We start from the raw sequence: 72,089 nt of genomic DNA on the forward strand, positions 1-72,089 counted from the left end.
CACCTCCGATCGCACCAAAGCAACAGCATTATGATTATGAGACACCCTCTCCCCAAGCCCTTCCCTGTCATGAAACATGGCATAAAGTTTGGGAGGGGTTCACCTCAACAAAGGGAACATGCGGCATGCGATGGCAATATGGTGAACTGATTCTTTTTTAGTTTAACGCCGTAATCAGCAATATATGGTGTTGATATGACGGCGGTCTGTAATTAATCGAATATTGATCAGTCGATCCAGGGAGCAAGCCTAACCACCCAATCCCGTTTGTCGCCTCTCACAAGTATGGTTTGCTGAAGACCATTAACAGCAGCTCCAGCCTTTGGTGTCTACACTTCGCATCCTGTGAGCTACATTCGAGCATGCTCTTTCAAAACGTTTTATAGTAGACATGTTGAGGACACTTCCAAATTCGACGCATCAGTGACATTTTTAACTTCTACCACCATTTGTTTCTCTGTCTAATCCGATGAACAAGTGACTTTCTTATGCATGTGTTTGTGACGGGTGCCACCGGTGGGTCAGGATACGTTCATCTGTTTCGAGAACACTTGGCATCATCACCATTTCATCGTGATTCGTAAACACATCCTCATGATGTAGAGGAATCGGACAATGGAGATATTTCTAATGTTTATGGAAAGAGCTTTTCAAATCGGAATGAATATTGATTTATGCCACAATCAGCAATTAATAATGTAACGATAGTGTGTAAATTATAGGGTGTGGCCCAGACAACCCATTGCATGGTTGGTTGCATGGGTGAGTGAGTTGGGTTAAGTGCCACTTTGAACAGCATATTGAGATATATCACTGTGTGTTTGTATGATGTGGGGGCAAAGCCTTAGACGTTTACAACTTTGGTAAAACCCACGAGCATCGGTGTGGTACTGACAAACCTAGAAACGTTATCAGGGCTAATCGGGATAAGACAACGTAAGTCATTAACAAAGCTTGAGTCAGTTAAAAACTTGTTTTCTTTTTAATTGACTAAAGTTTTGTGCTGGTCACTTTTTTATATCTAGCAACTGGCAAATTTGAAATTAGTAATGTTGATGGCCATTTTCTATAGGGTAATCTCACAAACGCTTCATTCCTTCACAAGTCACGGTATCCTCCGTAGATTTGACACCTTTCCTGTGCAACCCCAAAATATAAGACGCCATCAACGTCGTTTTCATGAGACTGTCAACTTCCCCGGTATTGTTGGAGTAATTAATGTACCAGTGTGGACCAAGGAGTTCACTCAACCACAGAGCATATGAACACACGTTCACTAAACCGCCATTACAAGGGAAGGGAGGTAATTATCACGGTTTGAGGTAGAATTACATAACGTGCATACCACTAATCATTTAAACCTGTTTTTCCTTTGTATTTGAAGAAATACAATGAATAAAGTGTGGAATATCAACAACAAATTACATATTACACAAACTGGTGATCTGGGAAAAGAACAAATGAACATAAAGGTCAAATCATCTGGCATCTCATAATGAACACATGGTGCCTCAATAATATCAGCTATAATCAAATATGGAAATACTCTTGAAGGTGTGGACTTTTGTGACAAACTAAGTCAATAAAGCAATCTTTGGGGTGCTCTGGTAGGCGTCTCTCACATAAAGAACGTCTTAATGTTGCAGGAGGGCGAGCACTATAATCAGCACTGTAATTGCAATCTTCGTCTGAAGTATGCAAGGATTTCTTGAGACAGTCAGCATTGATATATTTGGGGGGTAGTGAGAACTCTTGCGGTATGCAAGGGAGATGATTTGCACGGTCAAGATCACTTTCATTGTCTGATGAATCATCGATGCCATTTCTCAGCATGTGAGGCAAGGCAGAACTCAATTGAGCACGTGGCACTTTGTAACACTCTAACTCTGTAGGAGCTCGGAAGCAGGGTAAATGCGAACTTTTGAACGCGAAACAACTGACCATCAGTTACAACCAGACAGCGATCACAAGCTAGTGATTTGTTTTGTCACTTTACAAATACACTTCTTCGCAAACATCAACACTCGAGTTTGGCAACACTTTATTGTATGGATGATTTGTGCACCGTTGTAGGTTGGTCAAGGAAGAGCTTTCGATCATTCATTGATATAATGTAAAACCGATCCATAGTTTCGACAAATGACTTGCCATTAACTTCCCATGAATGTTGAAGTACTTCAACGGCACACTAGTTTACCATTTTTCCCAGCATTAGTTCACTTTGTTTCCTTTTTGTCAGTTCTGGGGCGGTCGGGTAGCCTAGTGGTTAAAGCGTTCGCTCGTCACGCCGAAGACCCGGGTTCGATTCCCGACATGGGTACAATGTGTGAAACCCATTTCTGGTGTCCCCCGCCGTGATATTGCTGGAATATTGCTAAAAGCGGCGTAAAACCATATTCACTCACTCACTTTTGTCAGTTCTCGGAGCCTCTCGTGCAACTGCCTCGCCATCGTTTTGAAACCCCTTCAGTGGAGTTGCTCCTTCCTTCCCCATGCAACACCACTCTTTTAAAATGAGAGCAAAATTCTCATCTAGGGATAATGTGTACAATAGATTCTGGCACCTATTGTCAAAAGACGGAACAGTCTCATGTCTCGTGAGACACCACTGCTCTGGGGCATCTGTGAGTGGTAGCCAATGCGGTATTTTACGGAAGCTTCAAACACTAGTATTACCGACTATAACAGTCCAGTGTCCACCCTTCCCGAACAAGGCGGGAATTTCTTGTCTACTGCGAGTTATGCCCCTTCTGTGTCCCTCCTATTAACAGTCAGATTCCACCTCTCATATCACTTGCATTTGCTTTAAACAAAATGGCGGCACCCAGCCAATACGATCTGATCAAGTTGATCGACTACCCTACTTTACAGACATCCAGTGCATGTGAATTGTAGTGAGTGAGTGAGTGAGTATGGTTTTACGCCGCTTTTAGCAATGTTCCAGCAATATCACGGCGGGGGACACCAGAAATGGGCTTCACATATTGTACCCATGTCGGGAGTCGAACCCGGGTCTTCGGCGTGACGAGCGAACGCTTTAACCACTAGGTTACCCGACCGCCCCCATGTGAATTGTAACATAACATACAATCTGAGAAGATGTTGATTAAGGACAGGATGTCGATTTCTTCACGCGATTTGGATTAGACAATGCATAGACTTGTTAGTCCTGCCAAACTATAACTCAGAAATTCCAGCCTAGTTCAGCAATGGTGGAAACAGAACTTTTACAGTTATTTATTTCATTTGACTTGAAGATTGTTGTTACCGTGACTGAGAAATATGTTCTCAGGTGATTGATCACTTATGTGTGAAAGAGTTACCTGGCAACAATTTGATGTAGAACTACTGAGTATTTGGGTTCTTTGTGTCTGCCCCACCTCGTGACTTCACTCCTAGGCGTGAGAATTGACATCTCCGACCTTTCGTTGGCAACTCTTCTACTGTACACATAAAGTATCAGTCAAACATGATTCATCCGTGTACGACAGCTGCACTGGGCATGTACATGAAGGCAGCAAATACAAACACGTAAAACAATATATCAGTTTTATTTGAAACTTGCTAATGATATTGATCGACTTAATTTTGCACATGCAGAACAATTATATAACAATACATAGCAATTATTCCCCTTTACCAACATATACAAAGAAACACGGTGACCAACTTAAAATACTGCATTTTGTGCATACATAATAATTATATACGAATACATAGCAATTATCTCATTTTACCAATGTATACAAAGAAAAACATGTTTTGGATATACAGTAAAGTACGGTTATAACGAACTGACGGATATAACGAACTACTTTTTTGGTCCCGACTATTTGCTGTAGTTATGTTGTGTATATGCTTATAATGAACTACGGTTAAAACGAATTAAAATAAGGAGTCCCTTTGAGTTCGTTATAACCGTACTTTACTGTATCATATATACAAAATTGTATATTTTTGGATATGTCATATATACAATTTGTTTATTTTTGGATATATAATCTACCTAAAATGGTATTTCTTTTATATATCATCCATCCATAATTGTTTAGGCTTTGGATATATCATCTATCCAAAGTATATACAAGCTTGTATATCTGGATTTAGTTTTGCAGTGACAAATACTGCTGCAATACTATTTGTCGTACATGACAGGAACATCTAAATTCTAACAACGGTTCAACATTCAGCAACATTTATAATTAAATATGAAAGTTTCAATTTAGCTCATTTTATGCCTTGTTTGGAATTGGTTTTAATTTACTTATTCATTTCAAAATAACAGAGAAAAAAACATTATTATTTTCCACACGAAACTTCTTATAAGCACATTGATTTTCTCGGCGAAGTAGTTTTCAGTATATTTTAGTAAAGGTGCAGTGGTAAATTTGTTTTGTTTTCGTAAACAAATTACCAACGTATTAAAGCAGATTCATATGTAGGTACTTTCTTGGCTGGTTGCATGTCAACATGTGCCGCTGGCGTTTATCGTTGCTCTTTCTTTCAGTCACTGGTTTGTCTTGGAACGATATAACAACGGTCAATCTTATTGTCTACTTTAATCCGATCGAAAAAGAATAAGTAAAAATAGTTACATACTTTATACCAAATACACTACTGACGTCATAATATTCAGATGAGAAAAACGTGTATTTAGTATCTGTTTAATGCTTCTCAACAATCTACCTTTATATATCTAGTATGTAAATATTACTACGTAATCGAATTAAACACCTACAACTAGTGTGTATGTTTCGTTCTCTCCGTATTGACGGAAAGAACTTTTGTTCTTCACACAATGGTTCTTGCCAGTTTTACTTAATCACTCGGCATGATATGATTTGTTTGTTTGTTTGTTTATTGTTTAGCGCCGCACTCCAATATTCCAGCTATATGACGGCGGTCTGTAAATAGTTGAGTCTGGACCAGACAATTCAGTCATTGACATCATGAGCATCGATCCACGCAATTAGGCTACGATTACATGCATCCACCAAGTCAGCGAGCCTGACCTCCTGACCCCGTTAGTCGCCTCTTACGACAAGCATAGTCGCCTGTTAAGGCAAGCATGGGTTGCTGAAGACCTATTCTATGCCCGATCTTCACGGGTCCAGCATGCTATGAGAGGTCTCTGGTTTGATCTGGCATTGCACAATGAGCTCAAACATCGGGTAACAATCCCCATTCAAAACACAAAGCCCAGCTTAGCTCATAATTGGTTTATTTTTAAAAAAGATCAACAAATAGGAACATGTAACTAAAATAAATGGATTGTACAGAGGACATCAATGATGAGATGGATTGTAATAAAGATCGCCATTCATTAATTAAAAACAGAAGTTAAAAGGCTACTAGGATATATACTGTATATAGTGTTTAAGCAGTTGTCATTATACCACGACCATGAAAAATACTTGGTTCTAATCGGTTCCAAAACACAATAACGACTTTTGAGTGAACCAGTCAACTCCACTGAAGCTCCTATTTACAGTACTGTTTTCTCAGTCACTGCGGCTGGGCGTTCAAGAACAATGTTATACATAATATTAGAAAATGCATAGGTGCGGTTTCTACAGACGTGATTCAAGGTATGCATGACAAAACATTGTGAAAGTAAAAATTGACAAAAATCTTATAACATCGATAATTAACATTTTATTCAAGGAACTAGAAATTCCATGGTGGATATATATGATTTTTTATATGACATGTAGAATATTGCATTCGTCGAAAAGTGTATAAGCAACAAAGGACATTTCAATAATCATTTTAAATCTCTACTAAAAGTACAGTCCATGTTACGATTCCGAATATGTCATGTGCTTGTGATCAATATTGGATAGAGATTTATAAACACACTCCTTATGACTTACATGTTTTTGGAATCGTACAACAGGCTATGGATTTAGTGGAATGTCCAATGATTATTGAAATGAGTTTTGTAGAGAATTGTAAATGGAAGAGGCAAATCCTACCATTATCGTTAGAAATCTCTACACATGAATGGTCTCAACGCACACCTTCGACAGATAATAAAAGTCTATGAAAATACGATAAAACGAAACTCTCATTTTCCAAAATACTACATTTGAGCAAGGTACTGCTCATTTGCAGTGTGCAGGCAACACAGATGTAAGTTGTATTCATTCTTATGTCATTTCTCTACCCTCTGCATTGCCGCTCTTCCCTGTAACAGAAAGAAATGACGTTCGGTAGAGGTTGCAAATATGATTAACAGGTCAAATTCTAATTAACATAGCATGATACATGAACCGTTTTAAGGGTATGTTTATCAGTTGTTAACATCATCGATATACATTTTTGTTGAGTGTGATGTATATAAAGACAAAGGCAAGACTAACTAACGAAACTCATCTTTTGATGAATACTAACTGACAGAACCACATGACTTCACCGGTGGTGCACGATGACGTCACAGGAAACGACCGAATGAGATTGCCAGGTGTGGAGGGGAATCCCCGCGCTATAGACAGATCAACGGTTACACATTCAAACATGGACTAATAAGTATCAAAATCTGTAGAATAGTATGTATGAAATTCCTTTGAAATAGTGAGGAAGCAATGTTGTCAGTTCTTTTATGTTTACATTAGTTGCATAGGTAAAGGAGAATTGTTTTGTTACTGTAAACAGAGTGATGAACTAGGTCACATAACGGCCTTGTTCACTGAAGGCAATCAGCTGTGTAAACAAACCTTTGTGGAAGGCAGCCCTCTGTATCCACAGGTTAACATAAAAACACAAGCACGTTTGTCATTGAATGTAGCCCAGCCCCGTCTCTATAGTTCATTTCACGTGTAACCATGCCTGCTGACGGATGGAAAGCATATTTGTCTAGTATTTATTTGAATCCCAAACACCCAGCCTCCTTTTTCTGGTCCTGCTAAGTTGTATGACATTGTGAAAAAGGAGGAGAAATGTGATATTAGTTTACATCACATAAAGAAGAGGTTGACATCCCAAGATGCCTATTCGCTTCAGCGACCTTAAAGATACAAGTTCAAGCGGAACAGAGTGGTGGCTTCAGGCCTCAATGCCCGATGGGATATTGACTTGGCTCATGTATCTAATATAGCCTCGGACAATGACGGTGTGAAATACTTAGTCATAGCTATAAATGTATTTACACGTTTTCTGTGGGTCGAGCCCATTAAAAATAAAACACCGGATGCGGTCATTAAGGCCTTGAAGAAGATATTTTCCCGCGCTTCCCTGCCACAAACAGTTAAAGGGCGAGAATTTGATAATTTGATCAGAAAAAGGGCGAGAATTTGAATAAGAAAATGAGGTCTTAATTAAGAAACAAGGGCATCACTTACTATGTCACACAGAATGAAACAAAGGCTTCTTATGCCGAGAGAGTGATACGGACCCTCAAGACCACGATGTACAGATATTTTTTCCTACAAACAAACGTATCATTACCTGAACATTTTGCAAGATCTCGTCCGGGATTATAACCACAGATCTCACAGATCATTGAATGAAAGATCACCCTCAGATATTGATCTGACTAATGAAGCTTTAGTATGGAAGGAACAATACATTGACACTTTGATAAAGCCAGTCAAATCGAAAGCTGAAATCAAACAGAAGTCAATGAAGAAACCCTTTAAATTCAAAATGGGCGATCAAGTGAGACTGTCTCATTTGAGACATACATTTCAAAGAGACCATCAAGAAAAATGGACTGAGGAAATCTTTATTATTAGGGGACGATACTACAGAGATGGTATAGCCTTCTATCTGTTGAAAGATATGGCAGATGGTCCGGTTCAAGGCAGTTTCTATGCAAATGAAATACAGAGAGTAGACAAGCCTGCAGACACTGTGTGGAGAGTGGAGAAGGTTTTGAAGAAAAGGAAGCGAGCTGGCGTAAAAGAGGTTTTTGTGAAATGGATGGCATACACCAAGAAGTTTAACAGTTGGATCCCAGAAACTGATTTTCAGAGTATATAAGGGTCTTCCTCTTGTTCCAGTGTCAGTTGCATTTCTATCGTCATGGAGTCCACATCGTGTCCTGATTGTGGGAGACAGTTCTCTAGAAATGATAATATGCATAGACATAGGAGACAGATGCATTCATATCCTCCTCCTCCAGGAACCTTACCTCCTCCTCCTCCACCTCCCCCTCCTCCTCCTCCCACGTCTCCTCCTCCTCCACCTCCTCCAGCACTAAAAGAACAGTTCTACTTTACCATTCCATCCAATACTGTGGTGGTGGGTCCAAGTGGAAGTGGCAAGACTATGTTTGTGTACAACATTTTACTACAGAATCGCATCCAACCAGTACCCAATAACATTATCTGGTGTTATACGGAGTGGCAGCCTCTGTATCAGATAATCAGTGGACAGTTGTGACGTTTGTGAAGGGGATTTCTTACAACCTGCACAAGGATAACTATCTAAATGCACGGAATAACAACATGATTGTACTGGATGACCTCATGTCAGACGCTAAAGATGATAAACGCATCTCCCAACTGTTCACCCGAACCTTTTACCATAAGAATGTCATTATTTTCTTACTGTTGCAAAATCTGTTTCCCAGAGGTAAGGAGTCACGTGACATTGCTTTGAGTTCTCATTACGTGACACTGTTTAATTCCCCTGTGGACAGATATCAAGTCAACTTGTTTCCCAGGCGCATCTATCCCAACAATACCGGCTGGTTTATGTCTGTGTATAAAGAAGCTGTTGAAAAACCCTATGGCAATCTGACAATCGACTTGCGTCCTACTACCTTGGAATCAGGAAGACTACAACCTAAAGTACTTGAAACAGTCACCACCCCACAGCCTATAAAAGAGGAGCAGACTGTCAATCATTTTCATTTGAAGCCAGGCACCAGAAGAGATCACATCTCAGAAGTAGCCGCTCCAGTGGACAGTGAATCAGAGGACGACACTTCTGATACAACTATGCCTTCCTGTGATGAGTGTGGTATTGTGTTTGAAAATAATCGTGACCTTCAGCGTCATGTCAGATCGCGGTGCCCTGAGAATGGAGGGGGACCCCTAAGGAAACGACTTAAAATTCAGACAGCCGATGAGAGTGATGTCCTACAGCCTACAATGACCTCTAAATTCAGTGAAGCTGATAAAGAGTGGGAGGTGAAAGGCTTAGAATACATGTGGGCAGAAACACTAACAACGTGCAGGGAAGAAATCTGGAAGAAGAAAGAAGAGTATGAAGATGAAGGGAAGAGTAAAAGATGGATTGAAAAGAAATTGACGAAGTGCTGGAAAACTACTTTCCTTGAAAGACTCGTGAAAGCCATCAGATATATAGGCTACTTTGGAAACGGGCCTCTCTTCAAACCTATTCTAGAGAAAATGAAACAGTTAGACCCTGACATGGATTGCAATGAAATGGATCATAAAATCACTCAGTGGATGAAACCAGTGGTCAAAGATATCCTCTCTCATGTGGACATGTCAATGGCCGAAGAGTAAGAACTGGTCAACCAATCTGATCATGACCAAGATAATGATAATGAGGATGAGGATATTTAATAATAATTAAACTCTTGTACATTAAAACACTATTCTGTAATAATGTGACTTTACATATCATATTGTTATATGTATTGTATTTATGTAATAAAAATATGTATATAGAATATGCTAGTTCTTTGTTCTTTTTTTGTTTTTGCAACCTTTCAGCATTTTATTTGAATTTTACCTGCAGTTTAAACAAAAGTGTATGTATGTGAGTGAGTGAGTGAGTATGGTTTTACGTCGCTTTTAGCAATATTCCAGCAATATCACGGCGGAAGATACCAGAAATGGGCTTCACACATTACATTGTAGGTCGGAAATCGAACCCGGGTCTTCGGCGTGAGAAGCGAACGGTTTAACCACTAGGCTACCCGACCGCCCCTGTATGTATGTGAATCAGTCTGTATCATTACTCTGTCACCATGTGGGTCTATTCACATCAATCACACTATTATCAATTGTGTACTGTCTTGTAAATATAACTATTTGAGTTGAGGTTTCATAAAACAATCACAAACGCAATGGATATGTTTAACATATTTATTCAACAATAAGTAATTATACAATTAACACAATACGTATCATTTTCATTCAACACATCTGTACAATAGACATATATAAGTGTCTATAAGAATATACATAATCAATAAAGATTGACATTGAACCATTAGTAATGTAGCATGAATATTCAAACAATATAAAATCGGGATTTTCTAATATAACATTCCTGGGTAACTCTAACACTGTTGAGTCATAAAGGGTAGATATTAAATTTTTTTCTTAAGAATCAATTTTATAATGACCATGGGCCAGTGTGTGGATTCCATCATTGAGGACATATCTCTTATCATCAAAAGGGGAGAGGCTGATTTTATTGATAGAAGCTGTGTACATTTGATGATCTCGACTTTGAATTTGTTTCACCTGGTGCCGAAATTGCTTCTCTTTAAAGATACACTGTTTGTACAAAGCATGTCGAAGTTGTCTATCCCGTACAGTTTCAGACATACCCTTGGCTCTGGCGTGTTGAATTTCATTTGATTTTTCTACATTCTTTTCCATCCTTCACATCTACTTCGTTTTTACAAAGCAAACATTGAGTACATTTTAGGTCTTAGGCCTACAAACTCCAACATTTTCAGCCCAGCAAGTTCATTTTTAAATTTTCCAAGAACGTTTTCATTAGTTTTGGAATATAGGAGATGGTCAGATTTATAATTGCTGGTGTCAAACAGATCAATATTTTCTTGTATGTCAGCAGTCAGATCATGGGTTTCTATTTCATAACACAGCGAGTCAGTGTCAGTAAAACAGAGCTTGGCTTTCTCTCCATAGTTACGTTTGATAAAATTATAATGAAAGTCGTACATATGGATCTTTGAGAGATCCAAAATGGACCAGCCAGCTGTAGCATAGAGGGGTTGATTCAAAAACAGTGTTGTCTTTTTCAAGTGAACAGCAGCCAAATCTGGATTGAAAATTTTGAAAGCATCAAATGTTGGTTTAGCACAGAAATTCTTTAGACGTTTGGCTGAATTCACCAGTTCAACATTGACATGTTTTCTGACAAAACAAGAATTTTTCATCAATTTGAAAAACGCTTTGTCTGTTTTATTTGTAGATTGTTTACGTGTCTCTGTGTTGAAATAAATGAAAGGTTCTAGCCATGTTGACTGCTTAAACTGAATGACTCTATGAAATTTGCTTAGAACCATGCCTTGTTTCAGATAAAACTGTAAATTTCTGTAATGAATAACATATTTCTGTTTGTTTAACAAGTTTGGTACAAGCTTTATACATGGTGTTCCCTTAATGTTTAAGTCAAGTTTCAAATCCTGAGAATATTTAGAAAGCATGTCATGTGTCACTGTCATAGACTGAGGTGCTAAAGGGTAGTCACTGTGACCGTCATGTAAACTAGATGGGTAGTCAAGGTCATCCTCAAGAATGTAACCTATATCTGCGTCAGCGGGAATACTCCTTATATCTAAATTCTCAAAGTTATCTACCCACTGGAAATCTCGCTCAGGGAGGGCTGGGCACATAGCCCACCCATAAAGATTATTCGCGTCGAGGTAAATAAGGTGTCTATTCGGTTCATCAGTTTTGTAATGTTTCTGACCTGGTAGGTTTGATTCAGAATACTTTTTGGATATCATGCTGATACCACCCCTGAGTCCTGACTCTTTTATGAGCAGCATTTCCACATCTGTCAGCCGCTCTAGCTCTACATTTCCCATTTTCAACATTGCATCCCATCCAAACCAAGGTAGCGCGTAATAGTGTCCTGGATCTAACTGGAAGTTTTCTAAAGCTGTTCTTCTAAAGTTTTCAAACACTTTAGCCAAAAGTAAAATGTCAGTTAGCATGTACAAGTCATGATACTGCCCCATGTCCTGAATGTGGAATGTAGACCACACATTTTGTGGATGGTCATAATCTTCCTCAGAGATGGAACTATCTGATAAGCTATTGTAAAAATCCTCTTTTTCAGGAAGTTCTTACATTTCAAATTTTGATTCATCGTCCATGAAATCATAAGGATATACTCCCTTGCTCAATAATAGCTACTCCCTTGCTCAATAATAGCTCTACCTGAGTTGGATCTGCAAATTCATGCCTTAAATGGATAAATTTGGAAGGGTGTTTTTTCTTTAGATTTTCAACAAGTTTTCCCAGAGAGGATTGAAGAAACTGACATGAATCAATGAACCTCAAATGGCCGATGGAAAATGAAATGTACTTCTCCACGTTGTTTGCCAAACAACTCAGCTTCTGTTTTACAGACTTGTCTAACTGTTTCATGATCAGATGACTGTCATAACAAAGTAGGTTGTGAAATATCACAGGGATAAAGAATTCTTCCCTTGGAAAACTATGTTTACCTTTCACCTTTCTAAACTGTTATTGCAGATTACATTTTTGATGGGCAGCCCCTCGATAGTTATATTCTAAATGGTCGTGGTCACGAACCTTGATAGATTCTTCATCAAAGGGTTTCTGACAAATATGGCATGTATCTGCCATTTGAAATGCCAACTCATCAGTGTCAGTCATTTTTAAAGTTTCAGGAACTTTAAGCTTTTCATAGATGAGATGTGCTTCATCCAACAAGAATTCAATAGAATGTGAAATGACTACATGGCCTCTATAGGTCACTGCAGGTTTTGTACATGTACCAGTAGGTTTTGAACAGACCACTTTGTAACAGAAACCGGAAGGCTGATGTTTCTGATAAACAGTCGTGTTTGATGTGTTATTTTCAGTTTGTTCAACTTTCCTGGTGATTGCCTCAACATCTGCATGCATAACAAAGGGGACTTTTTGCTGTTTCTGAACAGATAAAAATCTAATCCATTTGTTGTGTTCACCAGGTAATCTGATTTTCTGGGCATAATGATCTGAACAATAGAAGGCATGATCATCTGACAAATCCTGCCGGATAAAACCATGCAGACAGCGTCTACAATAGATTTTTTCCATCATGTTTGGTTCTATCTGCCACAAGACGGCTGAAATTTCTAATGAGACAAAAATGTCTCTTTTCTCCTTCAGTTAGGAGCAATAGGTCTATCAAATGGTTGGCTACTGATATGAAGAGGAAACACACCGTCTTTCTCCTCGTAGCCAAACACATTGACAGAAATGTGGTTTTGTTGTTCAAATCTGGAAATTTGAGAGAGAGGTATTGGTATGTCAATACCATTCAGGTCTAGCTCGGATTCATACCCTACATACTTTGTCACTCGATTTGCATTATCTCTATAGGATACAGGATGTAGGGCAGCAAGAATAGATCAAACAAAGCATTTCTGATCATTATCTTTGACATTTAAGCATTTGTAAGCACTTAGGCAGTGGAATGTAAGAGCTGGCCTGACAGGGGTACATATTCTGCGGTATTTACTTCCAAATGCACTATATGATCTAAAATCCAAACACTTCCCTCGGCCTGAAATTCCTGTGTTGATCATATAATGTTTGAAACGCCTGAGCTATTTGATCATCAATTTCCGAAAAATTGTGAGTCCAAAGTTTGTAGATCCTACGACCGGATCAGCTAACTGACTCTCGTTATTTTCGTCATATTTGACATTCTTTAACTTAAGGGTAAGAAACCATTTCATATCTTTCTGATCATCTAAAAAGTCATGTAATATCTCAATGATATTGGTTCGTTCATCAGCAAAGAGTTGCAGAATATATACATGGTTGACATCACTCGGAATCAGTGTTGTTGTCCTCAGTGATCCCGCGAGAGCCGACCTTCCCCCAACCTGATTACCTCTCGACGGGTATCTCTCTCGTCTGTTAACACATCTATTGCATTCATCCACTCGTTGACTGTATAGCCGCTCAGGGACAAGGCGATGGCATGAGATGCACTCACGACCTTTCTTATCACAGCTCTCACAGAAGAGTTTTCCAGGTAAAAATACACTTGAAATGACCACACCAATTGCATGTATCTTATCTTGCAGGGGAGGGGAGGTTTTCACGGGGAGAGGAAAACCGAAGACGTTTCTTTGGAGACTGATTATCTTCTCGGGCTGGCCTTTTCCGGTTACATTGATGACTTTGTAAGCTATCACGTCTGCTAAACATGACCAAACAATTCTCACACTGAAAGTTTTCCTTGGAGTGCACTGTACGCTTATGTCTCATTAAAGTGAAATTATTTTTGAAGACTTGGTTACAAAAATCACATCAGTTGTTTGGACATCAGATCGATTCTCTTCAAGTTCACATCAGGATCATTGGTAAAGTTGTTAGCAGTGGCCCAAAACTCAAGGTCATAGAGGGACTTTACATTTTCAAGGAAGTCTGTTTAGGTGTCCATTCTGTTTGTAAAGATATAAAAGAAATGATTATTATTTCTATAAATATGTTTTTCTTGCTTGTATTTGGGTTTTTTCATATCTTACACTCAGGAATACACATGACCCTTCATAGAGTATTATGTATAGTGAATTACTGCAAATACATATGAATGCGTTTGTTATTCAGTTTTTAAATTCAGGATGAAACTCAAACCATAGCAATTGTGATTGATTTACGGCCTAACGGAGAGGAAAACTACCTGTGTAAACTACACGACACATTGTATTAACATACTAACGAATTCATATCACACTTCTGTATGGCAAAATAGCCAAGTCGAGTGTAGAAAGCTTGATATGCTTGAGAGTGTTCTAGACACGTCCTTCTCTGTCAACTGTTTGTTGCAAACTGATGCTTAAATAGAGCGCGCAGCCGTTATGAATAGGTAGACCCTCTCCCCACACACAGTGTTACTGAGGTGTGACCTATATCCTACCAACATAATGTCAACTGACTGCCGCCAAATGACGCTTATATTCAGCCCACAGCCGTTATCAATTAGGTAGACCCTCTCCCCGCTTGTATACACATAGTCCAAGAGATAGGGTATGTTTATTTACCCCGAAAGGTCCATATGGTTTGAATACTTGTAACATTTGCATTATGTCTGGGCTATTCAAAAACATATTTCTTACAAAATACATCTGGACCATTTTGCCAGTAGGGGGCGTTAAAGGCATGACTCAGCATTTTTTCCTGAAGGTGACAGTATGTTTTCAGAGATGATCAGGATATGTATGTGTTACCTATAGTGGTCAAATTCTATGTTAAATCAAATCTTGAAAGAGGATATTTTATTATGAAAACAAAAAACTGACAAATTGTATTTAATGTATATGTATTTTTTACAGTCAAAATGGCAATTTAAGTTAATTTTTTGTAAACTTCAACTTTTAATTGGATTCATAACCAAACTATTCCCCAAATTTATGAAACTTATGTTGATTTTGTTAGAATGGGGCATAGTTAGTATAAAACACTGCAAAGGTTATTCATTTTCTGACAAAAACGTAAACTAGTGCTACTTTTATAATACTCTATAATATTTTAAATACACCAAAGGGAGATAACTCCTCCTTCAAAATTTTCTATTGTAGCTATTATTCGTGAGTAGAATGTAAAATTTGATTCAAGATCTTAAAACTTCTTTCAAATTTCACCATTTAGTGGTATATCTCACAATTTTCTTCAATGATATCACTGTTCATCATGCACACAACAATTTTCAGTATGTCTTTGTTCATGTTCATCAATGAAAATCAGAGTCACTGCTCTCGTTATCTGTGTCATCATCAGATAGATTGGAAAACTCATCTTCATCAGAGTCATCTGAGGAGAAAGTATCAAGCTTCCTGTGTATTGAGGTTGGCATTTGGTCTCAGCTATACCAGATGACTGAATATGATCCATCCACCAATTTCCAATCATGTTCCTCATGAGACCTTAATGCAGGTGTTGCAACATGAGCATTCTTCCAGATAGATGATACATAGTGAACACAGTTCAGTTTTTGAAGCAGTACACTCTTTGAAGGGGGAAAGGCACATGGATCACAGCCTTTAATGTTATCAAGTGGTCCTGATTTAGATTGAGGTGCATATTTGTCCTTGAAGATACAATGACGGGCCTCGTTGACATCTGAAATGTCACCTTTATTGTACATCATGCAAACAAAGTGCTCGATAATGTTGACAACCTCCTCTGTGATTTCGTCTTGGCTTCCCAAATTAGAAAAAGCTTGTTGAAATGCATCTGATGTCTCCAACAAATGTAATGGTCGACATTTTCCTTTTCTGGCAAATGCTGCAGTGTAGTCACAACCTGTGAATGCATGGAAAGAAGGAAGAGCCTCACAGATATCCTCCCCAATAGCTACTGCATTGACATCAATGTAGTGTCTGGTGTTGTTACTACTATTTTCTATGTCCATCCATACCTGAGAACCATTCATTCGTTTCAGATGGTGTAGTAGAAGGACCATGACGTCTGTATCAGATGCTCTGACTGAAATCCTTGGCGATTCTAAGTCACTGCTGGTACTGCATGCATGAAATATCAATCTTGTATCTGCTTCTTCATGGCCAGACAGTAGATGGGAAACAAGTGATCTGACAACTTGCCCACTGTAGGCTGTGAAAACATAGCACACACTGTCGATGGCAACATACAGTTCATGTTATATTCATCTTTTGCCCATTCTTCTACAAGAAACCTCAGGAGCGATGATTTGAAAGTTGGAGACCTCAATGCTTGATGGAATTCTTTTGGTCTAATCTGGAGAGGACCTGTCACTAAGGCTTCAAATTCAGTCGGACCATGCATCTGCCGTTCAGTATCCTTAATGGATGGACTCTTGTATGTATCACACACAAACTCAACACGTTTGGCCTTTCGACATAGCGCAATAAGCATTGTTTGGGCAATATCCTTGTACCTTAGAGGTACATTCAGTGAGAGACTGTACAAAGAACATCCCGTCAACAATGCATACATCATGAGTGGCAGCTTGTGAGTGATCCTCGACCTTCTTTTCAAGACAGTACTGAAGCCTTGATTTGTCAGTCTTGTTAGAGAGAGCCGTCTATGTGGGGAAAGCAAAGAGGTACTGGAGTCAAGGGATATTGAAAGACTTCTTGCAGCTTGATGTTTGAGGTTGTGTCAAGGCCAGCCATCTCAAGAAGACCTGACACAACTGCGCTTCTTAAAGAGTGAGTTATCATCCATCTTGTGCGAGCAGACTCTGATTGTATGAACGAAGAAATTCCTGTCATCCTTGAAGCCGCATCAGCATTGACAGTTTGCTCAAGTGCCATATCAACTTGTACTCTGGAGAAAGAATTTGTGCTTCTCTTTATTGAAAGTCCTCCATTTTCTAGCATCTCTTTTGCTCCCGGGTGTGTAATATCTGTGTTCAGTAGATTCAAGTGATACAAGGTCATCCATCTGGAATAATTTGGACGATTCATAGCAAAGAAAGATGGACACATCCGTCCAAGGCAGTACACAAAAAGGTTGAAGTCACACGTCCTGCAGGCCCTGCTAAACATCAGATAGAGGTTTACAAGATCGATATAGATGATCCAGAACTGAGCAGTTTTCCCATGAGCCCCATTCCTTGTCTCCTCTGAATGGGCATCATATGTGTCAAGGATTCTTTGAATTGCATTCTTTTCCAAAGCCAGTTTGACAGACTGATGTTGGATTGACGCCGACTTCACTCACCAGTTGCTTCATGTCATCATCAACAATTCCAAGGAAGGACTGAAAATGTAGTTTCCAGAACGTGAGGGCTAGTATTGGATGAAGGCGTTTGCATCTATTGTAATGTCTACCACTGATAAATCCCTTGAGTGATCCACCAGCAAGAACACCAGTCTCGGTCAAGAGGTATGGTCCCCCAGATCCATCCAGAAGGTATCCCAAACAAGCGTAAAAAGTCATAGATATATGGAAAGCTCCAAAGCAAATGAACACGTTGTCATAGGTTGGTTTTTCTTGTGCCTGTATCTGCAATGCAAGTTTGGCTACAGCCAAATCATAAGTGGCAAGTGCCATGTTTTCCCCACAGGCTTTTGCAACTTCTTGAGATATCCTCAGTGTTTTAGCAACCACATTCAGTTGTGTTGGTGGCTCTGTTATGTTTTTCAAATACACAATTCTTTGTTGTGGTAGATAGTCCTCAGACCATTGTGCATTCCATCCTATCCACATTGGGGTTTGCTGATTCCATGAATATCCCATCATCCAGAGCATGTACATGTGCCTTAAGTGTACATAATTTGTAGGCTCCTCATCTTCGGATAATGGATACTCAAACCTTTGAAACCTAGGCTTCTTCATGTAGGGCTGGATGTAAGATTGTTCTCCTTGGAATGATCTCTTTCTTCTTCCTGCTTTAAAAGATGTATGTGTTGGAACATCTTCAGGTGTAACTGGGGCTGTTGGAATATCCTGGTAACATATACAGACTGTGTCATGAAGTGTCCCAGCAACTGACAGAGTTTCTGTGTTCTCATAATAATTGTCCCATGCTGTGCCAGTGTGAAGTCCAGGTGAGTGAAGGAGATCATCTGGAAGTGGTGATTCAGTTTGTGATACAGATGTTGTCATCTCCGTTTCCAACATTTCAGCCATGTGATACCCTACACAGTGTCCAAAATGATTCAAAATCTCAATTACTTTCCTGCTGCCATTGATACTTTTAAGCCCAAGTGCAAGATTTAGATGTTTACCTGGTTTGATAGTTCCATTTGAAGTATTGTACAGAACGTCATCTGCTGATGACCTGATTCATCTCTCAGCCTTGACACTAGGTGGATCTTTTGGCCTTGGAGAGCCTAGCTGTATACAATGTTCTAAAGAATCGCATTAAATCACAGGAGGGTTGGCCATTACCCTTTCCTATAACTTGTGCTGACAAGGGCAATGATAGATCCTTTGACCCATCTCTCATCCTTATAATTTCCTGCCTCAGAATAAAAGCTGCGTCCACTACACGTGCAGAATTGGACTTTGCTTGTGCCTCAGCATACAAGACCGCATCTTCATTTGATAGACCTGAAGAAAAAATTACTTTTCCTTTTCTGTTGGAGAATTTGGAACTCTTTATTCCATTCTTGTACTTGTTCAGTAATTTAGCTTCCACCTTCTGTGCACTGTATTTAGATTCACTCCCAAGTAATGTCACATATTGTTTATGCAGAGATGTGAGGTATTCAGCACCATTTTTAACAATAATTTCTTGTTCAACATAGAGTGACAATGTCTTGAAGGCTGTCTCATGTGCATTGTTGGTCAGGTTTTCTTTGCTGTTGTCAGAGTGCTCCATAGATGCTCCATGATTGATGGATATATTTTCTGCTCTTTTGAGGTAAAGCCTACGACAAGAATGGTGATATTTTACTTCCTTCGATATGAAATCTACGTCACAAATCTGAGCAAGTAGGGCTTGGTCACACAGGGTTTTAGCAGCAGATTTTATTTTGTCTTCAGCATAAAAACTCTCGCATCTTCCAAGTGTTTCTCTATGATTCCCAACACGCTTTGAAACAGCTTTGCGGAAAATGCACACATTTTCAAATACCCCAGAGAAAGTACAAGCAATACCAGGCAATTTTGAACGTAGTAAAACAGATGCATTTTTTTGGTGCTTAGTTATCTCTTTTGGAATAGCTGTGAAATTTTTGTAGCAGATATGATATCCACATAGGACAGTTCAATGGCATCTAGAGTTCTCACATATTCACATGCTTTATGGTATTTTGATGAAAAATACTTGTTCAGACGAAGTTTGGCAGCATTTTGTATTTGTTGCCAAGACTCACTGTCAAACTGTTCGACTGGTTCTTTTGAATGTTGACCAAGATGCAGAATACATTTGAGATTTTGATCATCCATTCTTCATATTTAAGTGCCTCTGCAGTCAATGAATGGTGTTGCTACGACAAAGCATCTAAAAAACAACCAAATTGCTTTATAAATGATTAATCAAACTAGAATAGCCCCAAACTAATACAACAACTGCTCCCTGGAAATACTTGTAATTAAGAGTAGTCTCCCTTGATAGCCTTAACTTTATACTTTATGACTGATCACAAGACTTTATACTGTTGAACTGGTGATGATATTTTCTGTGGATCATTACACAACTTATGACAAACAGTGTAAAAGATACTGATAAGGGTATTTACAACAACTCACCCTTTCCATCCTGCTGTCTACAATGCTTCCAGCATGGCGGCCATCTTGGCATCAGGGACCAGTCATTACACTTGATTGAAATTATTTACTAAAAACTTCATTAGAAAGGTTAATTGATTAACTCTATTCAAATCTGGTCCTTTTTATTACATTAATTGTACTTGAACTGTCTGAAATGTCCCAGTTTATGATTTTAGGATGGAGTTATCTCCCTTTAACAAAAATAAATCATTCTGACTCCTTTGGAAAAAACTCTGAAACTTTATGAATAATCATTTGAAAGTATTGAAAATGAATAATATTGTTTCAATAATGTTGGGCTTGTAAAGCAAAATTACTAAGAAAATTAAAACCTCATATTACAGGAGTAAGAAGAAACAAAAGATGGTACTTTGCAAACAAAATAATAAATATTATGATATTTCCTATCACAGATAAGACATTTTGACATAGTGGGTGCAATATTGTGTTCTTTTATAAAGTATATGCTCATACCTTCACTTCAATACCCAAATAACTTTAGTCATTCTCAATTTTTATTAAACTTATCGCATTTTCCTTAATCACATGTGCACTAAAAAAATTGCTGAGTCATGCCTTTAATGGCATACTGTGAGGAAATGGTCAAGATACAATTTGTAAGAAATTGATTTTTCGAAAATATACTCAATCTTCTTCATGATCCACATTTCAAACCTTTTGGACCTCTGAGGTAAATAAATTCCATGCTATCTCTTGGACTAACAGTGCCTCCCGCTAAACAGTGTCTCGCGTATGTGATAGCTGGTGATACTGATAGAATTCATGGTTTAAATATGTGATAATATCGTAATTCTACAGATTCACTCAAATTGTATTGAATAAAGCATGTCTATGTTAGTTTGTATTTCTACATAGCATTAAACTATTCGGTTATTTCTAACATGAATACTACAACCCCTATGGTATACTGCACTAACTGTATAGGGTTCATTGCTCACACACAACAAATCTGGTCAGGATTGTGTGACCTATTTTCGCGCGGGGATTCCCCTCCACACCTGGCAATCTCATTCGGTCGTTTCCTGTGACGTCATCGTGCACCACCGGTGAAGTGATGTGGTTCTGTCAGTTAGTATTCATCAAAACACTGATCCTTTTTAAGGGTACATTTATCAGTTGTTTACATCATCGATATACATTTTTGTTTAGTGTGATGTATATAAAGACAAAAGGCAAGACTGACTAACGAAACTCATCTTTCACATTTAAATCAAATTGCTCACATATTATCAATTCTGTGGCTGTTTCTATGTCTGCCTACTTGGATCCTAAGTCTAATTTGCGCTAAAGGTATTCTAAATAGTATTAAATTGATAATGGTCTTCATTGGAAATATTTCTCTTATACAAATATAAATATGTGTGATATTATTACTGCTGTCACTGTGAATACAATCTTATTCTTTAACAAGTGCGGCTTGGTAGTTTAGCGCACCTGATTTCTTTACGGAATTGTAATGAAGTTATAATTGAAAGGCCGGATTTTACGTCATAAACAGCATACTTTTATAACCTTCACATTTGGTAATTATAATGCTACATGCGAAGATCGGGGTACTTGCCAGAAGAGACACAATGACTGCCAATACTACGACTGCAATGGCGGCCTTGTCGGCTCGGATTTCTGGGGATACTTTTTAGAGATATGTTTGCTTGCATCATCAAGGCAATATTGTTTCACATTTGTAGGCCTAAGCGTTTCGAGACAATGTAGTAGTATGAGACGATGTGGTAGAATGTAAAACTTTTTGACGGAATTATTTTGGGAAACACAATATCTCACTTGAAGTTACAGTTGATGTGAGCTAACAAATTTAGGACCTAAGAGAGTGAGTTCAATTTCCATTTATAAACAGTTATAACAAGTATCTTGAATGTAAAACGTCAGTGTCAGAAAGATTGTTATGTCATGTGATTGTGATGTCATGGTATCTGATGAAGTCATAAAAGTCTCATCTTGGAAGCCAGTTTTGGAGTGATAAATGTCTCCCTATTTTATTGCAAGCAAGGACTACAACATTAAAATGTATTTACAATGGCAGAATTGAAAATGAAATTTGATTTTAACGCGGCTTAACAGTATTTACATCATGGCGTGTCAGCTTATTGTGAGAGTAAAGGGCAAAAGTGGAAGTCATCACACCTATTTGTTTTTCCTTCATCTAAAACAATTACAGCTCTTTCATTGTGTGGTATAGTTGTTTATTTACCCTTTCTATTCTTCCTTTTGCATACGCAGACCAACGCAACAACGATGATGATGACGAAAACGACTCCCCCGACAGCAGCAGCTACAGCTATGAGAAGAAGCTTCCCAGACTCACTCTGGCATCCCGACTCTGAAACATACATTATAATACATGTTTTCTGGATATAATGAGTGAGAGACTGTTGTTTTACGCGACAGCTAAATACATATCAGACATATCAAATCTTGACCAGGCAGACCAATGGTTGATGGTATGAGCACGTATTCGCCCGTTCGAGTACAATGACAGTCAAACAACAAATAAGGCCACGCATTGTAGAGCTCAAGCTTCATTTTCGTCGATGTTTATTACAACAAAGGCCAATGGCGATTCTTTTTACCACAGAAACCCCCAGGGTATATTTTTACGTACCTACCACAATCAATAACCTCGCCTTTTGATGTACAATCGAGCATACTGTCTCTACAAAGATAGCGTCATACGACTACTGTTCAAAATTTGTTTCATCAGGGTTACAACATTCAAGGCCTTTGTATCGCTTTCAAAAAGTATTTTGGTAGACATGAGGATTTCCAAATTTGACGCATCGGTGACAAACATTATGTCTGATACAGTCTACTAATGACTTTTCGTGTTTTTCAAATGAACAATTGACTCGCCTTTCCCAGTGTTTTTGACGAATGACACTGGTAAACGCACGATACGCCTCACTTTCTACGAACACCCGGTATCATTGCTATTTGATAGTGATTTATAAATAACTGCTTATGACATTGAGTTTTCTTATAAGTATTGAAAAGGTTTTGTCACAATTATTTTACGGGACTAGCTCGGTTTCAAAGGGTACGAATATCGACCTTATATAAAGTGCCCCAGTTTACATCTGATGTACTTATTGCAAATAGTACTTCACCTGTTCCTGTTTTCCAGGTTCTCTTGTTGTCGGACACGTCACACACCAGACACTTGTTTCCAGATTGTCTCGCCCCGTGGGGAACACACGTCCCTCGGTCCAGGCAGTATGGACCCTGGTGAGGAAAAATAAGCTTCCTGAGTCTCACATCCACCTCCAGATATAACTAATTGTAAACGTAGTTTAAGGTATTGATTGTCGTGCATCGGAATACAAGGTAAATTGAGATTTGGCGTTTGCTTTTTCCCCCTATAAACAATCCAAGTACTTCATACTAATTTACCTTCACTGTCCACTTGAACTTTGTTTCGCGGCCACCATCAGCTCGGATACATGTGCTGTCAAACACAATCAGGCCCACACTGTCACTACAGTTACCGGCACTGTTGGCAATCGATATCCGGTAGGCACTCACATACTCGACGTCCTCACTTCCTGTGTTGCCACTGGCCACGATTTTGCACAGCACATGGCCGATGTTGACCACGGTTGCCATGTATACAGTTGTTAGAACGATTTCTTGGTCTGATTTTCTAACCTGAAAGTCAATATTGTAATTATATTATGAATTATATAATATATGGATTTTATTTGCCAACAATTAACAGAGTCACTGAAATAAAAATATGTCCCCAGCACATTAACCACTTCTTGCTGCGAAATATGTTAGTTGCTTATCACCGCATTCGAAACATGTAAAGAAGTAAAGAAACATTTCTTCAAAGTGAGTTTGAATCTTTAAAACTTAGAGTATCTTCAAGAAAAAACAGCATTAAGAACAGATCAAATTAACGAATGTCGCGTTTAGAACATGTTTACCCTGATCTCTTCAACCAAACATGTTGATACACCATCGACAAACGTCTCGCCTTTCACGGAAACAACGTCACATGCCTCACGTGACACGTCACATGTATCAGCCGTTTCCGTTTCAGATAGTCGAGGGGGAGCTGTGAGGTCTACAGAACAGTCGGAGCCGCCATAGTTGGTTTGGCATACACACTCACCTGTTACAATTGAAGGGGAGGTTTCGAAATTAGAAATTTCCTATATACGCTGTCCCACAGTAACATTAAATGAAAAGAAAGAGAGAGAGAGAGAAAGAGAGAGAGAGAGAGAGAGAGAGAGAGAGAGAGATAACTTGTGTATTGTGAAAAAAACCAACACAATATTCTGAACATAAAGTACTAAAATACCAGCAAATCTAAAAACACGTCGTGTTTATCTGGGAATCTTACCATTTGTACATGTTCCTTTCCCGCTGCAGTCGTTCAGACAAGCCTCTGCCACAACCATGTCATAGACCGACATCTTACTCGTCTCATTCTTAACCCTAAGCTCCGGGTCAACCAACACCTCCTGTAGACACTTGTCTCTCACCGTGTCGACGGAGAAACGGGAAAAGTCTGTGGTGCCTGTCAACTTCGAAAGAAATCCCAGCAGTGACATCACTGTTAATGTGTAATCATATGTTACAAAATGAATCTATATTCCCTGACGGTATATATTTAAGGGAAATATCATATCCACACAAGCATGATGATATGTTGAGTGGATGAAGCTCACGTTCTTTGATGTCATAATATGATAGCTATAATTCAAATTGCATTCCCACGTGTAGTACCTGAATGTCCACTTCTTTGTGCAATAACTCCATGCCTGCTTCTATGTGCGATCCCCAATGTCTACTTCCCGGTTCAACACCTGAATAGCTACTTCTATGTGCACACCTCAATGTCTACTTCCGAGTTCCAAAGATGAATGTCTACTTCTATGTGCAATACCTCAATGTCTACTTTCGGGTTCAATACATGAATATCTACTTCAATATGCATGTGCAATACCTGAATGTCCAGGATACAGTTTTCTATGCTGCCGCTGATGCCAACACCCGATACGTTTTTGCACGCTTGTACTGATCGCGATTCCTGGAATAAGTTCTCACAGAATGTCCTTGCCTTGACCTCTGTCCATCCGTCTGACCACACCTTTGCAGCTTGCTGCGCAAAACATGTAGTCACAAGATTTGGTATAACAATCCAAAAATCGTTTAGCATATTTCTTTTATATGATTGGTTTTTATCCTTCGTTTTGTATATTTTTTCAATGCAAGTAACATCAAGGCCACTTTACAGCCAGGTTTCAGCGAAGATAAACAATATTTTTTGTAAATAAATATTTGATATAAAAATCAATGTGTCACAGATAACAGGGAGACTGATCCAGTATTATTTTATGTCTGACTCTATAACATACATATTTTTAAGTTATGGCCTGTTTTGCAATAATAATAGTAATAACAAGAATGTGACATTACTGTAACAGTGTTGAACGTAGTCAGACGTACTTTTAGACAAATGATATTCCAAGAGTAAAAGTATGAAGTTCAGTGCTTCAAACGTATACAAAGAAGAAAACCATAACAATAAATATTATGTCTACTAAAGATTCTTTTCAATAATGACGGCATCAAATATAATAAAAAGTAATTGTTTAAAAATGATTTTCTTACCCGACGTATTCTCCTTGGTGATTCCAACTGAACACCTGCAGATCTTCTCCGGCGTCTCTCAGGGATTGTGCACGACGTCGGGAACACTTCTGTGAAACCCGGAAGGGTGGCACACACCTTATGAATAGCTGCAGTGCAATTTACTGCCTCGGTGCGTGTAGTGGATAGAGGACCCGGGGAACAGGAACAATAAAGGTTTGTCTGTGGCCACGCTGGCAGTGATGCATGGACGTCCGGAACAAACAAGTTACTTCCATCATCAACCCTGTAACACACGACGTACATAATCGTTGTAATAATTCTCATCCCTAGTGTCAGAGTTCATTCGGAGAAAATGTAATTCTGGTCATGTTATCACAATATATAAATATTAAATGTGTATAAATTTATATAATTTCATACTTTAAAGGTTACACTATTTCTGTCATGCTGACTGGCTGAAGGGGTAGTCACGTGATCTGATATTTGGAGTTCACACAGTTTAACCAGCCCTTTTAAATCGTTCACACTTCAATGAACCCATCCAAACTGACGTTCAATTCTTAAGTGAACAACGTAAGATGGATCGGTATCGTGTGGATTACGGGGAAGAATCATTCCCCTGTTCAATGTGCTTGTAAGGAGAACCAATTAATGAATTGTTATAACGTGACTTGGCTGATTGTGCGTCGCAGTTTCGCGATGCTTAATCTGTTAACGTCAGGTTTTCTTGTTTCAGATTCAATTCTTTACATCAGCCGCTAGACACCTGGAATATTTCTAACTGCGGCTTAAAATATCAATTACAGGTAAGATCAAATAAAATTCTCACTTCCATGAGTTCGAGAATGTAGTGAGAAGATTCTGCCAGACGTTGGATGTAGTTTCACAGTCACCCGTAGCCGTGACGTCTGTAGAGTAGGTGCCGTCCCTCAGGAAAAAGTCGTCCCTGCAGTTTGCTGTTAGTGTCCCACAGAGACCACGGGTGTTATTTACGTCTTGGATTGACGGGTAGATGTAAACGTTCAGGTAGATGTCACAGACAGTAACTGTCACTCTTCCTCCAGTGGGCAGATACACCTATGGAAGAGTGTACACATGGCAGCATCACTATTATATAGTGATTCGTACACACGTGCTCATCACATGCTTAAAACTTTGCAATTAACCATTCACCTCTCCTCCACCATAAGTGCTTTATCTAACCTGGTGTGTAATATTGCTCTATGAATTGGACCGCATTCAACAAGTCATACATCACATTCATGCATGTATGGATATTGCATTCTACCTGAGCTAATACACAGCCAATCTATTTGGAATTATATTCCATTATGACAAAACTTTACCAGGGGAACTACTTTTGAAGGTTTATTGATTACATATTAAGGTATTGAATATTTCCAAGAGTTTCATCGAGATGTTTGAAAGAGGCTGTAAAATGCTTCAACAGAAACTAATTTAACATGATGAAAGATTTCATAACCCTGACATGACACACGTTGATCCATATTGCAATGATGAAATATATTTAATTTAGCAACATCAATGGTTATCGACTGAATATACGTGACATCAAGAGAATCAACAACAAACATAACAAAATATCATGAATTACCTCATAACTGGTGCCCTTCTTCTTTACCTGTAGTACATCCCCAGTGTCTTCACACAGGGTGTATTCTATTGTCCAAATACTGGACTGTCCCTCGCACCTGTTAAACTCAAACACCGTCCTGCCAGCTCGTATAGCAACTCCACAGTTACACCACGCGTTGTGCACACCCCCTCCGCAGTCCGCTGTCTGTATTTGAACCTGTAGTGATAATGTCAATAAATGCACTGTTTCTTATAAAAGATCGAACTCGGTTTCATGGATAGGTATTATTCACTATAAGGGACAAAAGCATATCCATAATCAATAGAGGTTATCACGCGAGTGTGTTTGGGGATGGTAAATATCCTGCATTAGGAATAAACATTGTATTTAGCGAGCCTTGGCGAGCTAAATACATAGTGTTTATTCCTAATACAGGATATTTACCATCCCCAAACACACAAGCGTGATAACCTCTTTATCATATAACATTGCGAGTGTTTCTGGAATGCACGCATTAATATTTATTACGTCACAAGGTAAGTGATGTGTCAGTCGGACAGTGACAGTACCCAATATAGTTCCAACTGAAATCTGTTTCTTATACAGTGGCGAAGCAACATATACGCAAAACAACAATTGTTTTTAATTGCCTTTCGCGGCAATCCATCTGTCTGTCCGCTAGAGTAACTGCCCTTTGTCAAAGGGAAGCTACTCTAACCCTAGTCTATGAGACGTCACGGCCACGGTCAGTCGTTGTTGACAGTCGGTCTGTCCTGTCATAACGTTAAGAAGTGTAGTCAGATGTACACACAGCGACAAAACGAAACAAGGTAACAATTCCAACATATTTCGGACAAATCCACCTATTTTAATTTGTGGAGAAGGTTTCAAGCCGCAGAGGTCTACAAGCACAGATATGGCTACTGATCCCGCTTGGCTAGGCCTCGTGCCCTCGAAAAATTGTTTCGAAATTTATATCTCTAAAGTTGCCCAAACTTATAAAATGCCTTAGCTACGTCACAGTAAGAGACTGAATTTCAGTATATTAGACTGTTCTTTTGATAAGGATAGCAATTATCCCTGTAGTTTATCCAGATTCCCGATGGTTAATTCTGACTCGATCCCCGAATGATGAGGGCGACGCCATGTTTGTTTATAAACAGTGAAAGTAGTCCCTACTTGACCTTTGATATTTGCATCTCTATCCGCATATGACCCCAACGGATATCGTTTTTATCCGTTGGCTTTATCCTGCCGAGAAACCTACCCATTATATGATAATAAAAAATATCTGCTAATAGCATTTCCAGTGTAAGAGAGCGGATTATTTATCATATGCCTTTCTTTTAATATTTTTATCTTAGACAAATTCTTATCAAATCTGGCATAGCAAAGTTTGAGACATGTCTTGCCTTTACGTTTGTAAGAGAAAATAGCAAATCAAACACAATATTTCCGAGATATCTGTCATGTTCATTAAGTACTGATACATACCTCAATGGGAAAGGTTGTGTGCTCATACATAGTGAAGACACCTTCATATTGATGTTCGTATCGCCTGAATGGTAGGAGTAAATAGGATGTCAGTCGGTGCTTGAAAACATTAAGCCCAATGTCAAAAAGCGAAATCTATATATCATCTTCCTTCACCGTTAGCTTGATATCCCCCTGACAGTACATGCATCTTTTTTTACAAAAGGGTCCTGTATATTTGTTGGCGACAGGTCGATAGTTCCATTGGTAATGGGTATGATCTTCGGTTTGTCTGCACATGCTTGGTCGGGCGTTTCACAACAGTAATAGATAATATGACTTAATACACTGGCTGCAATGCCTCAGTCACTTACATGCTTAACAAATTGAAACAGAGATGCAGTCCCTGCCAGAATCGTACAGCCAATTCATACTGATATCATTGTGTAAATATGGGATATCATACATTCACATGGCAAAATGACTTTTATTTATGAGTGACAAGTTCTTACATGCTGATACAAATGTTGATTTGAATATCGACTGAATAATGGTTCGTAACAATAAATATATGTTGTTTTTCCTTGTAGTTGATGAGAAGCAGTGAGACAGCATTCTGATACAAACTTTACACTCGATTGGTGTTTGTCATGACTAAAACCATTGGCATTATACAATGAAATATACTACTCAAAAGAAGTTAGGGAACACTGATATGTTTGCACTTAAAATAAAAAAGGAACAGAAGACGAAGACATGTGTATTTAATTCAATAATGACCGAGTATACAGTAAAAAAGAATCATGAACAATCCACTACATTTCATAACGTGAACAAGTGTTGATATCAATAATGTCACTGGGATCAAAATTGGAAATCAAGGCCATGAGAGAAAAGTCAGTGACGAATGTGTCCGCCCCTAGCAGCCACACATGCAACACAACGACGACTCATGGATGTCACTAATGTCTGTAGTGTGTTCTGTGAGATAGCCTGCCACTCCAAACTCAGCCATTGAGCAAGCTGGCGCGGATCTTGAGGTGGAGCGTGGTTCTCCATAACACGTCTCGTTAACTGATCCCATACGTGTTCAATGGGTGCCGTATCAGGAGAATATGCTGGCCACTCCATGCGCGTAACATTGTTTTGTCCCAGAAAGTCAGTGACTATTCGTGCACGATGAGGTCTAGCATTGTCATCCTGGAAAACCGCCTGTGGGCCTATTCGATGAAGACAAGGAATCACCATTGGTCTCAGAATCTCATCCCTGTAGCGAACAGCATTCAAATTCCCGTTGATGACGTACAGATTGGTTTTGTTAAGAATTGAGAAGGCGGCCCACACCATGACACTACCACCACCAAACAGATTGTGCTCACGGACGTTGACGTCAGCAAAACGTTCCCCACGCCGTCTGTAGACAAGAACACGAACGTCATTATGCTGCAGTGAGAACCGAGATTCGTCAGAAAAAATAACTGCTGACCACTGTTGTCTTGTCCACTGTCGGTGTTGTCGTGCCCATGCGTCTCTGGCTGCTCTGTGACGCTGAAGAAGAAGCGGTCTAACGGCTTGACGTCGGGGCCTGATGTTTCTTTCCCTCATACGGTTTCTTATGGTTTGGTCACTGACATTTGTTCCTGTAGCAGCCCTCAGTTGCCTTCGAAGATGGTTTGCTGTGATTGTTCTCCTCCTCAATGCTTCAACAACGACGTACAGGTCTTCCCTTCCTGTTGTCACACGAGGGCGTCCTGACCTTGGTCTATCACGTACTGTCTGTGTTTGTTTGAATCGCTGACGTAATCTGCAAATGACCGATGGACTAACATTTAACCTTCGAGCAGCTTCCAGCTGTGAAACATTCTCATTTAGCCACCCAATAGCTCTGGCTCATTCTTTAATCCTGAGGTGTCGAGGTTGTGGCATGTTGAACACACTGATGCAGTTTCATAGGGACCTGCCTTTATCAACCCAAATTTCGCACAAAAATTCCTTGTGGCTCGTGCTTCATGAGAATAAGTGAGCAAATGCACGTTCTCCATTTTTACGGCAGCTGTGAGGAGGAGATTACAACAAAAATTTCCATGAAAATCAGTGATGGTCAAAATGAACGTTGACGAGTCCAGTATGATTCAAATTCTTTGTTCTGGTCATGAAGTCACTTGAGTAAGGGTAGTCTTCAATATCAGTACGTTAGCCGCCGATCAGGAGGCCATTTACCCAATTTACAAGGAAACGAATGCTACAAATGCTACAAAATATCAAGTGTTCCCTAAATTGTTTTGACGAGCATACATATAGTTATTCATGGACTATAAGAAAGATTTACCTTCCATCAAATGTCAGCATGTGTGGGTCATTGCTAGCATGACACCACTTCCTCTCAATCGGCTTCGTGTTCTTTATCAGCTGAACCTGAACATACATGTAATATAATCAAACCAGATGTACAGAATGTATATATACTTAGAACATAGTTACTCATTCTTTAGACAGTGGACCTCCAATGTCCTTTGTAACACATTTGTCTTTTCTTTATGTTTGTATTTTGTTGCGTTCTAGTTCTTCATCTTTGCAAATGTTCATATGTGACAGAGCCATGTATATAATGTACAACACACGTATGTAGAGCCATAGCATTTTATCGCTGCTCTATGTCAAAATGAAAATCACAATTTTACCGTTATGATGCCGAAAGTGTAGTTGGCCCAAAACATGTTGTCAGGTAGTACGTCAGGGGTCGCCAGCTTCAGTTTCAAGGTGTTACTTGATGATCCAAGGCTCTGGGAAACTTGGCCAAATACCCTGATCGTGGTAGCTGTATCCCACTCCGAAGCTGAAATAACTTTTCCACAAGTTGAACTTGCCAATTTCGCTTCTGCACAATCTGGCGAGGTCTCTGAAATAAGGATATCACTTTGTGTTAACTAAACGCTGACATACACCTCACCACCACGACCAACCGGCGTTGCCAATGAGCGTGGCGCCGATCTTGATATTCACCAGCATGACAGTTGAGATGAGTGTACAGGGAAGATGAACTGGCCTCGTGTGACAGGATACCTCAAATGGATACTTTCACTTTCATGAACTGTTTTACCCTGTTTTCATATCTGTTTTCAGTTTTGTCCGACCTGATGTCATTTTTATATTACTCTATTACAATAGAAATAAGGCACACGTGCTTTCAGGTATAATGATGTTGAGTCTTTCTAAATAGATGATCATGTGTTTCACTATTTACCGTAAAATGTACAGTTGTCATGGATCTACAATGACCAGGAGTGTCATTAAACAACAATAAATTCAATAAGAAAATGTGGTGTAAGGTTCTCCGGTTTAATAATAACAGCTGACTGTACTAATAGATGACAATAAGAGATCACTTAAACTCAATTTGCGTTGACAAAGATCACTGATTAATTAAAAAACAGAGCAAATACACAAGCGGCTTAGCCAAGCAGCTGCATTACAGTAATAAAAAGAGAGTAGCTGAAACAACCCTTTGAAGATACCAACCAGATGCCAATTTAGTCAGCTGCGAACAATTAACGCCCGAGTCAATTAACTCAAATGAGTGAATAACCTCAGTTGGGTTAAATAACAGGGAAAAAACACAGGGGGCCTATCCCTAAAAAAAGTCACTTAGACTACAAAATAGACGAATACGTCTGAATATCAAACTAGTCTTATCGACTTTCACTTTGACTGAACAAGGAAATACTAAATTCCCAAAAAGTTAGAGAATAACGGGAAGGTTGGTTATCCACGGATTACTAGAAAAACGGAGTATTGGAAATACTAGTTACTAAGTAGCTACACAATCACTGGAAGGTTTGTTATCCACGGATTACTAGAAAAATGGAGTATTGGAAATACTAGTTACTAAGTAGCACGGAGTATTGGAAATACTAGTTACTAAGTAGCTACACAATCACTGGAAGGTTGGTTATCCACGGATTACTAGAAAAACGGAGTATTGGAAATGCTAGTTACTAAGTAGCTACACAATCACTGGAAGGTTGGTTATCCACGGATTATTAGATAAACTAAGTATTACAAACCCTAGTTAATGAGGTTAGCTCAATATGACCAGAGCAAGTCAGAAGAAGTTCCAAGGTGCTCCGTAACCACTTACTAACGGAATCTGAGTTTCGAAAGAGAGACTGAATGAGACTGGGGCCTTTAGCCACATTGTGTTTCTAAACATGGGGGAAAACACGAATAGCAAACTAACTACTATATATATACAGGCAATGTAAGTATCAAAATAAAGCGCTGAACATAAGCTATCCAACGGTATCATTCAGGACATACAACAAGCTATGTACAATCATTCAGGAGACAAACATTATCATAAATACATGAGAAATACCTGAGTGTACATATAAATTCCCCTAATGTTTGAAAATCATAGGTAAGAAAACATTTTCAATACAAGAATACGGTAGCGAACTTGTAAGAGATAGTATACATAAAGTCAATACATGGTTTGAGCGTATCATTAGATAACAAGAGAATGAAATAGTCAGGCCACTAATGTCCTAACACAGAATGTAACGCCACTGTACAATGACAACAGCCGGACTTTGCCGAGCTGTGTCAGAAATAAAGCTGGGGAGGGGTGAGGTCAAAAGAACGTGACACGACTGAATATGGAACCGTTCTACAGTTCTAACGTTAACAACAAGACAAATTAGAAAGTTTGTATCTTGCTTTATACATGTACGTACCTAGGTGAATAGATTCTATGTTTAGTTCACATGTACCATGTGCAGTCCCACATCCAAATGGTGCCGTCAGCTGGAGGGCTATGTCAGCGAACTCCCCTTCTGATAGCTCAAGTGTTTTATCAGATATCTGCAGGCGACAGTAACCAATAACGCACAGTGTCATTGAAACTTCCATTTTGGAAACAGTTGCAGCTTGGACGCACAATTTAGTGAATACAGCCAAAAACTTAAATATGTCCAAATCTCCTTATGACCTTTACAGAATTGAAGTAGACACTAGACTTTGACCAAGGAACTAAATTGTTATAGAATAAAAATATAAACAATATTATAATGATTATTTAATTAATTAATAAATTATTGGTATGCGTGAATGTCGGAAAGAACGAATGTCGTGCACATCAACCTATTTTCGTTCATATCGCACTGATTTACAGTCTCCCCTTAAATTTCCCCCTAAGGCTACTGTGACAAAGCAGGAAACTTTAAGAACAATAGGTCCAACGAAAATATTTACCTTAATCCCTATAAACTTGGAGTCTGACAAGACAGGAACACTGGCTGCCGTGTCTTCTCTGACGCTAGCTCTGACTGAACACCGCAGCTGTTGTAAAAAGATAAGTTCAAAATGTTAAAAAATTGTATATATTTCCCTTTCCAACAAAACTTTTACATGGGATTTACATTTGTAGTTTAACTTAAAGCAGAATATTGACAGTTGACTTTCTGGCACAACCATAAACTGCCCATATTGGCTGGACATGAAGTGGCATTATACCAATACCATTGTCGTTCAGGCTCTCCACCATCGGTTCCGTTACCAATTGAAGACTCTCGCGACTAAAGTTAGTTTGTAATCAGTGAATTTTGATACCAGATATGTACCTCGAATCCAACTTGTGTTATGTGAACGCTGATCAGTTTAGCCTCTGTCAGAGTATGTTTGTCTATAACATCTCCATTGTCCCACCTCATAGCATCTTCAGTGAGGACAAGGTCGCCGTTAACGACCCAGTTGGTAGCGTAGAAGACGTCATCATCGTGTTTGCTGAACTCACAACGGAACTGTAGCTTGCTTGTATACATATCATTGTGGAGTTGGGTAATAACAGTAGGTTTCACAGCAAATGTTGGAGCTGCAACGATCAGGGTATATAATATACTACTGTGCCTTTTCATTGTTTTATAATGTATTGTTTATATACGTATAATCTCCTATAAGCTTCTGGTGGTTGCTATTCGGTTTTGTTTTATTTACTATAAATTTACATTGAATATCTGCTTGAAATCTCGTTTGTAATTTTCTCGTTTTCTTCATTGCTCTTTGAGAAATGAGCTTAATATGTAACCTTTCTTTCAACCCAGTACATCGTCAAAAATGTATTTTGAAAACTATGAATTCCAAACGTAATTACTTACGTACGCCTGGTTTACCTGCAAGCAAGGTAAAAATATATAAATAAACAATATTTTACAGATTACCGATAAAGTCTAAACTTATAGCTTGAAGTTATTGGTTCTAATCTAAGCTAAACGTCTTCGTGTACATACCTGAAGTGGAAACGGAGCACAATTGCATGATAAACACGATAAGCTGAATTGCACAGTTTCTTACAGTTTGGAAAATGGTGGATATATATATACAAAGAATAAGTTTAAGTTAACGCACACCCTAATATATTTCATTATTGTTTGGTCCTGATATTTGTAACAGTCATGAAAGATATAATTACGGGAAGAATTATGTTTTCTCGAGATGATGTAATCAGTCATGCGTGACATGCATGGTATGCCCGTGCAGCATGCTACCCTCGAGTATCTTTTAAAAGCAGTATATTCAAACGTTAAAATTGCTTTCTTAAGCTTGGTTTTAAACAGTTTTTCCATGACCTTGAGTGACCATGGCATGAAGGCGATTATCAAACGCCACAAGATGGCAAATAATCGGATGGCATAACGCAGGAATGTTTTGTAATGCCATTGGTCGGAATTTGGGGTATCATCACACTATGGTAAGCCGTTGAGCCGAGAAACATGCTCAGACCGGTGATGTACAGCCCCTTCCCAGATCCGGAACACCACCTGTGACTACACATCACGAAGACAGGGACCTTCTTCATCTCATACGCCAAGAACCCTTTTTAACAAATACTCGTCTGAAACAGCTGGGGTTGCCCAATTGTCGTTTCAGCACCAGAACCATCAGGAACCGACAGCAGGACTGAGGGCTAGACGAGTCATAATTATAAAGTGTCCCTTGTCGAGAGATCACCACAAAGCTGCTCGTTTAGTATGATATATTGCGGGACAGAACTGGAATCTGAGAACTTGGAGATGGATCCATTGGTCGCCACAAGGGGCAACTTAACAGGGGGTCAGTACATTTTGAGGCCAGTCGTCGTTCCTCATTTTGACAACCACCCTCTTGCTACTCGACCTCACTACCTTGATGACAATGCCAAGCCTCATCGTTCGCATGCAGTCGTGGATTACATGAGGTCCAACGCAATAACGACTCTAACCTGGCCAGCAATGAGCCCAGATTTGAACCCCTTTGAACATGTTTGGGATATTCTGGAGTGGCGCATACAGGCACGAGATCCTCCCGTACAAGATTTGGGCCAATTGGAGCACTAATTTAGGTCATCCGAGCATGTGGCAGTTATACCCGCTACTGATCTGTTTCAAGTATCAAGTAGAGACTTTAAGGAAGATTTTCACATGAAACATCAAACGTAACTCATTTTCTTAATCCTGCAGCTCCATACACTTTTGAGGTATTGTCTAAGGTCAAAAACAGTACCTGTGTTACCATGATGTTTTTGTCAGTAAATCCCAATCACAACTCACAAATATCTTCTTTATTTGGTGTCAATTTTTTGTTCTATCCGATGACATTGGTATCGACAGCACCTGTGGTCAGTCATCCCATGCCATGATTTTTGCCATTATATATTCCTAAATATACTTTTTCTAACCTTTCAACAATGCAGGTTTGTGTCAGACAGTTTCGCTTTTTCTCAACAGTCTGAAGCATAATTATATTTTTCAAGCATTATTGGGACAATTTATGTTTTTCGAGAACATCCCAGAAACTGGGAAAATAGGTTAGTACATGTATCTGATCGCAGTTTGACATAATATAATAATAATGTGCAACGATCTGAATTATTTCCAATTTTGTCAAACCATCTGTCTATTCATAGAGAGAATAACCTTACCAAAACAATATGCACTCGAGGATATTGTTTTCTTCAAATTATATATCTCCTTCTTGCCGCACAATTTGGTTTCAATGTTCAACTCCCTGATACAGGTGCCGCTGTGGCTTTGAATGCACATTACAGAGTTGTCACCGTTCTTTTCTGAAATGTATAACTATGTGGGTTCACACATGCATACAAATCACTTAAAATGTGTTTTCCTCTCAAAAAGAAAAGTTAATTATATTTCACAAATTTAGTATGACAATTCCTAATCTAGAATATTCATAATGTAAGGAGAATAATGATATGCTGATTTCTGTCTTTGGTAAAATGTACGTCAGATATGAAAGTTGTCAAATGTAGACACCGAAGGCTGGAGCTGATGGAATATTATTCGAAAGTCGAAATCAACCTCTTGTCAATCACGTTTTGTGATTTTCTGAAAATGAATTGATTTATACCATACTTTTTTTTTAAATCAAAGACTGACAACATACTTACGTTTTCTCCATATAGGGTAACGAGTACCACAGTGCTGGAAACCTGGTGCAGAGTCCAGCAATACTTTCCCTCCGGCGTCATACCACCCCTCTGTGAGCAGTCTGTCGTTGAGGGCTCTCTCACCTGTTGCTAGGACGTACAGACGGTCTCTCTTCTCAAGACTTGGAACTTCCATAGGATTTAAGCAGGGATCTGGAACAAGGCTTCTGTACCGAATCATTGTTATCTTTATGTATGCACTATATCTCCGAAACCATTTCACTCACGAAAGGATCTGTGAATGAGTGTATGATGGACTATTTTGATATTCAAAATGGCCGCCTTGACAGCAATATTTGTATCTGTATTGCAATACTTGTATAATTCTCACCTATTATCTGATTATCAAGATGGTATGTACAGATTGAAATCAAACATGCATTTGTAAATGGAGGTTACCTGCCCAGCATCCCACGATCCCGCACAAGTAGAGTAACACACATACGTCTCGAGTCGCCATGTCTTTGCTTTGACTTCTTCAACAAAAACAAAAGATCTGTTCAAGAATTTAGATGGACTGTGATCTGGATATGACAATTCAAGGCCTAGTGTTAACTAATAAACCAAGGAGCTACCTAACTGTGATTTTTTGTATTTATTAGCATATGTCAGGTTTGCAAGTAAATTGATTTTCTCCTGAGTCCAATATGGGTAACTTTGAGAAATGAGAATGCACAAATCGACAAGGACATACTAAAAACCGCAACACATCCAATAGTATTGTTAAAAAAATAAGATAAGATACGATTGAGAGAGTGTGTGAGTTTGGTTCAATGTCTCTTTTAACATTATTTCAGTTATATCACGGCATGTCACTTTAATGTGGGAGGAAAGCCCAAAGTGATGCAGGTCTTAGATATTTACCACTTCGGTGAAATCCAGGGGCACGGGTATGGTGCTGACAAACCTAGAAACATAATCGGGTCGAACCGGGATTTAAACCAACAATCATAGTTTCTGGCGTGCCCATGGGACGTAACTCTGCACAGCGAATTGCGGCGCCTTAGACGACTAGGCCACCCATTCCCCCTGATACGATGGAATACACTATTGTTCGTTTGCAGGGTGATCAAATAACACATGCTGTCACATGCTGCCATTAGAAGGATGCCCTATATGGGAATCTATAAGGAAACAGTAAGGAACAGCCCGTAGTTCTGTGTAGCAAAATGCCATTATCAAAAGTCGCTGATAGGGAGCACGGAGATACACTTAAAGCAGCACTTGTGGTAGTATATTGACCTTTTTCACACTTCGGTACTTCCGGTTTGAAAGCGAGGCTTGGAGAGCATCGCTGCTTATGCAGGTAGTGTCAACACACAGGAAGTAATTGCTCACTGTTCGGTCCCATTCTGTACGAGCGATCGGAGAAAAGCAGTTTCTTCGGATTTGTCTTTTTTCAATTTTCCTAAAGACAAGAATCTCCGGAGGAAATGGATCGCAGCCATACGTCGAGATGTGAGCAACTCCTTCCAGGTAAGCAGACTGTCTGTCTAGTGGTACATGTGTAGAATCACGAAAAATGTTTATCGTCAGTTCATAAGACGTCCGACTAATTTGTTGTATACAATGATACCACAAAATTATATTTCACTAAACAATGACAAGAACATCGTGTTCTAGGTAAAATAATAATTGTTTACATGTAATTTCAAAATTTACTTCAATATTTCGAGCCATTCGCCACCGATGAGCTCTTGACAACTTCATCTCACGATCAGTAAATGGGTTGATATAAACAGACGGCAAACCTAATGTTATGTAAAAAATGTATTATTTATTTAAATGTTGATAATCTGGGGAAAGATTTATTTGAATGCAATGCCAGTAAGTAACACTGACACAATAGTCGACCTTATACTTGAGAAATAGTTATGTAATAAATATTTGTGGTTTGGGCCCTAGGCCTATAGATCTATATTGACTAAGCATGTCTGTCTCGATGGGTGCCTGAAAAAAATGTAAATATTATTTTGATTAAAGGATACTACAGGTTAATGAAATGTTATGGTTATGGTCCTTTTGCTATCCTGCAAGTCAGGGTTATTTTCACCAATCCTTGTACTGAAAATGTTCATACATTAAGGTAATATACAGGTAACTTCTACCTTATGTTTGCTACTTTTAACATTTTATGGCCATAGATTTTGTAATAATGGTTATCTACATATATGTTTTTTTACAGCTTCACTATTTTGAATAATAGAAACTTAATAACATTGTTAAATATGTTTATTGATGTTAATTGTTTTGTTTCAGATTGGTCGCAATATTACTTTTGTATGCTCTAACCACTTCAAGCAATGTGAAATTAAAAGAGGTCTGGGAGGGCACAAAAAGAGGCTTGTTCCAGGAGCTGTTCCATGTATTTTTACATGGAACAGTGCCACCAAGAGTAGACCAACCAACAAGGTCCAGGACAGAAGGTATTGATTTGACTATCTCTTATTATCATATCAATTATTACATGTAATATACAGTTCACTAAAATAGTTGTAATCATAATTTGTCATGACATTAATATTTTATTTAATCATTCATTTCTATTCCAGTGCATGTACTGTACAGTGTGTGACACTGTAAATGTATTATGATTATAATAATGTATAAATATGCTATTATTATTATAATGGCAGTATTGCTCCCAGACCTGGCGGGTAGCCAGGTGCGCGGAAGCTATGTCCGATTTTTTATAAGTATTGATTTAACTTCGAAATTTTACTGCATCCGCCATCTTTGTTTATTTGACTTGACTTGACTTTTGTCATTGACTTATTACATTTCTTTGTGTGAGTGGTGTCCAAAATGCACCCAATTGCTTAAAATGCAATCAAAAGTATAAAATATTTATGTGAACCCGCCAAAAGTTTTCTTTTTTTTTAGGGAAAACCTGCTCACATCCCTGATAATATATTTTATGGTAGCAAAATTACTATTCTAGGATATGCTTTATTTACGAGGGAATATGAAATGTTCCGTGACTTACACTTTTCAGGTTGGATAGCATGGACTGTGTACCAACAATGCCTACACCGGCTGACACTGCAGATCTGGCTTCGACTACGGCCAGTGACCCGACCCAAACGTCTACTCCCCACCCAACAGCAGATCATGATTACCATGAGAAACAACACGCCACAACTGAAGAAAAATTAGCTTCTGCACATGCAGAGATAAGACGCTTACAAAATTGTGTAAATGTTCAGTCTGCAAAATTATTTTCTATACGGCGTTTCGCTACCAGTCCTGTGGACATCAATTTTTATACAGGTTTTGCTGATTTCAATGAGCTAGATAATTTTTTTCAGTGGATCTATCCTACTGCTTCAAAGATGCAAACCTGGACGCAGTTTCAGAGAGGCACTGATGTAGACAAACTAAACTGTGGATTTCCATGTTCTTTGTCATTGTTTGACCAATTATTTGTGTTTCTCATTAGAGTAAGACAAGGTTACCCTGAAACACACTTGGCACATCTGTTTAATGTCAGTGTTTCAACTATTTGTAGAATAACTATTACATAGGCCAACTATCTGTATTTTTTGCTTGGATGTGTATGCATTTGGCCCTCTAGAGAAATGATAAATGAAAGAATGCCACCAGAATTTAAATGTTGTTATCCTGCAACATGGGTTATTGTTGACTGTACTGAATTGAAATGTCAAACGCCAACCTCTAGGGTTGTCAATTCAGAAATGTTTTTCGCATTATAAAACCCACACCACTATGAAAGCATTGATTTGTATTGCTCCCCATGGGCCAAATACTTTTATGAGTTCACTTTATGAAGGATGTATTTCTGATAAGGAAATAACCAAACAGAGTGGTCTCTTGTCATTGTTAGAGGAAGGCGTTATGGCTGACAAAGGGTTTTTGATTGATGATCTTCTTCAGTCTACTGGTGCTCACTTGATTACACACACCCCCCCCCCCCCCCCCCCCATCCCCTTTCTCTCAAATCAAATGATTATCAGTTTACTAGAAAGGATGTAGAAATCACACTGGAAATATCCAGACTACGTATACATGTGGAGAGAGCAATCAGAAGAGTGAAGGAATACCATATTTTTGATGGCATAATTCCATTAACCATTGTAGGATCTGTAAATCAAATTTGGACTGTTTGCTGTCTATTATAAAATTTCAGGGGTTCTCTTTTTTAAGTGATGCAAAGAGAAAACTTATGAAACATAACATGGCTAATGCCTCTGTACAGAGAGTCTGGTGACTTTGGACCATTACTTGAACCATGTCATCATGGTGTGTCATCTTGATAAATACTCATTAAACAGAAATGTGATAATTGTTTACTGGTATATTACTTCAATATGGTATAGTATGCAATCAGTTTTGCAAGTTCTTGTGTCATAGTTGAATGGCATGGTAATGGGAGAGTGGAAACATCTTTATTTCCTTGTATTACTAATACATTCATGCTGAAACAGTGCAACTAAAGTTTTCAAAACTGAAGTATGTCAATACCATAACAATTTGATCATTCATGAATATGTGTGTACATATCTTACCATGGTTACATGTCTAACACATTAATTGTCAATGTCTCATGTCAGAGAAGTAAAGAAATTCATCCTTCATGAAACATATTAATTACAATGTCACTTGGCTGATGTATGAATCACATCAGAACCCGATTACTAATGTAAAACTTCATTACCCATAAAAATAGACATTTACGGGTTGATATGTCAGTAGGGTCTGTCTGGTTTCCAACCGTACAAGCTACTTGTCAAATTACTTTCCATTCATTTCATCAGTCAACTTGCCCCTTACTGATAATATTGTTTAGATTTTACCAAGGATGTAATTTATGAAATAGTTGAAGTAAAACAGATCCAACCTAGTTTTCATTTCATTGCAAAATTCCTCATTGAAATATATTCTCTCCAAGTGGTAATCATCTTTGCACCAAACAAAGAAATCGACCCACCTGGCCCTTGTGAGTAACATTTCACCCATTACTTGATGATAATGCTGGAATGTTTCTTTGAGCTTGCATGTTGATATTTGATATGGATTGTGCAGTGGAACATTTGATTTCTAGCAAATCCCCAAGGGTCACTCTCAGACGGGTCATATACCCGCATGTCTGGTAAAGTGGCTAGATATGGACATGTATGGTTAATGACAATTCCACAAGCATGGACATTAAGCTTCTGCAGCCTTGAATATGCCTCAGCAGCAGTCCTCATTCTCCATGCCATACTTCCTAGCCTCAGTTTGTCTTTTGGATTTCAGTAGAGAGTCACACAAATGTTCAAAATTATCTTGTCTGGTATGCACAAATTTAAAGTTACTTGAAGATAGGCGATGTGCCTTAAGTTCAAACCACTTCTTTTGCTCACATTGATCTTGTGTTTCCTGCTCGTATAAAGCACTCTGTGTTGATGAAACTGACAGTCCATCGAGAAATGTTTGTTGGTTTGATGTAAGTGGGCCATTTAGTTTGCTTTTAATATCAGGCGTTACAAAAGGTGGGGGAAAGGGGTGAGAATGGTTTATGATATGACTTTTGTTTATGTTTGATATAGGAGGCTGTTGAAGTGAAATGGTTGAACCTTTGGGAACTTGACCAAACGCAGATGGTACAAGAACTATATCACTCATATTCGGAATGATTGATGAGAACTGATCAGCCTTAGGATTTTGACCACAAATGGTTTTTAGAGTGGACGAAAATTCATTATGGTTGATGTCTTTGGGCAAGGGATTGTATAGAGTAGACCTCAAACCATCAAGGCGTCTCTTTTTTAAAGGGACAGGTTTCGCATTGGAAGATGATGAGTGAATAAGTGTAGGAGAAGCAGAGGAAGTGTTAGTTGAGGCAGCAGATGTACTTGAGGCAGCAGATGTAGTAGAGGCAGCAGATGAAGTAGAGGCAGTAGAAGAGGTAGTATCTGTTGATGACTTAGATGTAACAGATCCACTGGCAGGTGTTTTTATTTTTTGAACAGTGATTTGGTCTACCTTTTTGGCAAAAAGGCCTTTACTTCTTTGTGGAACATGCCATGTTTGTGGCAGCGATGTTTTTGACAATGCAGGTGGCACTGTTTTTATGTCAAGGGATTGATAGTGTTGTAACAAGTACAGTAAACCAATCACGTGATTACATTTGCCCTGGCCAGATTCACAATTACATGAAGTCTGCTCAATGAGAGTTGAATCGGTTGTATTGATCCAGATCTGAAAAATATCATTGGTATTGGTATTATTGTTATTATTGTTTTATGTGGTAAAATCTGCTCAGTGTAATAGCACTTTTTTCTTTTGAGGATTAATTGGCCTTGTCCAATTATAACCATGGCTTGAAAATAATTATGCAGGGAACCCAGTTATCTTTCCTAAGCCTTGAGCATACTAAAGGTTTCTTCACTAAAGTGATTGTTCTTCAGACTATTGGTTCAAGGTGTGGGTTTACAATAAATGAGAATTTTAATTATCTTTCCATCAAAAAGTACTTTTTTTCACAGCCACAATTGTTTTAAATGTATCTTAACGAGAAACTATGAAACAATTTATTGAGTACAAAAACACAATTTCCTTTCGGTTTTATTCACCTTCATGTGATAAGGGGTTTCATTCTTTTTTATTGACTTGAAGCTTCGAGCTCTGCAAACTGCTCCATCAGGTTGAGAAGATACTATAATCATAAAAGTAATTGAATATCCTGCCTGTTATAATCATGATAATATCAATGTATATAATTGATTTACAACAGGTCTGTAAAATAAACCCTTGTATACAATTTATATCATTCTTTGTTGTATTTAATTTGCCTGTATGTGTTTACTTTTAATCTGACTCATGTTACCATAAAATGGTGAGTTGTTACACATATACTTCTTTGGATTTATGTGAATGTTTATGGGTCACACAGCAGATCAAATGGACACATATGACTCAAATGTGGAGGGCAATAAAACATTTTCTGAGCTCCCTGGTAATGTTTAACACTGAACATGAATGGTACACTATGTACAGTGAAAAACAAAATTGATGGAAAACTGTGAAACGAATCTTTACTTTAGGTGAGTTGCTGCTGGTTCTTAGGCTTATGATAATGAAGGGACTTTTCACAAGTTCATCACGTTTTCTTTGAGGTTACAACAAATGTGAGTAGAAATTTATGTTTTGATAGGTGAATGCACATAACAGAAGAAAGTATTATTTCAGCCAGAGACCATAAAATATGGTATCTGCTTCAGCCTAACAATAGTTATGTCACATATGAGAAAGTCAAACAAATCATACAGTGATCAACGTAGCAATATATATTTTTTATCTTTAAATTTCAGTTTTACACATACTGTTATTACTCATTTCATGTTCAAAAGAACACCCAATATTTTTTAGTGATTTTTCATTGCTACTACAGTAGGAAGCTATTCACCACGTTTTTTTGTTTTGGAAAATATTTATACTTCAGGTGGAATGTAAACAATGAAAAAAATCTGATTATTCATTTCAAAAGCTGTTTTTATTTGGACTCGTATCAATAAGAAAACAAATAGAAACAACTTCACAGCCAAATTAAAGTGTTGTTTATTGTTTACTAAACAATGTGATGTAATGATTATCCCATCAACAATACTAGGTGTCACATGTATTATAAAAACCGCAAGATGTGTGTTTTTGGAGGACTTTGATAAGATAATATTTAACGGAAAAATCACTTCCGGGTTGCGGACACAACCAAGCCCCTACCTTCAACATCGAATATGTATCCCTCGCAAAAATTGCCATAGGCTCTTTTTAATACTTTTCTGGGGACTTTTGCAATTTGGTTTACCCAAGTTTCAACAAAACCGTGTCTTATGACCTGGACACAGTTTAAATTTTTGGTCCACACAGTCTTCGCCTCAAATTGGTGGAAGCCATTTCGATAGTGATTCCTTGACACGGAAGCACCGGATGCTCTCCAAGCCTCGTTTTCGATCCAAGATGGCGAAAGTGTGAAAAAGGTCAATAGGAACAACAACACTCTCAGTGCTCCGCCCACTGTGATTGATGCAAACGCTCAATCACGACCGATTCGATTTTTTATAAAAAACCTACAGAAAATGTATTGATATTATCAGATTACTGAGCCATTTGTACTATCCAAGGTTTGTCATTCAAGTTGATAGGAAGTTTGACAGTCTTAATGGATCTTGTTTACGTACGGTTTTCAAAGAGCTTCTCTCGACTCTCGGTTGTGTTTCCGTTGCCTGACACAGTTCGAAACTGCAACAAAATCACCTTGAGATCTATTTACAGTCAGGATGGGGCTTTAGCTCATCTCAGACGTTTACCACTTTGGAGCAACCCACGAGCACGGAATTGGTGCTGAAAAACTAAGAATCATAATCACGCGAGTCTGGAAGAACGAATTGTAGTGCTGAACTCCGGCAATATTCATTTTGTATTTTAAGATTTGCTGGTGTTCTTGAGTAGTCGACGCAGTGATCTTTCATTTGGAACCGATATAAAATAAATCATAATTCTTTAAAGTAAAAACGATTCATACCAGGTGTAAAATTTAGAAAATTCTGGGTTACGAATTCAGTTTAATGACGTATCAAAACCCTGCCTTACACAATAGGGAATAAGATATGTGACGGGTGATGTTCAAATGTTTGTATGTTCGGAAATAGTTCTACTCTGCATTTACCTTACCTTGTAGCAGACTCCTCCACAACCCGCACCACATCTGAATCCTACATCGAAGTCCCATCTTATATACAAGATGGACAATGGAGCTACGTCATACACAAACACCTCATCCACTGAAATAGGCTTGCACAGAGTTGTATTATATTAAGATCTTACGCATGGGTTGGGGGGTTGGGGGATAGGGAGTGGAGGCTGACAGCCATTGGTGTAGAAGCCATATTAATTATTATAATGCTTCACACTTGAGGTGACTTGTGAACACATGGTGTGAAACATACATGTACAATGACTTGCCTTGGTCTATATATCTGCGAGTACTCGGTTATACATTTTGGAGGTCACCTGGTCACTGTATCAACATGTATATGTGATCTCTTTTGTTTGTTATTGAAAGAGATGGTGATGCAGTTGATATTATTTGCGTCAATTCTTAATTATATTCGTATCGGAGGCACAATGTAATGCCCTGTAAGGCCCTGCCAACTAGAGTAAGTGATACACATGAGGAAGAGAATATATGGATGTCAACTTCTTTACTATGAGGAACACAACGTTTCGGAGTGTATGCTTACTCCTTCATCAGGTGAATGAATGCCATGAGGCAGATAGCATATCTTATGAATTTTGTTGTCCTTAAATGTACATATGGGTCTGTGCCTCATGGCATTCATTCATAATCAGGGCGAACCGCGATTCGAACCCACGATCATAGGTTTCTGTCGTGTCCAAGTGACATGACGTTCTACATTGTTGGCTTTGGATAACATCATACATATATTCAGTGAGCTTCAGTAAACATTCAGGTTTATTAAGCAATACTTAATCTGAAAGACAGGGTTTGATACACAATGTTTACAGTCAAGATAAACGTTAACTGTTAGTACTGGGACCACCTGGACCAGCGCTAAGTCTCAACTACATTTAAAATGAAAAGGAGCCAAGTAAGAGGAGAGATTCAGAACCTGAACCAGGGAAAATCTAGACTTGCTTTATTTAGGGCTGGACGGAAGGGAAAATAATATGGTTCAGGGACTGTGAGTAGAAATCATCCTGTTGCATCCGTTTATATACATCTACCTACAATTTCTTCTATCAAAACTTGTTATTACGCTGTGATTGTTTCTAAGGAGGTTATATCAATGCCTTTGTTCTCATGGGAATATTTAAACTATGGGAATTCATTGAGCACGTGCAATGGGGCTGTTCAATGAGATAAAGCGTGTGCAATGGTTTCTTGAACTAAAAATTAAAGAAACAATGTGTAAAAAAGCTTCCATTAGTGATGTTTTAACTACGTAATATTCTATTTTATAACATTTGTTGGGAAGAGACAAAACGTCTTTTCAGGATTAGTGTGGAGGTGTTTTTTAGCAGGACGGTGTTTTCCTACAAAAATAAAAGCACTGAAGCAAAGAGATTCTTCAAATGAACTTGTCCCGTTAATTAACGTAAAAAACGCAAAGTAAAAGCGAAAAAGACTTTCCATAATCATAAGACATCTCTGCTGCAAGGAGAGTCCATTTTGCGATTCCGACTATGTCATAAGTGTGTACTTATTAATCACTATGAAATACGGATGATGCCATGTGTTTTCGAAAAGATGACTGTTAACTGTTTGACAGGTCACACCCGTCATAAAGACATGCAAAGCAGATTTGACCTAAAAAAAAACACGAAAACATTTGGTACAAGTCAAAACCGAATTACATAGAACTTCAGCTTTGTCACAGTTGTCTCAAATTTAGATTCTTTTCAAGCATTGCAAAGGTATTGAATGTTGTAATTCTGATCAAACAAGATAATCACCCACCCCTGTAACTTCACCTTAAGCTTATAATGAAACAAGCGAATCAGCCTACCATCAGTAAGTACGCAAATTCTGAGGAAACATAAATATTGTAAGATATGAGCTACATGTATTTTGAAACAGAAACTTTCTAAATGGCATGGCATTGTGTATTCATAGCTTTCGGTCATTTTACACTTGTCAGAGGGGTACACAAAGTACGTGACATAGACTACCAGTTGTCGGACTTTCATTTTGTGGAAGCCTCGGTGGCTGAGTGGGTTAGACGGGTGGTGGCGATTAGGTGCCCCACTCTGGTAGTGTGGGTTCGAATCCCCGACTGTACTCAACCCCCAAAAGTACGAATGTGATATCCCAAATCTAACATTTGTTACATTTGACCACTTTCTACATGACATTGTGTATTCACCATGAGCATAGATCTACTCAAATGAGATAAGGTGACATGCTTCAAAACAATTCACCGAGCCTGACCACACCATCTCGTTAGCCGCCTCCTACGACAAACATGGGTCCCTGAAGACCAATTCTAAACTGTATCTGCAAGGGAGTTTTAACTTATTCTACTCACCTCTTCTTCACTTAAAATGAATGGAGCTTAGGAGCTGGAACATGTATGTCAGACCAGAAACCAGTCTAGTATACACGTCGACCATACAATAGGTTAAAAGGTGGGGGAATAATCCCCGAAAAACAAGCTTCTGGCAGCTGACCAGAATTGTAGATTTGGAAGTTCTTTTACACACTGTCATACTTCACTTCATCACTTCAGTACCAGATCTATTGTTCCTGGGTAAACGTCACAGACCTGTATCACTTCGGGATTTCCCGAAAATATGATATAACAAATATAACTGAAATGCGTTAAGCCCGCGACACTCACCCTTCTGGTCTCCGACGCCTGCATTACCAACCTCATGTGACATGTAACCTTTGCTTTATCCACAGGATGACATTTCAGCACAACGTAAGAGCAATACATGGGCATTATAACCTAAAGGGGCGGTGGGGTATGGTGGTGGTTAAAGATTTTGCTCGTGCTGGTCACGAAGCGGTAGACCACGTGTGACCACCCCACAGGAAGACCGCCCTCTCCGTACTTTACATCTGCGTACATTACATCTGCGGACTCAGCAGACAGACGGTGTCAAGACAATTACGCTCTGTCGGAATTCTGGCCTACAGACCCCACCGCAGAATGGCCTTGAACCGTTAACATGAGCGAAATATACGTTAGTGGTCTATTCAGCGACAAGAGCAGGTTCTCAACGTGTACCAATCTTATGGTCGGAGGCAGGCGTATCGGGGACGTAGTGAAAGATGGATGCATCGATTACCGATGTGCTATAGACGAGTGTTCAGAAACTTGGTTTCAGAGTTTCCTCATCTGTATTTTTTTATGAAATGTTGTGACAGTTATGAACCCAGATATGTTTGCTGTTTTTTTATTTATTCATCCCCATTCAAAGAAATTGTCTTTTGGTTGCTTGTAACACAAATGATTTAACTTAAAATTTATTTTTTTCCAAATGAAATGTACATGTTTTCGTTGTTCTTTTTATAAGCAGTACGTGTCTAGGTATAATTTCTTTTGATCAGTCGTTTACGTAGCGAATAAGTATCGCCTAAGAATGGAGAAACTACGATCAGTGATGGTGTTGTGTGGCAGGAGAGATTATTTGTGGTGATAGTCGGTGATAACTTATAACTCTCCATACAAAGTGATCCCCATCCCTTTTTACCCTTCATGTAAATGGCCACACATGGCCCTGATAAGTAGTGACAAGAACGACAGGGAACTAGATGCTGCCAGTAAGTATGGCAGTTGACATATTTCAAAACGAATACACTTGACCCATACCACTTAGTGTGTTAATATTGTTAGTCGATTAGACAACGTCTGAAATCAGTTTGTCATTAAGCATAGACGCACTGAAAGGATACACGTAAACAAGCAGCTGGAACAATTTTACGTGGGGAAAGTGTGGGAAATGGAGGGACAAAAATCTACATGATACACACGTGTTACCTGTAGTCTTGCATCTGTTTCAACGCTTCAATGAAGATACAAATTAGTTAGTTTCAAGTTGTCCCCAATACTCAACAAGTGTGGTTGTACATTCGTACCTTTCTGTGTTAAAGTACCAAACGCTGCAGGTGATAATCCACAGCCTAGAGCATTAAGGTTGGTTGGTTGGTTGGATGGTTGGTTGGTTTGTTGTTTAACGACACACTCAGCAATATTCCAGCTATATGACGGTGATCTGGAAATAAACGAGTCTGGACCAGACAATCCAGTGATTGATACCATGAGCAAACGATGACATGCATCAACCAAGTCAGCGAGCCTGACCACCCGATCCCGTAAGTCGCCTCTTACGACAAGCATACTCGCCTTTTACGGCAAGCATGTGTTAATGAAGATCTATTCTACCCCGGATCAGGGTGAGAGGCGTGAAATTTAAAATGATGTTATCCACGCGGACGTACGTCATATCACTATACAACGCATCGTTGCGCGGGTATAGGTTGGATTATGTTCAGTATGGAGCATGATTACTTTTGCGTGCTTCCGATTGGTTAGTTGACGCAAATTGTTCACTTGTTATCATTGTTTTGGAAGAATCGCATCCACCCGTCACACTCCAGCCTCGAAATGTCACAAACGACACCGTGACACTGGTGTTTATTACAATAATTCCCTATCTTTATCACACGCTCACTCTCACTTTGTCCTTAAAGCCACTCACACTTGCATGAACTACTACTACTGCTACTACTACTTCTGCTACTACTACTCTTACTACTACTTCGACAACGAGACTGGTCTAATGGTAGCGCGTCAGCCCGGAGAGGGGACGAGTGTCATACCAAAAGACGTTAAAAGATGATACTTGTTGTTACCCTGTCTGTCGCTCGGCAATAAGGGACTAAAACAAGGACTGGTCGGCTCATGATCAGAGTTAGTATACTGTGTCTGAGTGGGGTACTGCGGCATGGTATCTTACTGGGCTGACTCAGTATAATCGGCGTTAGTCCGGACTAGCAGCCACACACACGTGCATACGTGTCGCTATATAAGTGCAATAATCTTTGACGAAACGTGAAAACCCATTTCACCTCACCTCACCTAGTACGACTATTACCACTACCAACTCACTTGTACAATATTTCTGTCGATACAGAACAATCTACATACTGTACACACATACTGTACTGTACAAGCTTTAGCTGTTGTATAATAAACATAGACGATTTTTTCACGCTCGCGGTTGTAGATACTTCAATAGACGGTCAACCATCATTTTGGCACCAAGTCTTTCACCAATATTTTCCATTCAATCACTCGACGAAAAGTGGTTATTATCGAATAATAATCTTTGACCTAACTAATATTATCAGTTTTGTGATATTTCATACTTTCTTCATTGTTATCATGGAATTTTGTGACCTTTGACAGGAACGTCTCACAACAATGACATAGTGTGTGTCAAACATGCTTGTTGCATGCAGGATCCAAGGCCACCTTAATATCTAGTGTGCCACATTGTTTTCAAAAAGAGTGGGAAAAACAACATTTTTTCCCAGCTAGTGTGGTAATTGTTCTATTATCCATAAGCTGTTGTCGAATGTAACACGATAAACCAAATTCACTCACCCAACGACATCCTGATCTGTATATATACTCACACGCAAAAGAAACGCAAGTGGTTTTAAGCAAATAGGTAACAAACACGCAACCATGAATTGATACGAGTTTTAGCATGTAGTGAAGCCTTTTATCAATATTTTTAGTTGCATTTTGGAAGCCCCGAGTAAAAACGCAACATAAAAAAACGAAACGCCAAAACGCACCATTTCAATGAATATGTGGGTATCATGCACCCATTTCTCGCGAAATCGAAAATGCACGAACTGTCACGAACTGTAGTGGTATAAAACTGTGGCCGATTCTTGGACCTACCACTCCTGGGTCAACAATGCCACGCCTAACTCAAATTCAGAGCGACCAGGCTATCGGACGTTTGGAAGATGGAGAGTCTGTCCAAGATGTTGCCCGTCATTTCAACGTTAACATAACCACAATTTACCGTTTTCTACATCGATACAATGCTACACAGACCACAGATGACCTTCCTTGGGGCGGTCTTTCTAGGGTCACCACACCTCGACAAGATCGGCAGATTACCCGTCAACACCAGCGACATCCGTTCCTAACTGCAAGTGAAAGTGCTCGATAGACCGTAGGAATATTAAATCGACACATTAGCCGGGACACTGTGATCCGACGTCGCCGTTCCAACAACTTCAGATGTCGCCGACCAGCACGTCGTCCTGTTCTCCAACCACGGCACCGACAAGCACGACTTCAGTGGGCACAGGGTCATGACAATTGGCGTCACCGTGAGTGGAGGCGTGTCATCTTCTCTTCGCTTTTGGGTCTCCCATGCAGTCGGAAGAGTCAGATTTTGGCGGCGTCGAGGTGATCGTTTCGCTGACAGAAACGTTGTGGAAAGGGATCCATGGGGTGGGCCTAGCGTCATGATATGGGCAGGGATTGGACTTCATGCGAGACTTGGACCCATGTGCTTTCTGAATGTTGGTCAAGGTCGGGGACACGGCGTCACTGCTCAGCGGTATATCGACCAAGTGATCAGAGCCCACGTTGTTCCATTTTTTGCACAAAATCAACAACACATTTTCCAGCAGGACAACGCTCGTCCCCATGTTGCCAGAGCTACCATGGACTTTCTGCAACAACACAACATACGTGCTCTACCGTGGCCAGTCCTCAGCCCTGATCTGAACCCCATCGAACACTTGTGGGATGAGGTTCAAAGGCGTCTGCACAATGTGCGCCTAGTCCCTACAACTGCCGATGAACTACGCACAGCTGCTCTGGATGTGTTCAGGAGGATCCCTAGGGCCTTCACAAATCGTCTGATCCACTCAATGTACAGGAGATGTGTGGCAGTGATCAATGCTAATGGTGGTCACACGGGGTATTGACTGACATTTTGGGTATTGACCCGTAACTGTGTAAGCCCTTAACATTTGAAAAAAAGAAATTGTCATCTGCCTTTTAATCCATAAAACTGTCTTCGGTCAAATTTTTGTCAATCTTGCCCTATTTGTATTTCTTGTCTTTACTGGTGAAAATAAATAACATGTATACTGCATACTCGACTTGAGTTTCTTTGGATATCGTGAACCTGCTTGATAGGGAAAACAATCGCACCTTCAAGCAGGTGCATATTGAAATGTGCGCAATAAACAGACTCTTTTCGTCAGTATTCAAATAAGAACTCACAAAAATGTCACTTTAAATTGCAATTTGTCAATGTAAATCTATTGATACCTCAAATACGTTCAAATATATCATAACGGAAAAAAAAAAGTACCCTGTACTTCTTATGAAGTTATGTAAATGGTATGCGACAGAAAACAACAACAAAATATTTGTGTCTGAACACATTCATTAAGGAAATCCATGCCTGCAAAAAGGCGACAGAGAACAACAAACCCTAAAAGAGGGATGGTTTAACAACTCAATTAAGAATGTCAATATCGGGTGTGACCACCATTTGCAATGCGAGGAAGCGGTACACTGTCCCAGTCTGGTCTTATGAACCTCAGATGTTGTCTACACCAAGCTAGGCGTGCCTATCGGTTTCATGGAAGCAGCATTTTGCTCCCTCAAATGGTTGCGTACGGTTCTGCCACTACTTGGTCTTAACCCAGGAATTGTCCAAGTTGTTAAAGTGGCAGTTTGGTATCGAGTACGAGTTGCAGCAACCGAATATGGTTGACTTGTTGACGTGACGGCACACGTGGACGACCGTTCCATGGCAAGTCACGAGTCTTGTCCTACTGTAGATAACGTCTCCAAGGAGATGATATTTACTTTTGACATATGGACTGTCTACTCATCATCAGACGAATCGCTGATGACGGGAAAGTTAGCGATACGGCTATGTTTAGTGACTGGTGTAGTATAGGTAATGATGGTCCTGGACCACTTCCACTGGAGCAGGATTTATATACCTATACCACCACTACAGAGGGAATTTTTATGTGTAAATGATCAAGCGATTCAATGATAGTCATAAGATTAAGTTAAATTGACTCCAGCTCACCACCACCTGGAGTCTATGATACAAATTTTTATAGGTAATGATGGTTCTGCCGCAACTCCACTGGAGCTGGATTTATACACCAATACTGCTACTACAGGTGGCATTTTTTTATGCGTAAATGATGATGCGATTCAACGATAGTCATGAGATGTATTAAACGAAACATCAATATTAATTAATAATGAATAAAATTTACTATAGCCCACGAGGATATTGGAGAGGATATTGGAGAGGTGTAGGAGCCACCGCGGCTAAGGTATCTAAAGATGTAGCCAAGGATTGGTTAAAGAAACAAGCAATGTGGCAAATATATTTACCGGCACCGCGTTATATACCGAGGAAGAAGTTTGATATTTTTACAACGAATGAAGTTCATCAGGCTGACCTCTTGTTTCTTCCCCACGATAAGGTAAAACGCAAAACGTATAAATACGCTTTAACAGTAGTGGATGTGGCTAGTCGATACAAAGAGGCTGAGCCATTAACCGCGAAAGATTCAACAGAAGTAGCTAATGCACTGAGCCGCATATATAAACGCGGACCACTAAAATGGCCTAAGCTATTTCAAGTAGATCCCGGTCGCGAGTTTATGGGATCGGTAACTAAACTGTTAACAAAGCACGATGTCGAAATCAGGCGTGGTGAAAGAGAGGCCCACCGCAGTCAAGCTATCGTCAAAAGATTTACCCGGACATTAGCGGAACGTTTGTTTGGCTATCAGTATGGGATCGAAATGAAATCGGAACGATTGAGATCAACCGAATGGGTGACACGATTATCAGCCGTTGTATCAGCGCTGAATAATGAAGTAACGAGATTAATAGGGAAGAAACCATCGATGCTATTAAAATGAAATCCGTGACTTCCGAATCTTCAGCACCGAGGAGAGGCAAAGAACGAAAACTTCCGGATAGAGTAAGGGTAAGATATTTATACCAGGCCGGTGAACTCGAAGGAGGCCTACGTCGTGCAACCGATCCCATATGGTCCCTTAAGACGTATAACATTAGTCGATTGGTTACGAAAGAAGGAGAGCCTATTCTTTATTATCTTCAAGATGGACCGGGGAGGGCATTTGTACGAGAAGAGTTGTTCATAGTTCCCGACGGTACGGTATTACCACCATAACCATAAGCATAGGTAGTTACACCATCATTATCAATCCATCTCTTTGTATCTAAGGGGGATAATGATGTCTTGTTCATTCTTAATCCATATATCCTATGATTGTAACTTCTTAAAGAGTTCATCTCGTGTTTGAACGTTCTACCGTTGAATAATGATTCTTTAAACTGTTCGTGTTTGATATGCTTTTTTACAACATACTTCTTAACACCCTTAGCTTTTCTTATCTCTCCATTATCGGACTTCTTTATAGAATACATCTTAGGTCTTAATCCGACATACTCCGCTATAGGGGTCCCAGCACATTCATCCTTCATCTTACCTAACACCTTTTTATTTACTACGCTGTGCAGTGGATTATCTTTTGGGTAATCGCTCGTGTCGTACATATCTATTTTTTCTGCCATATCTTTATACACATCCTCGGTTTGTATTTCCATCAACAAAGAATCTGTGTCGGTATATAACACCTCGCATCTATCGCCGTATTGCTTCTTAAGTTCGTTGTAATAAAAGTCATACATTAAGTGTTTTGACAAGTCGAGAATACTCATACCGACGTACACCGGTCTGTTGAATTTTATATTACTCTTCTGCATATGCAACGCGGCTAAGTCGTTATCGAATATCTTGCTTCTGTTAAAAGCCGGACTGGCTATAAGTTTCCTGAGTCTTTCTTCCTCATTAGATCTGACTAATTTAACATCAACACGCTTCCTTAGATTCTCCATAGTTTTACCAAATACTGAGTTATTCATGAGCTTATACAGATTCTTTTCGAAATCGCTGGTAGCCAACTTTCTTAAATCTGTGTTCAACCTTATATAGGGCTCCATCCAAGGGCTTTGATCAAACTTTAGAACTGTGTATTTTCTTAAGTTTCATACCTAACGATAGATATAACTGGAGATTTCTGTAGTGAACTATATATTTTGTCTTATCCATCAAATTTGGTACGAGTTTTTCTACATTAGCTAACCTAGTATTACCCATCAAGGAGCGTTGATATTCCGACATCCAATCTTTATTAACCATTAATCTTTCGGGAGCTAGGGGATAACTGTTATGATCTTTATGTAACGAACTTGGATCATTCACATTGATATCATTCTCATTGACCCACTCAAAACCACCCGTGGGTAAAGGTTGACTCATAGCCCATCCGTACAAATTGTTAGCGTCGAGATATAATATGTGCGTGTCGGGTTTACTAGGATCGTAACCTTCCACTAATTTATTATTAGCCTTAGAATACCTTTTCGCTGCCATCGATATACCACCTCTTAATCCTTTCTCAATAAACAAGTGCATATCGTAATCTGTGAGTAGTTTTAGTTCTACGCCGGTCTTCTTCAACAATGCATCCCACGATAGTCCAGGACTGGAATAGTACCATGGCGGGTCCAAGCCGTATTGTTTTAAACATGTCTTTCTAAATATCTCGAATATATCGGCGAGTAACAATATGTCGGTTTTTAAGTACAGATCGTGATAATCGCCTAAATTCTTAAAACTTAATTTATCCCAGACCGTCAGAGCGTGTTCATAATCGGCATCTGTTATTTTAGATTCTGTTAAGTTACTATAGAATGATTCGAGGGGTGGTAATTCAGTTTCGTCGAATCTAGACCAATCATCCATATATTCGTAAGGATATACACCTTTTCTCAGTAACAAATGAGAGTTATCTTATCGGTATATTGATTTGTTATCGCAAAGTCATTGGGATTGTTCGCATTAACTAAATTGTCCAGGGAAGATAACAGAAACTGTACGGAGTCTATGAATCTAAGCCCATTACTTTGCTTTGTTCTAGATTTCCCATCCTTGTCCCTATAATGTATAGGTTTAGTCAACGAGAACAATATGTATTTTTCCATATTATTAGGAATGCACGTTAAACCGCCGTCGGTCTTTGAGATAGCTTGCATAATGAGATGTGAATCCTATCCCCTAAGGTTATGAAACACAACGGGGATGGGTATTGTTTGAGAATTCATTTTTAGTTTCAAGTTACACTCATTATGCGCGGCTCCCCGATAATTACCCGTGACGTGGCAATGATCTCTTACGGAATCCCCATTCAGGGGTTTGTTACAAACATGACAACTCGTTGACTTCTTATGGGCCCTCTAATCATCCCTCGTCATACGCATGGGTTTCTTACACGATAATTTTACCCTGATTATTCTCTCTTCATTTTGTAGATATTCTAGGAACTTTCCCGATGCATCGGGACCTCTGTAAATCACGGGAGTGTTTGTTTTCCCATCATACCTTACAACGATATATCCAAACCCACAAGGAATATGTTCTTGAGTTTTGTACGCAAAACTACTATCTTGATTGCTACGGTTGGTATTTTCTATGGGTTTGATAAGCGCTTCGAAGTCGGCGTAAATCACGTACGGTACTGGCATTTGATTACAATAATGTTCAGATTTTAATATATTTTTTCCCTCTTTAGGCATATCGATCCTGATAGCGGTCTGTCCAACACCTCTACAGTCTTCTTTATGCACTTCTAATAGATCTTGTCTACTGTACCCATGTAGGCATCTTTCGCAGAAATATTTCTTTCTAGCATGTTTTGTTTGATCGTATAATAGCCTGTTTAAACTCTTTATCCACGTATAATGATATTTTCCATCTTTTTCGATCAGAAATGAATTGATTCTGGGGATATGTTCCGGAGCGGAGCTTATCCTGTGTACAATAATTCCTTTAAAATGTCCGAAAACATTTATAGCTAAATTATTTTGCTTTTCCACCTTATCAATTTGTGATATTGGTGTAGGTTCGTCTATACCATCGAAGTTGAGTCCATCGTTTTGGGGATAGCTAGAAGGTCTATCCGGATGCTTGTCTACGGGGAACAATGCAGATCTTATCATCATTCTTAAACAGTCATCGGATTTATTTTTTACGTTAATTATGGCTTTTTTCTTCTTATAATACGGAGGTAAATCTATATAAGATCCACCTTTGAAGGGCATATAATTTGCTATATCTAAACATAAACTATCGATTTTATCCACACCCCAACCCGAACCTCTATTAGTCCAGCGTTCTAAAGTTTTCTGTATCCTCTGATTTGATGTATCTAATGATGCGTTTATAGTATCGGATTCGGTTATAACTTCTTGATTGCTATGGAAATATGGTTCGGTATATTCGGTGCTATCGTCTGCGTTACTTTTACTCAATAACATTTTAATCGTCAGCTAGTATTTTATACTATGTAAATCATCTAACTCCTCGTTAATTTTACTCGATATGATGGGCTTAATATCGTTAACATCCATGGTGGAATTAATATCCATCTTCCAACCTCTTAGATATTTACCAACGCCGGCGGATATGGGTACAAATATTAATTCTTGTTGTTTATTCTCAACATCGTCATCAATATCAACATCATCATTATCTAGTAAAGCGATCAATTCAGCTCTTCTCATTCGAGAATAACCTCTCAGCCCACTGTTTCTCGCTTGAGCTTTGAGTTCTCTAACAGTCTGGGGTTTGTTGTATCCCAAACCGAGTAAATCAATCAATTCAGCTTTTCTCATTCGAGAATATCCATGTAGACCACGTTGCCTTGCCATAGCCTTCAACTCTCTGACAAAAACCATTGTGACAATGGTATATGCAAAATGAGACAAATGTCTAATTGGTTGTTTTTCATATATCTAAATACGTATTCTCCCCAACCTATTCCTCTCATTGATGTAATTTCTCTTCCTAGCATAAATAATCTGGTTCCTGACCCTATCAGCACCGTGTTCCTTACATAAACAATAACGACCTTTGACCCCTATCCCGCATACAGAACACGTATAGTTTATGTTTCCGCGCTTGATGTAATAATTGTGTATGCCGCAGTAAATTTCAACACAGTGTCGGTTACATAGAGTTTTTTTACCCATGAGTGTAAATCTGCAATTATTCATGGTTTATACATATATTATATCATTTGTCTAAATGCAAATCACATCTACACTGGTGAGTCAGTCAGCCAACGCTATTTATAGATCGCTCTAAACTAGGTCATGGGTTTATGTGTAGCCACAGCTGTCACTCTGACTTATGCATAATTGTATAGCTGAAAATCAATACAGCAGTCAATCCCAACATGATAAATTTTACCTTGCGGTTCTTTTGTTCCTCTGACGGTGTATAAAACTGACTCATTGTTGGTCTCGGTATTGGGTCGAGTTTTTTCCCATAAACGAGGTAGTATTCATGCATGGCAGATTCGACATCCTTAAACGTTTGAATTGAATGTCCTTCCTTACGCAGTTTTTCATGAATAAAGTCTAATCTTTATGTCCTATTTCTGGCCCATTGTGACTGAGCTTTTTCTAGTTGTTCTAAAGCTTTATTATGTCTTTTCTGCTCCGAACCTCTCATACTAGAAAATAAAAAATTACTCCCCGAAAAAGCTAGAGCATTAACAATAGCTCCACCGACCATCATCGCAATTGTTGCCATATGTTTAATAATATAAAATATTCCAATGTTTAATTAATTACTTCATTATGTCTTCCGGGATAAGCCCTTGTTTGATGAGCATATCCTTCGTTGCCATTGCTAATCCAATATCCAGAATCATTATACCAATATCATAACTATTAAAATCTAGCTTGGGAGGTGTGGCTTTAGTAATCATTTTAGCTATACGGGCATAGCCAATGGCCAAGCCGGTGACCACCGCTGAATGATACGTTGCGTTTACCAACATTTTGACAAAAGGGCATGTGGGAATCTAGTAATTCAAAGTCTAGGGGAACATAGAATCGGTTACCTAATGCGTCGGCAACGGCCTTATCTTTTACGACGGTATCATCGCCATTTTCAGCACCTACGCGCAGTCTCAATGTGTTCTTATTACAAATACCTTGGTACTGTAAGTTTTCCCGCTCTTTATCCGTTCTCCAGAGATCCATGTAACAATAGTATACATCGCTATCGTCGATACTCAAAACCTCATCACCGCTAATTTTAATGGCGATTTTCTTAACGATAGCACGACCTATGTTCTGAACAGGCTCCCTGTTAACGACGGTAGAATGCAAAATAATCGTAAATGCTAGTCGGACAGTTCCCGGAACTAACACATCGTGTACGCCGAGATTAGGAAAGCGAACCAGAAGCGTTTGATTCTGATCGATGGTACTAGGGTCATTAGTTATAGTTACAGACTGACGAATTGCTTTGACCCCTAATGGATCTGGAAGTCTACGTTGTTGGTTTAACTTGCGTCCGTATTGCGAAGACATTGTTTATATTGAAATTATATAACAATATGTTTAATATAAAAATGACTGATTTTGATCTAGATACCTTTGATGACTTTGATAACCAGAATCCAATCGAAGATACTGATGAAACCAGCTTTATGAATCTTAACGATGAACTTCTGAACCCAACCGTAAATGATGAACTTTTAAAACCAGCCGTTGATGATTATTACGATACCTTTAAAGATGATAGTCCTATTGGTCGTGACCATTCAAAGTTTCAGATAGTAAGTAAAGGAATACTGCGACTGCGTGGCGAACCGGATATTGATCTTATGCATTCTTGTACTCGTAAGCCCCTAGCCTTGTCTACGATAGCCGGTAAACACGGTATCAGCACTGTTCGTGATAAATAAGGTTTTGTAGACTACTAAGGTTCTTAGGATTGTGCGGGAAGAACTCGTTAACACAGATAACTTGGAAGCTTCCTCGAAGGTGGCCTCGGACGGACTCAAAGAAATCTTGGGTACCTACTACGATAATTCCACGGTCAGTGTATCACCATATTTGGAGTTCAGTATTAAGGAATTACGAGGTCTTGACAAGGCAATGCGAACAATGCGGGGAGAACTCACCAATAATATGGCCAAGATATCCGAAATCGACAAGCATATAGTTTAGGAGAAAACAAAACTTGAACAGGCGGGCGATGAATTCAGTAGACGCCGCGTAGCGGAAAGATTGCGTAACTTAGAAGACGAAAGATCGGCCCACCTCGAGGCTGCTTCCACTAATAGAGAGGCACTTCATTCGCAAATCAGTCGAATTTAAGAAACTATCGATCGAGTCCTCAACGATGACACTACACTGGCCGATAAAATTAAAACATTGTTCAGAGAACAGGGAATAACCATTGCCAGTATTTTAACCGCGTTGGGATTTATTATATCGACTTTGACTCTCGCGTTAACCGGTGGAACAAGTGGTACAGGTGGTGGCGGATCACCGCCTACGTCGGATGGTATAAAAGAGTGGATAAAAAAGCATTTAAAAGCATTAGGTTCAGCACTGGGAAAGCTCGCTGAGAAAGCCGCGGCCGCACTTCCCAGGAAATAATAGGGAGTGTTGTTTCCTGGCTCTTGAATTTATTAGCTAAGACCACCACTTGGCTTAGTCAAAACTTGTGGGCACTGACGGTAGCAATCGCAGGGCTGTTGTACGTATCCGCTAAGAACTATTTATCCAAATCAGTTCGCTAACCAAATCATGAGTAAACCAGCCGAGACTCCACCCACTACAAGCGCAGTTTTTTCATCGATATGTTGTTGATTTTTAGCCGCAATATGCGGTGGCACTTGTGGTTGTGCGTTAGTAGATGGTTGAGCGATAGTTGGTGTTTGTGGCTTGACTATTCCCTTTTCGCTTGTGACTGTTTGCGTTATTAATTCGACGTTAATATCTGAATTAATACCTGGTTTTTGTTGATCGGTAGCAATAACAATTTTATTATTATAACCTATCACTTGACCGATTTTAAGTTCCATATTACCCGGAGACATGTATAATCCCGGCGCATAAACGAAGTCCACTTTGGATTGAGCGTACTGTAATACATCTTGAAAACACTTTATAGACGATGGTATGTCAGCTAGTGAATTAATGGCGTCCTCCACGTTTGCAACAAACTGTTTTTGCGCATCGAGCGCCGTCCCAGAACCGATAATGGACGTTCGTGTTTGCGATTGTGCACCGAGAATTGCCCATACATAAGTTCTTATCGATTCATTAAATCTTACAAATCCTGGGTTAGTAAAATTATTTTCCCTTTTATCATTAAGAAATTCATTCCAAGCGTTTCCAGTATCGTTCATTTGTATAAATTTTGTAACAATATAAGCCAAACCACCCTTAAAACTCATAAGGGAACCTCTCCAATCGTTACTCGAAAGTTCCCAGCCATGATTAAGATTATGCAATCTTACAAAAAGATTGTCTATCTGTAAGAATTTAAATGGATCGAATGGTTGATGAGTTTTTTTAACTAAATCATCGCTGACTTCTTTAACAGTTCTTTGTCCACTGTACGGAACACCTAGACCATGGTTTGCTCCTTTAATGCGCCAATCTTTACTCGTAGAAATATTAAATTCCTGACAAATACGCTCATACGCGGACCTATCATAATTATTATTTGTGGAATTCCACGCTCGATCCTGTGGTAATGGAGCATTAATTTCTTTAAGTATACGTCTAATCTGATAATACACGTGAAATAATAAAACAGACTTATTTAGCATATATCCTGGGGCATTAACAGATACGCCACATCCCGTTGTGGCACACCATACGGCAAAGTTTAACTGATTCTGCCAAAATTGCATCGGATTGTGAAACCAATCGTACACCATTTTATCGCTAGTTGCCGTGACCCTGTACTTTTCATAGATATCAGGGAATTTAACGAAAAAATCAGTACCATAGGAATTTACCATAATCGATAGATTAGTAATGTGTCTTGATTTCATATTTAAGTTATAATATAGTATCATTGTATATTTAATATGTATGTTACACTCCCGGGAATAACAAATGGTCAGTCTATTCAACTGCTTCATACTATCGATAACTCAGATGGACAACTCGAAGTAGCTCTATGCGATGTAACGTATTACCCGCTGTGGACCAATATAAGTGCTGCGAGAAATAATCATATTAATATATTGATATTAGATAAAAACGACTATAATATTGTTAGAAAATTCATTAATGTACCTGATGGGTATTACAGCGTATGCTCACTCAATGATGAAGTTTTTAAGCCTCATGGAGTTAGTATCACACAAAATGAGGCGACTGGGAGACTGAAATTCGACCCTGGAGAAAATAATGCAAAGATTTTAACGAACTTAGCAGTTACACTTGGATGGATAGATGGATAGATGGAGAAGCATCATTTCAGAAGAGATCATCAAAGGCACGTGCTTTACCCGATTTAGTTCCCTATAAAGAGTTGTGCATCCATCTTGATCAAATAAGCACGACAAATAATATTCAACTAGAAAGTCCTTCAACCCTGCTCAGATGTGTTCCAGTTAAAGATGAAAAATATAATAGCGGTAGAACGGAATCTTTCTCAACATTACAATATAAAAATATAAAGCGGGGTATTATTTCAGACCTTAAAATTTCTGTATTAGATGTAAAACACCAACCTGTACATATAGGATACTTAAGTGTAACACTCCATATTATAAATAATGGTTGATGCATCAGGCCCTGGAACGCTCAGAAAATGTAATACAATTGCGCTTTCCGATCTCGGAGACACAGAAGGATTCGATAAACCCGGTACCGATGGTAAGTTATACGCTTTACACTTACACGATAATGTATACAATCGGAAAGAAGTTACATTCACGGGTAATCTAGAAGATTTAAGCGATGTCAACGTTGTTAGTAGACTCCTTAAGAAAAACACTTCGTACAATCTTACTCGCAACGACGATAAAAAATGGACTATGGTCGAAGCAAACATCGAGTGGCTATTGAATATCGTCATAACCCCATCGTATGCGATGATGGGTAAGGGCCATAATTTAACTGAGATAATAAATAGTGGCATCGTACTCGCGGCTTATATCCCATCAAAACGAAAAAGTGTGTTAGTCTCTCCACTGCCAGAAAACCCAGGTGATATGTTATATAGTCGTCCGGCAGTAAAAAATGTTAGTTTAAATTTGGTTACTGAATTCAATGAAATTAAAGTTAACTTGAGTGCAATACCTAATCTTTCTACGCTTATTATTGAAGTCTTGTTCGGAGATGTACCGGTAGATGCCTTCGAAATATTACCAGGTCTATCGATTAAATGGCTCAAGAAACACGAGCGTCAACGTTGCAGTATTATTCATATCGGAGCATCGCCCGTTGCAACCCTCGAGGGGGTCCAAATTATTAAAAGTGGTAGTATTTCTCTTACTAAGATATTCTTGCCGTTTAATATACATTTAATAAGGTTGATGTATACTCTCAAAACATTTAAGCAAGACCAATTAAAGACTATTGTATGATCGTAATATACACTATGGGTTTATATCCAGCGCTCGATGAAGCAATTGAAAAGATGGAAACTGTGGATGGATTTCGATTACATCAAATAAGCGACATAAAACAATCGAATAGAGAAGGAGAGGGAGTTGAGACTTGGATTATAAAAAAGGACTGCAGAGCCGTGAATGCTCTGGACGGAGTTGACACCGCGCTTGTAGCAGCTAACATGGGACTCGGTGTAGCTGGTGTCGGTTTACTATAATCGCCGCGCCTATTGTGCTCGGCATGGAAATAGCCGCTGGAGTCTCGGGACTGGCAGGAATAGCGATAAAATTCATTTCTCGTAGGTTACAAAAGAAAGCATAAAAACACGATAGTATTCGGATACTCGCCGAAGCAAAGTTGAACAGCATTAAGGATCATATTTCGACAGCAATGGTCGATTGTAAGATATCCGAGGAGGAGTTTCATTTAGTGCTGTCAGAACTCACCAAATACAATGAAATGAAGCAGGAGATTCGATCAAAATCTCATAAGACCAGTGGTATTACCCAAGACGAGAAAAAAAAGTTCATAGAACAGGGGAGGCAACAAGCGCGTCAATTATTCCGTGCCAAAACCAAAGAACTGGTCGGAGATAAAAAATAGATTGCTTACTATCGTTAGATTACATTTAGACAAATGCTTACATAAATATAGCCACCTCAACCGTAACCCAAATACCCTGACTGCGCAGAATCTCCGACCAGACGAAACGAAACCGTTTAAGAGCAGGTCTACGAGCAAGACGTCCTGTTCGACGTGTCATATTGAGTTGACAACATCGTCAACAACGACTGCATTGGTGTCGTCAACACAGGGTGTGGCCTCAACTGCGATGGAGAGATGTCTGGATCAGTGACGAATCAAGATTTCTCCTCTGTCGAGGGGATGGAAGAGCACGGGTCTACAGATGTCGGGAAGAACGTTACACAGGAAAATGCATACAGGAAGTGGACACGTTTGGTGGGTGTAGCGTTATGATGTGGGAGGATATCTCTCATCATGGCAGGATGAGAGATATCCATATCCAGGGCAATCTTACGGCTCAACAATACATCAACGAAAGTCTCCTACCACACGTCGTCCCAATTGCAACCAACGGCAACGGAAAATTCCAGCAGGACAACGCTCGACCGCATACAGCACAAGAACCTGTCTACACAACAACAACGTTGATGTTCTCCCCCGACCCTCCAGATCCCCGGATTTGATCCGCAAGAGCACCTGTGGGATGAACTGGATAGACGGCTACGCCGACGTCAGCCACAACCCCAGACGATGCAGCAGTTGGCTTTTTCGTTGCAGGCCGAGTTGGCTACCATTCCCCAGGATGTGATTCGCATACTCGTCTCTTCCATGGGCAGATGTCAGGCAGCTATCCATTCCAACGGGGGACATATGCGTTATTGATGGTAGCTGACCTTCACCTTGGACATATCTTATGTACCGATAACTGAGATGACTACAATCACCAAGTGTTCTCTCATCAACATTTTGGCTCAATGTACGGTTCCTCGTATAATGTATTTTCCTACCTCACACAAATCTGGTTTTGCGTTTCCTTTTTTTGATGAGAATAGAACACCCTCATCAGGGCATATCTGTGATTGCTTCTACATAACCTCCCAAGGAACATCAGCTTCATTTTGTCAATTACAGCTGTCATAATCGACAATCCCAGGGTCAGAGAGTTTACATGAAAATTGTGAACAGTACGTGGAGTTCTTAAATTTCATTGTATTCTGTCTTGGACATATTTGTTCTCAGTTCACACGCGTAGGGGGCACATGGAGTTATTACCCTACGCCAAAGACATAGGTTTTCCTTGCATTATATGCCAGTCTCCATTGGCAACCATATTGATGGACAGTTTGTAACGATGTACATCGGCCATTGCTTGTTGTGCTTATTTGGGTTGTGTCATCCGCGAGTAAGAATACTTGGGAGTAGTCACGTCCAAGCATAACACCTTGTTCTAAAGTGTCAAGGCTAATTATTATACACAAGGAACATCCACATTTTCATCTGCCAGGGACTCGGATTTGTTTCATAAGTTGTCGACACCATCTCTTTCATTGTCTTTGTAATATCAAATAATAAGAGTCCTAATCAAATGGCCTTAATTAAGCTACCCCGCAAGGCGATTTATCGGCTGCCCCCGCATTTGGGGGGGGGGGGGGGGGGGGGGGATATCTCGTCTACCTCAAGGTCTATGACTATGATATATCATAACATATCATGACAAGTCTGTGGAAATCGTTTGATGCACGTGATGTTGGGGTCAATGTCATTGAAATGTCACTCATGTGCTAAAATCCTCCTAACCAACTTTCCGATTGAACCGCCCAGTGACTTTTTACGAAAATTGCTCAAAGGTCAAGCAGCCTTTTTCGCTTTATTCATTTTTTCCCTTTTCGCTCAGATAGTGTCAGTGCATGACTGATTTGTTTCTGCAGATATTTCTATTTATTTCACACTAGAGTGAAGGTCACAGAAACGTACGTCACTCTAAGGTCATTCTGGTGCTTCAAATCTAACCAACTAGTAGAAAAAAAACATAGGGTATGATTTCACGCAACTAGATACATGTAACAGGGTGAGAAACTAACAGTTTTCGTCCACTAGTCCTTATAATGATAACATATAGCAAAACCCTTAAAATGGGCCAATTTCTACTAGTCCTTAGGATACCTTTACTATTGGGCAGTTTGGTAAGGACTATAGGACTAGTGCCAATTTCTAACGCTGATGTAATCTCTAAATAGAAGTTGCGGGCTTAGTGATGAAGGTCACGCAGAGGTTGATACTTTTTGTGGTGAAAATCATTCGATATGTCTCTCTTTCCGCTTGCTGTCAATAATTCAGCAACGTGCAAAGTGGCTGAGTTGCGGAAAGAGATTCAGCTTTCTTGTCGAAGCTTATTTAAAAAATGTTTCGATGAAATATGTACAAGTCTACCATACTAAAGGCGACTATGCTTGGCGTAAGAGGCGACTAACGGGATCGGGTAGTCAGTCTCGCTGACTTGGTTGATGCATGTCGTATCCCAATTGCGTGTATCGGTGCTCATGTCAATCATAGCTGTTATATTGTTTAGTGCGGCGTTAAACAACAAACAAACCCAACCAAACCATACTAAAGTGACGGCTTCATATACATGATATTACGATTTTGGAAAAGTTTGAAAGAGGCAGTGATAAAAAGAAATTACGAAATCGAATCCTTGAATACTTTGACAACATTTTTTATCGGGGTCGTTTACTTCACTTTTCATGCCTTCTGCCAAGTATTTGGATATTCTAGTACTGAAGGTCATTCTCTGTGTTAACACATCCCAACTTTACAAGCTCTTCAAACATATCTGTGTGCTCCTCTGTGTTAACACATCATGTACATTACGTGTATAACACACACAGTGGACTGCTTCATTTAAATACGATTGTACTGTAATGTAGACATTTGTCTGACTGTGTCTAAACTACCAACAGGTCTGAGTTTTCATGTTAATACATCTTACCACTTGAATTTCAAATTTATTCTCATTTTCAAATTTCACGCATCATTGACAAGAATGATGTCGGATGTAATTTCCTATCTTGATTTTACCACATATTCCCGTGTTTTTTCGGGCAAACGATTGATTCTTTGCATGTGCTTGTGACTGATGCCAAGGCAGGGCAGGATACGCTCACCTTTCGCAAACACCTGTTATCATCACAATTTGATAGTGATTCATAAACACATGTTCATGATAAAAGAGTCGGAATCGTACAATGGATTCAGCTTCTTGCAGCGATTTCTTATGAATATGGAAATTGTTATGTCGCTTTAACAATACCAGGCACAATACTAACAGTATCAAACAAGAAACAACTAAAAGTCAAAAACTTGAATAATGAAATAATTGTTTTCAAAAGTAGATCATACACTGCAAAAAATTGTGTTTAGAACACAAACATAGACAAGACATGTTAAGATCTAAACATGATGAGGAATGCGTTTAAATCCTAAACGGAATACACAATTTGTCTTTTCTATCTAAACGCATTTTGGTATAACACATGAAATGAGCTATCGTCTCACGCATCCCCATAATCTAAACATGTTCAGAATTTAAACGCGCTTTAACATGTTTAAGCATGTTTAGAATTTAAACCTGTTTCAATGAAGTGCATATCATTAGGCAATAAGTCAAAAATTGATAGGATGTATAACATATATTGAAATTAGATGTGCAAATCAGATTCACGGGCACTTTCATAACACAAATACCACTATGACTTCCAACGAAATTGGTACAATAGTAACAGTAACAAGAGGTTGCAGGTTCGTGACCCTCTAAAGTTTCAAAATCTATATGTTCATAAATGTGTTGTTGCTGTATGACTAATAATATTTATCTCATTCAGGAAGCTGACAATCAAATTACTCCGATAGACCCTTTGTGAGTGAGTGTGTGAGTGAGAATGATTGTACGCAGCTCTTAGCAATATTCCAGCAATATCACGACGAGGGACACCAGAAATGGGCTTCACACATTGTACCCATAAGGGGAAACGAACCCGGGTTTTCGGCATGATGAGCGAAGGCTTTAACCACTAGACTACCCCAACGTCCGTCGATAGACCCTCAATGTTTTACGTATCACCACCAACCCACCCAAAACTTAATTAATTTGTACTGCAATATGTATAAAGTGTACAAACTTTATGAGCAGATGGTATCCCTGACATGTAGTCAGGAAGACACAATTAATGTTTCCCTGACTGCAGTTATTATTTTTCTCTACGAGATGGGATTACACTGTTCGTGGCGATGGCCTAACAGTTTTCAGGCAAAAGGCTGAAGGTCACGTTCTTGAAACTGAACGTAAGTACCACCAATATGACGACGTATATATCAGCTTTGTTGCACCAGTTATCATGGGCGGATACAGATTTATTTCTGTATAAATTACCACCAAAGACAATAAATAGATCTTAATTGTGCACACACACACACACACACACACACACACACACACACACACACACACACACACACACACACCTTTCAAAAAAGCTGTATCCGCCCATGGTTATCATAGGTTTGGGTGATAGTACAGATTCAGATACATCATATCAGATGTTGTATATAGTACTTTTCACCCATTTTAAGAGCATTCAGTTACATTTTGCATCCCCTGTGTGATATGTTCCGTGTTTTCATGGGTGTAAGTAAATACATGTTGAGTGTCTCGTCCACGGTCTAAGGGAAATCACTCTGTCAGTCCTCTGAAAGTTGTGCCGCTAAGCGCACTGTCAAATTGAATGCGCTTACGTCATTTGCTGACGTCATTGGCTGACGTATCTTTGTCAGCCATGTTTTATGAAACATGAACTGATGTGACCCAACTTCTTTGTTGTTTTCAGGCATGTGTGATAATTAACGGTCGAGATAAGACCACAACATATGTATAATGTAGATGAGAACATGTAGATTTGAAATAACCATATTTGGCTATATAGGAAATGTTATAATTAGATAATTACTTGCTAAACGATAACGCTGCGCCCAGTCAGTCTTCTTAGACGACATGGTAGCGAAAGACAGTCAAGGTCATTTGTCGTTTTAGTGAGTGAGTTAAGAATTAACGTCACATCGGCAATATTTCAGCCATATAGTGACGATGTTGTTTTAGTACTCACACAGATATATATGATGTGTATCGCTGTCAAACATGTACACACACTCCTCGGGCAATGTTTTCAAGCAAAAGTTAGTATAAAAAGCACTATTTGTCCACACCTAGCTGATCGTTCATATTTAAGGTCACGTGACCTCCCACATTTTCATGTACATCGTTTGGCATACTTTCGTTGTATATTTTGTATGACACACTGCAAGCATAAAAAATAATCATCGTAAATATAACTTTTCTGCATTAAAACATAATTGAGCTGAACCAATATAAGTTACAGCACATCACATTTCATTGCATAGCATGTCTCAGTTAAAGGGAGGTAATTCTGTTTGTCTTGTTTACACACTGATTTTACGACACTTGACAATGTAATGCAGTTTGACTCAATACTCATTTATAATACAATCTGTGTAATTTCTTAGTTTAAATTTGTAATAACAAACTAATGGGAGTATAATTCATTAAGGTATAAATATTAATAGCAGTACATGTCTTAATTGCCACTCCGTCTAGGCATATCTCAATAAAGTACAAGAGGCCCACAGGGCCTGTATCGCTCACCTGAATATTTACGCAATCATGACAAACTATACAATTAACATTGTACATTGTATATAATACTGCAAATATTTCATAATTCTGACTCTCTCAGCATTTAAAAGGGGTGGATGGCAAATCTGACACCATGAAAGTGTACTCCTCTAGATACAAATGTAGCCGTTTCCATCTTATGATCCAGGATCTAAGTTACCAGAGGCAAGGCTGGACCCCAGAGCGAATCCTATTGGCATAAATGTATTATTCTCTTCATAACAAACAAATGTATACAATGTATCTGTTATTATAGGGTGGGGATAATATCGGTTTGCATGTTATGGTCAAGGTTCTAACTCCTTTGGGAGTGCCGGACAGATGAACAGAAGGGCCAGTCCTGGTAGCATATGTACATTCCTCTCATTATACTCAGCAACTGTACATATGGTTATACGGTGGGGATCTTAACTTTTTGGCCCCGCCCATCAGCCCCTTGGGTGGTCAGCCCCACCATTTTCACAATTGTGAATCCTCACCACCGGAGAATGCTTCCAACCAAATATGGTTGATATCTATCTCTTAGTTCCAGAGAAGAAATTGTTTAAAGCAATAAAGCCAAATAAACCCAATTTGGCTCATCCCCTACATTTGTACAGTTTTGAATCCTCACCACCGAAGAATGCTTCCAACCAAATATGGTTGATATCTATCTCTTAGTTCCAGAGAAGAAGTCATTTAAAGCAATAAAGCAAAAAAAACCTATTTGGCCCCGCCCTTCAGCCCCTTGAGGGGTCAGCCCCTCTTTTGTACAATTTTGAATCCTCACCACCAGAGAATGCTTCCAACCAAATATGGTTGATATCTATCGCTTAGTTAGGGATTCTTCCAGGCAAATTTTATTAATTTCCAATTATTGGTTCAGAAGAAGAAGCCGTTTGAAAAAATTGTTGACACGGATGATGGACAACAAACGGACTACGAACACCACGGTATGGTGTAAGCTCACCTTGGTCCTTTGGACCCGGTGAGCTAATAACAGTAAATTGTTGGTCAATGAAATCGTCTGTCAGTACTTCAACTCACTTCCAGTGAGTTGTAGGTACTGACTGCATCAGTTGTCCTACATCTGGAGGATATTACACTGTAAAATTCTGAATATGTACATCAACATCAGCTTTCAGTAACATGTCACCACACTTTGCAGATCCCTGTCCTGCTGCTGCATGAAGTAGTGTGTCACCTGTATTATTCTACACATTCACATCATCTCCAGTCTCAACACTCTCCGTAGATCTCAACATCAACACTGCTGCTGCTTTGTGAAGTGGAGTGCCACCTGTATTATTCTCTACATAAGCATTAGCTCCAGCCTTCAGTAGCACATCTATATACACTGTAAACATCTTTGCTGCTGCTGCTTTGTGAAGTGGAGTGTCACCTGTTTTATTCTCTACATAAGCATTAGCTCCAGCCTTCAGTAACACATCTATAC

General features: G+C 39.1%; 3 protein-coding genes across 3 annotated transcripts in view; 1 reads left to right on the forward strand and 2 right to left on the reverse strand.

The window, feature by feature from the left end:
- Positions 1–10,970: 10,970 nt before the first annotated feature.
- On the reverse strand, positions 10,971–37,848 carry LOC124118074 (von Willebrand factor D and EGF domain-containing protein-like). Its single transcript, XM_048396168.1, has 20 exons — positions 37,709–37,848; positions 37,271–37,462; positions 36,785–36,928; positions 34,983–34,997; positions 34,449–34,699; positions 34,081–34,167; positions 33,564–33,690; positions 31,512–31,729; positions 31,160–31,245; positions 28,852–28,915; positions 27,376–27,573; positions 26,590–26,837; positions 25,779–26,043; positions 25,111–25,266; positions 24,505–24,688; positions 24,086–24,273; positions 23,550–23,804; positions 23,267–23,381; positions 22,354–22,482; positions 10,971–14,362 (listed from the first exon to the last, which is right to left on the reverse strand). Exons 1-20 carry the CDS (start codon positions 37,767–37,769, stop codon positions 14,328–14,330), a joined length of 3,018 nt encoding a protein of 1,005 aa, XP_048252125.1. The 5' UTR covers positions 37,770–37,848; the 3' UTR covers positions 10,971–14,327.
- Positions 37,849–37,956: 108 nt separating this feature from the next.
- Positions 37,957–42,874, forward strand: LOC124141208 (THAP domain-containing protein 2-like). The gene is made up of 5 exons (XM_048395990.1): positions 37,957–37,960; positions 38,616–38,785; positions 39,569–39,735; positions 40,305–40,616; positions 42,859–42,874. The coding sequence occupies exons 1-5, from the start codon at positions 37,957–37,959 to the stop codon at positions 42,872–42,874; spliced, it is 669 nt and encodes a 222-aa protein (XP_048251947.1).
- Positions 42,875–71,847: 28,973 nt separating this feature from the next.
- LOC125380019 (ankyrin repeat, PH and SEC7 domain containing protein secG-like) overlaps positions 71,848–72,089 on the reverse strand; it is a 3,305-nt gene continuing 3,063 nt past the window's right edge. The window contains exon 4 of the mRNA XM_048395991.1: positions 71,848–72,069. Within this exon, the coding sequence (XP_048251948.1) occupies positions 71,848–72,069 (222 nt within the window). The remainder of the gene's footprint in view (positions 72,070–72,089) is intronic.

This window comes from Haliotis rufescens, unplaced genomic scaffold (genome assembly GCF_023055435.1).
Source record: "Haliotis rufescens isolate VD_foot unplaced genomic scaffold, xgHalRufe1.0.p SCAF_15, whole genome shotgun sequence".
Taxonomy (NCBI): domain Eukaryota; kingdom Metazoa; phylum Mollusca; class Gastropoda; order Lepetellida; family Haliotidae; genus Haliotis; species Haliotis rufescens.

Bases quoted from the DNA above. Each gene is read 5' to 3' on its own strand.
- LOC124118074 (XM_048396168.1), bottom strand. From the start codon at position 37,769: ATGGCGACTCGAGACGTATGTGTGTTACTCTACTTGTGCGGGATCGTG. The intron at 31,730-33,563 runs GTACGTACATGT...TCCTTATTTCAG, and splicing joins CATAGAATCTATTCACCTAG to AGACCTCGCCAGATTGTGCA. The intron at 23,805-24,085 runs GTAAACATGTTC...ATTGACTTTCAG, and splicing joins GTTTGGTTGAAGAGATCAGG to GTTAGAAAATCAGACCAAGA.
- LOC124141208 (XM_048395990.1), top strand. The intron at 38,786-39,568 runs GTAAGCAGACTG...GTTTTGTTTCAG, and splicing joins ATGTGAGCAACTCCTTCCAG to ATTGGTCGCAATATTACTTT. The intron at 39,736-40,304 runs GTATTGATTTGA...TACACTTTTCAG, and splicing joins AACAAGGTCCAGGACAGAAG to GTTGGATAGCATGGACTGTG.